The 57,349-nt window shown below is 53.5% G+C and overlaps 3 protein-coding genes and 1 non-coding gene across 4 annotated transcripts; 2 read left to right on the top strand and 2 right to left on the bottom strand.

The window, feature by feature from the left end:
• The first annotated feature begins 1,032 nt into the window (after positions 1-1,032).
• On the top strand, positions 1,033-15,660 carry PIGS (phosphatidylinositol glycan anchor biosynthesis class S). Its single transcript, XM_047080732.1, has 12 exons — positions 1,033-1,087; positions 1,365-1,504; positions 1,590-1,701; positions 7,469-7,558; positions 7,827-7,918; positions 9,653-9,860; positions 10,141-10,283; positions 10,989-11,103; positions 12,196-12,341; positions 12,916-13,016; positions 14,037-14,247; positions 14,607-15,660. The coding sequence occupies exons 1-12, from the start codon at positions 1,054-1,056 to the stop codon at positions 14,880-14,882; spliced, it is 1,668 nt and encodes a 555-aa protein (XP_046936688.1). The 5' UTR covers positions 1,033-1,053; the 3' UTR covers positions 14,883-15,660.
• Positions 4,971-5,105, bottom strand: LOC124513648 (small nucleolar RNA SNORA1). The gene has a single exon (XR_006962476.1). It is a non-coding gene; the product is annotated as a small nucleolar RNA SNORA1 (small nucleolar RNA).
• A 917-nt stretch (positions 15,661-16,577) lies between the features above and the next one.
• UNC119 (unc-119 lipid binding chaperone) lies at positions 16,578-22,435 on the top strand. Its single transcript, XM_047080734.1, has 5 exons — positions 16,578-16,857; positions 20,379-20,492; positions 20,958-21,060; positions 21,262-21,434; positions 21,721-22,435. Exons 1-5 carry the CDS (start codon positions 16,632-16,634, stop codon positions 21,831-21,833), a joined length of 729 nt encoding a protein of 242 aa, XP_046936690.1. The 5' UTR covers positions 16,578-16,631; the 3' UTR covers positions 21,834-22,435.
• A 5,970-nt stretch (positions 22,436-28,405) lies between these two features.
• On the bottom strand, positions 28,406-40,977 carry FOXN1 (forkhead box N1). The gene is made up of 8 exons (XM_047080453.1): positions 40,855-40,977; positions 40,040-40,498; positions 37,385-37,495; positions 35,479-35,609; positions 34,636-34,732; positions 31,021-31,228; positions 30,328-30,819; positions 28,406-28,725 (listed from the first exon to the last, which is right to left on the bottom strand). Exons 1-8 carry the CDS (start codon positions 40,975-40,977, stop codon positions 28,406-28,408), a joined length of 1,941 nt encoding a protein of 646 aa, XP_046936409.1.
• Positions 40,978-57,349: the final 16,372 nt, after the last annotated feature.

The following is a 57,349-nucleotide window of genomic DNA, read 5'->3' on the forward strand; positions in this document are numbered from 1 at the left end:
TCAAACTCACCAACCGCGAGATCGTGACCTGAGCTGAAGTCGGAGGCTTAACCAACTGAGCCACCCAGGTGCCCCCCACCAGGCCCTATTCTAATCACTTTACATTTACTAACTCATTTACTACAACACTGTATGAAGTAGATACTATTACCATCCCTATTTTAATATGAGAAAACAGGCACAGAGAGGTTAGTTAATTAACTTCTCAAGATCACTCAGGTGAGGTGATAAAGTCAGGATTTAAACCCAAGTGATCAGGATCCAGAGTCTGTGCTCATGAATTTTCAAGAATTTTAAGTGAAGTATTCAGACTTTTACAACTTGGAAATGAACTCAAATGAAAAAAAAAAAAAAAAAAAGGCTGAATGAGCCAAATATGCTAAAAAGGTACAACTAGCTTGCTGTCTCCATCTCTGAAGCTTAAGGAGAAAGAGTGCCCAGAAGAGGAGCTCTCTGAAACGGACGATAAACAGTTACCCTGATAGGTGATATTTGGGTGCTTTCCGTGCCAGGTTCTTTACATGAATGACCTCATTTTATTTTTTAAGTAATCTCTACACCCAACGTGGGGCTCAAACTCAGGACCCCAAGATCAAGACTCACCTGCTCCACTGACGGCCAGCCAAGCGCCCCTGAATGACCTCATTTTAGTAAATATCTCCATTTTCCAGATGAGAAAACTGAGACTTAGAGCTGCCTGTGATCGCTCAACTAGTATTTAACGCCTGCAGAGTTTGCTCTCTTAATCCCTGGGGCTAGGAGTGTGTTCCACAAGGAAACGGGGGTACTAACGAAGAATCTTCCGGCAACACAGAAACCTGCACAGCCACTCCACTGGCCCTTGGTGCTTGGGTAAATTCCTTTCAAACTCGCGGCCAGGCTCCTTGCGGACCCCGCCCACCCTCTACCTCTTTCTCTCGCCTGCCCTCCCTGAGTGCCGCTTGCGATTGGCTGCGACCTCTGCCGTGGTCCCGCCCCCTCCTTGCGGGTTTCCGATTGGGGGAGGCTTTGCGTAGCTCCGCCCCTCGGCGGCTAGAGCAACTGGATGGAAGCATGGCGGCTCCCGGGGCCGCAGCTACAGACCTAGGTGCGGTGGCATTCGGGTGGGAACTGAGACTCGTAGATTGCGAGCGAGGAATGCAGGCTTGGGGATTGTGGTGTGCCAGTGGTCCCGCGGACTGGGGGGTCGGGGGTCGTTTCAGACAAGATCCCTTCAGACGGGCGCGGGCCCCTGGCACAGGGATCCCTATGAAGGCGGGCGGAGAGCTTCTGAGTGAGGGTTGCTGGGGCTCGTCCGCGTCAGGTGTGGGGAGGGCAACCAATCCCACTTCCAGCGCCTCAAGTCGGTACCTCCGTGCCCCTAGAGGTGGTCCGAGGCAAGCGGGCCGCTCTCTTCTTCGCTGCCGTGGCCATCGTGCTGGGGTTGCCGCTCTGGTGGAAGACTACGGAGACCTACCGGGCCCCATTGCCTTACTCTGAGATCAGTGGGCTGAATGCCCTGCAGGTGAGACCTCTGTGGGAGAAGGCCTGGGGACAGCCCACTGGCAAGGTGGAGACTCAGCCGATGGCCCTGATGCTCCTTCCTCTAGCTGCGGCTCATGGTGCCCGTCACTGTCGTATTTACCCGAGAGTCAGTGCCGTCGGACGACCAGGAGAAGCTGCCCTTCACCGTTGTGCATGAGAGAGAGATCCCTCTGAAATGTGAGTTCTTGGGGAGTCAAGCCTGCCTTTCTGGTCTGAGCTCAGTCCAGAGATGGGTTAGGTTGGAGGAGCGTGGGTGTCCCTTAAATGTAGTTAAAAATTTCTTAAAAGCCCTCTCTGAATGAACAGTTCTGAATGAACAGTGTAGTTGGTTAGAAGAAAAGCAACTTTAAATAACAGTGTTCACCGTTAGGGCAGCAATTTCATTCATGACAGTTGTGCTACCTGATGAGAAGCAGTTGATGCTCATTAGAAGATAGGAGAGGAGGTGGGATGTAGTAGAAAGAACGCAGGGTTTGGAATCAAGTTGGAGTTGTATACAGCTCTTATTCAATTTGACATGGAACACTTTGTTGAGTGTTAGTAGGCACTTTTTGGTACCAGGAATTTCGGGATAAATAAAGAATTGATAATGGTTTTGAGAAATTCATAGTCATGTAGGGGAGAAAAACACTTAGATAAAGAAATCACAGGGGATTATGTAAGAAACAGAGATCGTATTTAAAAAAGAGCCTTTAACAGCCTGGGAGGAAAAAAAGGCAGAGAAGGTTTTGAGGATGTCATTTTTAAGTCAGATTTTTAAAGGATGTGAAGGAATTCAGGGTAAATGGGGAAGGGAGGAAGGGAACAGCTTGAGCCAGATATAGCAATGGCTAATATTTGTTGTTCATTATATGCCATAAACTAGGTGAAGCACTTTACATGTGTTGTCTCATTTAATCGTCTCTAACATGATCTCCATTTTATAAATGAAAAAAAGAGAGTTAGAGATTTTCATTTGTTCACGATCACACAGCTAGCTAGTAAGAGGTGGAGCTAAGATTTAAATCCAGGCCCGACTGATTCCAGAGTTCGGGCTTTTAACCAACAACCTATACTACCTCCCGTGTAGAAGCATGGAGGGGTGAGTCAGCATGTTGGGGGAATCTGTGTGCGGTTTTACTTTTCTGGAGTGTGAAGTGAAAATTGTGAGTGACTGTATGTGTAGGCTGAGTCCAGATGGTGAAGTGCCTGTGTACCATTTACTTTCTAGCTTTTTAACCTTGGTCACCCGTGTTTCTTAAAAGTCGTATTTCATATGGTTCAGCCTAATGTAAACACACATACTTGTTGTTTCTCAAAACAAGAATTGGATCATGCCTCACATGTTAGTTTGCAACTTTGATTGTTGTCAATTTATCATGGACATTCATATTTAGTGACATGGTATTCAATAATATGGACATATTGTGAAGGTAGTCGGGTGGAGTGGCCAAGAGTATGGAGAATTTGGTGTAAGAGAGCTGGGTTAAAGCCTTGGTTCTGCCACTTGTGTGAATTTGGGTGAGGTTGTTAACCTCTCTAACTCTTGGTTTTCTCATCTACTACATAGGAATAGTAATAGGTTGGTTCATTTATTCAACCAATATTTATTATTGAGTGCCCATATCAGATACTGTTGTAGTCGCTGGAGATACAGCAAACAAAGTAGACAAAATACATTGAACAGAATAGACAAAAAAAAAAAAAGAAGAGAACAGACAGGAAGATAAACAAATATATGTTACATGGTGGGGGGCACCTGGCTGGCTCAGTCAGTGGAGTCTGCAACTCTTGATCTCAGGGTTGTGGGTTCAAGCCCCACATCAGGTATAGGGATTACTTAAAAAAATAAAATCTGGGGCGCCTGGGTGGCGCAGTCGGTTAAGCGTCCGACTTCAGCCAGGTCACGATCTCGCGGACCGTGAGTTCGAGCCCCGCGTCGGGCTCTGGGCTGATGGCTCAGAGCCTGGAGCCTGTTTCCGACTCTGTGTCTCCCTCTCTCTCTGCCCCTCCCCCGTTCATGCTCTGTCTCTCTCTGTCCCAAAAATAAATAAACGTTGAAAAAAAAAATTAAAAAAAAAATAAAATCTGTAATAAATAAATGTATGTATGTATGTTAGATGGTGACAGGGGGAAAATAGTTCAGGACAGGGGTATAGGGAGGTTTTCTTGGGGGATAAAGAGGTCATTGCTATTTTAGAGGGGGTGGCTAAGGACGGCATCATTTGAAAACAGGACTTTCAAGTAAAGACCCAAAGAGGTAAAGTGGTAAACTGTGTAGATATCTGGGAGAAGAGCATTTTTTTGGTACAGAGAGAAGCAAATATAAGGTCCTGTGGTAGGAGCAGAAGTGGTGCCTTTGCAGAACAGTGAGAATTCCATTATGGGGAGAGTGAGGTGAATGAGGGAAAGGGTAAGAGGAAATGAAATAAAACCAGAGCAGTGGACAGGGGGCTAGGCTCACATACAGCTTTTATGCTAGATGAGAAGGGCAGCCCTTGAAAGATTTTATTTTGTTGCTTTTAAACATAACTACCATATCACACCTAACCAAGTCCACGGTAATTCTTGAGTATCACCTAATTTCCAGTCTATATTCATATTTCCCCAATTATCTCAAAGGTGTCCTCTTAATTTTTTAAGTCAATAAATTAAAAAAAATGTATTTATTTATTTTGAGAGAGAAAGTGTGAGTGTGAGTGGGGGAGGGACAGATAGGGAGAGAGAATCCCAAGCAGGCTCCGCACCGTCAGTGCAGAGTCTGATGCAGGACTTGGTCCCACAAACCTCGAGATCATGACCTGAGCCGAAACCAAGAGTCAGACGCTTAACTGGCTGAGCCACCCAGATGCCCCAATAAATTTTACATGCGTGTCCTTCCACTGCTCTAGCCGATCACCATAGTTCCTCCAAAACCAGAATCATAATCTTCAAAATAACCCATTTATTTACTTATTTATTTATTTATTATTCTTTAAAGTATGTTTTTACTTATTTTGAGAAAGATACAGAGAGCAAGTGGGGGAGGGGCAGAGAGAGGAGACAGAATCCCAAGCAGGCTCCACACCATCGGCACAGAGCCTGACGTGGGGCTCAAACACGCCAACTGTGAGATCATGAGCTGAGCTGAAATCAAGAGTCGGATGCTTAACTGACTGAACCACCCAGGCGCCCCCAAAATAATCCTTTTAAAAAGAACTTTTGTTTAATCCACAGTTGTCACTTTCAGTCAGTCTGGTTCTTTTGGTTGGACTTCTTTGATCTCCACTGGCATGTGGACCTACTTCAGAAATTCCCCACCTGTAATCTTTGGGAGCCAATTTCTTTATGGTAGGGCCCTAGAAGTCAAATTGTAGGAAGTACATTGATTGCTATTTTGGCAAATGATCTAAAATTGTTACTCCTTCATTGTCTCTAATATTGAAAAGTCTTGTTACTTCCACTCTCTACTCCATGAGCCTAGGAAAAAATGTTACAGTTCTCAATGTCACCACTGCAATAAACTTGCTGCAATGGAAGCATAACCTGGGTCTTATTGTAGCCACGTTAACAATTTCTGGACACCATGAATGATAGTACTCATTTCCATCTAGAATGAGGCTTTTCACAGGTGTCCTTTTATAGTTGGTTTGTTCTAATCGGGATCAACACATCACATTTTGTTACATTTCTTTTGCCTTTTTTTTATTATATATCAGCTCCCCCTACCCCATCCTGATACACTTCTTTTCTTTGGTTTTTTGGAGAAACCAGGCCACTTGTGTTCTAGAACCTCTCCCATTCTGGATTTGGCAGATTGCTTCCTCCTAGTTTCATTTAACTTATTCCTCTATTATCCATATTTTTTGTAAACTGGTAGTCAGATCAGGAGATTTGATCAAAATCAGTTCACTTTTTTAGATAAGAATACATTATAATTAGTGTGGTGTACTTCGTATTGTGTTATATCAGGAAGCATAGAATGGATGGGTTTTTTTCACTTTGGGTGATACAAAGATGATATAGTGAATTCAGATACTGTCAGCTTGATGTCTGTATTTTTTTTTAAATTTTTTTTTGTTTTAACATTTATTCCTTTTTGAGAGACAGAGAGAGACAGAGCACGAGTGGGGAAGGGGTAGAGAGAGAGGGAGACACAGAATCTGAAGCAGGCTCCAGACTCTGAGCTATCAGCACAGAGCCTGACGCAGGGCTTGAACTCACGAACTGCGAGATCATGATCTGAACCAACGTCAGACGCTCAACCGACTGAGCCACCCAGGCGCCCCTCGATGTCTGTATTTTAATTCCCTGTCAACCTTTCACCTGATGGTTTTAGCATCCAATGATGCTGGCATCCATTTCATAGCAGTTGCAAAATGGCAATTTTTATGTATTTATTTTAAGATTTTATGTTTAAGTAATCTATACACCCAATGTAGGGCTTGAACTCACAACTCTGAGATCAAGAGTAGCATGCTCTACAACTGAGCCAGCCAGATACCCCAAAATGACAAATTTAAAATTCTGTAATTTCTCCTATATTATGACCTGGAATTCTTCTATAACAAAGAACTTTCACAAGAAGTTTTAGGTTCAACTTCTCAAGTTCCAGGCGGGGGGGGGGGGGTGTCAAAAAATCCCTATGGGATTATTTTGCAGGTATAGATTAACTTGGGGAGAATTGACATCCTTAGAATATTTAGTCTTTCCCATTTCATTCAAATCTTCTTTTAGGTCCTTCAGTAAAGTCCTGGGTGTTTTTCTTATAGTTTTGTACATTTCTTCCTGGGTGTTTGTACATTCTTTATTATGATGAGGATTGGGATTTAAAAAATACTTGCTTTTCAAATTGGACGTTGCTGGTATTTCTCAGAAAGCTATTAATTCTTGTGTATATCTAGTCATAGGACTGAATTGTTACCAGTTCTGATATTTTTTCAGTTGCTTTTCTTTGATTTTCTTGGAAAATAATTATGCTATTTCAAAAAGTGGACATTTTGTTCTTTCAAATATTCAGGTTTCGTGTCTCTTTCTTCACTGGTCTTCACTTTCTTCATTGGTCAGGAACTTCAGAAAGAACAGTGCTGAATAATAGAGGAAGTAGTGGGCATCCTCATTTTATTAATGATTTTAATGGAACTACTTTAGTGTTTTGTCATTAAGTGTGCATTTTTATCAAGAATGTTCATTGGGGCGCCTGAGTGGCTCATTTGGTTAAGCATCGGACTCTTGATTTGGGCTCAGGTCACGATCTCATGGTTTGTGAGATCAGGCCCCACATTGAGCCCCACATTAGGCTCTGTGCTGACGTCACAAAGTCTGCTTGAGATTTTTTCTCTCTCTCTCTGCTCTGCCCCTGCTTGTGTGCACGCACACACGCTGGCACATTCACGCTCTATCTAAAAAAAACAACAACCTGAATTTGTTGCCTTATTTTGAGGCACCTATCAAAATGATCGTATGGTTTTGCTCCTTTCACCTATTAATAGAATAAGTATTGTAATAGATTTCCCTGTGGGAGAGTACTTCAGGTTGAAGGTAGTGTGTACACAGGTAGAAGCAAGAGCTGGTTAGGTGGAAGAGGGGAAGTGTCGTGTATTTGATATCAACCATGTAGAAATCATTAGAATTGGCTGTAGCCTCTGGGACTTTCTCTGCAAACGATTTTCTTGATGTCCTGAGACACTAGACAGTGTTAGGGCTGGGAAGATGGGCAGAGGTCTGTATTTAGTCTTATCTTTTTTTTTTTTTTTTCAATGTTTATTTCTTCTTGAGAGAGAGAGTGAGTGGGGGAGGGGCAGAAAGAGAGGGAGACACAGAGTCCAAAGCAGGCTCCAGGCTCCAAGCTGTCAGCACAGAGCCCCCCATGTGGGGCTCGAACTCATGAACTGTGAGATCATGACCTGAGCTGAAGTCAGACGCTTAACCAACTAAGCCACCCAGGCACCCCTTAGTCTTCTCATCCTCTTCCTTTCCCTCTCAGACAAAATGAAAATCAAGTGCCGTTTCCAGAAGGCCTATCGGAGGGCTCTGGACCACGAGGAAGAGGCCCTGTCACTGGGCAGTATGCAAGGTACCGGAAGGAGTGATCACACTAGTTTAACACGGAGCCCTCTTTTTTCTTCTGATCTCTAAGTGTGTAGTTTCCATACCATCTTCTAACTTCCTGGGAAAGCTGGGGATGAGAGTGTGTTTCAGCCTGGGCCACTGGGGGCCAAGCCTGGCCACAATGTCAGCCATGTAGAAAGGGAGGTGGAGTTGTGGCTTAGGCACTCTGTTGGGGGGCAGAGGGATAGGGCATGGTGTTTTGCTCCTGGTAGACCTTCTGCTCTTGTCCCCAGAGGCAGAAACCATGTTAGCTGAGCCACAGGAGCAAGCAGAGGGCTCCCTGACTGTGTACGTGATCCCTGAACACTCCTCACTTCTGCCCCAGGTAGGGTGAACAGGGAGGGTATGGCCTTGCCTTATCCCATCTGCTTGTCCTCTCCTAGGTCACTTCCTTCTTGCAGTAGTGCTGCCCGTTTCTTGCATTTGCTATAGAAAACTCTTTTCCAAATATTTTTTTAAAAGAATGCAAATAGGGTTGTTTTCATCGACTCTGGGTCTTTCTAATTCCAAGAGTTCTATATGGTTAAAGCTCCAGTGACCATTTGAAGTGGAAAAAAAACAGGATTAAAAAAAAGAAGATGGCTTGAATGGATTATGGTGGTAAAATGGGCAATGCATTGACCTTTCCACTTTATGAGCAAGAGGCTCATTGGGAGCTATGCCATGTAGTGTTTTCTTTTAAAATTTACGATGAAATATTTTTATTTATTTATTTGTTTTAGACCACACATGAGTGGGTGAGAGGGGCAAAGGGGGAGAGGGAGGGAGAGAGGGAAGGAAGAAGAGAGGGAAAAGGTGAGAGAGAGGGAGAGCGAGAGAGAGCAAGCGAGAGAGAGAGAGAGAGAGAGAGAGAGAGAGAGAGAGAGAGAGAGAATGAATCTCAAGCAGGCTCCATGGGGCTCTATCGCACAACCCTGGAATCATGACCTGGGCCAAGATCAACAGTTGGACGCTTAACCAACTAAGCCATTCAGGTGCCCTGAAATATTTAATTCTTATAAAAAGATGAAAGAAAATTTTAACGAACCCACCCCTGGCTTGCAAACTACAGTCTAGTAATAGTAGCTGAACCCTGTGTATTTCCATGGTTTACCCCACTCCCTTTAATTTTAGTTCAGGGTGACCGTATTTTGTACGTGTCATTTTCTTACTTTTTCAGGTTTCATCACATATATCTCTATAAACAATATATTTAATTTTGCAAACTTTTGAGCTTTATAATAATACAGCACATGTTCTTTTGTAACTTTTGTTTCATTCAACATTTATGTTTGGGACAATCCTCCATGATAATCAAGGTGTAGTTGAATCTAATATGTTCATTTTTAATATGTTTTATTGTATAAATATCACAATTTATCCATTCTGTGCTGATGGGCATTTGGATTGTCTCCAGTGTTTGACTCTTAGAAATAATGCCGCCTTGGGGCATCTGGGTGGCTTAGTTGGTTAAGCCTCCAACTCTTGATTACGGCTCAGGTCATGATCTTGCGGTTCGTGAGTTTGAGCCCCACGTTGGGCTGTGTGCTGACAGTATGGAGCCTGTTTGGGTTTCTCCCTCTTCCTCTCTCTCTCTCTCTCTCTCCCTCTCCCTCTCCCTCTCCCTCTCCCTCTCTTTCTCTCTCTGCCCCTCCCTCTCTTGCGCTCTCTCTCTCAAAATAAATAAAAATAAACTTAAAAAAAGGAAATAATGCTGCTGTGAACATTTCTGTCCTTGCCTCTTTGCCATGTGCTGTTTACTTACATCAAACTTTCCATGTGTTTGTTTATTCTGCTTTCCTTGTTCAGCATGCCGTCTCCTAGTTTTCCAGTCCATGAAGATTTAGATAATGCCTGCACTTAAGTCTGCCGGGAAGGCAAAGGTCGCAGAAATGAATGAAAACATTCATGCATGCTGATTGGTCAGAGATGCTGGGATGATTCACTATGAATCTAAAGGGAGCAGTCAGCCTGTTGGTCAGTGGCAAAAAGCCAGATTCTCAGAGACAGGAGCCGGCACGTTCTTCTGCTTTCTTCCCTGAGCCATGGGCATTCTTTCCCTTGCTGGCCTCTCTCACAGGACATGATGAGTTACATCGGGCCCGAGAGGACAGCAGTCGTGAGAGGGATAATGCACCGCGAGGCCTTTAACATAGTCGGCCGCCGGGTGATCCAAGTAGCACAGGCCATGTCTTTGACTGAAGATGTGCTTGCTGCGGCCCTGGCTGACCACCTTCCAGAGGACAAGTGGAGCTCTGATAAGAGGCGGCCTCTCAAGTCCAGCTTGGGTAGGGTGATGGAGCTGTGTCGTGAGAAGGGAGAGGGAAGTGAATGATGTGGGGGCATTGGGGCAGGAGGGGAATCTGCATGCAGACTCTACTCCTTTCTTCTGTGGTTTCATCTCTTAGTTGAAAGCACTCACTGTTCCTCATCCCAGTTTGGTCCTCCCTTTGGTTCCATCATGGCCACCAACCCCATTCTAGAGGAGAAACAAGTTCAGTTCAGCCAGGGGTATGACTGCCCTTGAGCCACAGAAGCCTCTGCCTTCCCTGACTCCTGTTTCTATAGGCTATGAGATCACCTTCAGTTTACTCAACCCAGACCCCAAGTCCCACGACGTCCACTGGGACATCGAGGGAGCTGTCCGGCGCTATGTGCAGCCCTTCCTGAGTGCCCTCAGTGCTGCCGGCAACTTCTCTGTGGACTCTCAGGTAAGACAGGGAGCAAGCCGAGGGGTCCTTTTCCTTTTCAAAGTCCATCCGTATTTATTATTTACATGTGTAGTCTGTTCTTCCAGCTCTTCGAGCTTGCTGATTTGCTAGGAACTTCCTGCGTGTAGATGTGGTTCTAGTGTCTACTTTCCCTCCATGGTGTCCAGCTCAGGGACTTCTGTCAACGTTTGTTAAAAAACAACCTTCCTTATGGCTCCCTCCAGAACTGTATTCACCCAGTTGTGCCATCCTTAAGGAATTTATTTAAAAAATAAAACTTCCTGAAATATGTTAGTGTAGTAACAGTAAAGATGTGAAGAATGTAGCCTTCTGTATCACACAATATCCGTTTAGGAAAAATGTGCGAGAAATTTTTATCAGGTCTTGGTAAGTGGGAGTACTTCTGAATAACTGACTTGAGTTGAGCTTGCAGACACTGAATTATGCTACTCATTTCCCCTCCCTGTTTACGCTCTTGGAAAGCCTGGTAAAAAATGTGGTTTTCATAGCCCGTGTATAGCGTATTAACTTTTACCCTTGGCTTTATTATTTTTTTTCCTACATCTATTTTCTCTCAGCCCTGATTTTATCTCTTATATTTTGTCCTGTGCTTATTGTATCTTTTTTAAGGCACTTCAAAACTTTTGGGACAGAGTGGAGTATGAATCAATAAACAAAGGAATGTTCTCCTTCTTTGCTTTACAGATTCTTTACTATGCAGTGTTGGGGGTAAACCCACGCTTTGACCCAGCTTCCTCTAGCTACTACTTGGCCGCACATAGCCTCCCCCATGTCATCAATCCAGTGGAGTCCCGTCTGGGTGAGCTAAGGATGAGGGCCTCTTTGCTAGGCTTGGCAGGACCCTGAAGGCTCAGTGTGGAGTTGGAGGCTGGGAGTATATGGTTCTGGTTCCCAGGTTGGGTGGTCTGAGGGCATTAAGGAAGTACTGGGCATTTAGGCTTCTTCATGAGACTCTGTTGACATCTCCCAACCCCACACTATCATATCCAAAAACGTTTATTAAACATGACTCCCACTGCTTTCTGTAAACGAATGGATAGGCTGTGTCTCCCTCTTTGCAAGCCAGCCAGGAAAAATATGGTCACACATGTAGGAAAGATAACAGCAAAAGTACACAAAGGCAGAATCTGGATCGACAGTTCTGATTGAGGTTTGAAGCTGGGGTTCCAGTTTTTCATTTGGGGGATGGTACCTAGGAAGCATAGGTGACCACAGAATATAATACAGACAAACCAAAGTCAGTATATCACGGGTTGTGGGATTTCAGGCACCAAGGCTAGGCCAGTGTGGACCAAGATATGGGAAGGGCTGTGTGTGATTTCTCCCTCATTCCCTCTACCAGTGCTGAATGCAGAGATGGAAAGGCATTCCAGGCAAGGGAACTCTGAGCTTAGATGTAGAAGAGTAAGACGGATAGGCATTCGGGAAGCTCAGAGAAGCGTAGTGTCGCTGAATTGCGAGGGAGTGACCAAAACAAAGCTGGCAAGGCAGGCAGGTGCTTGATCATAAGGACCATGTTAAGTAGCTTGACTTTTACCTGGTGTGACTGGCTAGCTATTGAAGGATATTAAGAGGGAGCCGACATGAGGTCATATGTATACCTGTCTATAAAATGGGTTATAGTTATATGGGTGTGATGTGGCAGGGCCCGAGAGAGTGGTCTTAGACAGACAAGGGGGCTAGGGACTCTGCTTCATGTGTGTGGCCCATCTCGGGAGAATGTTCAGAGGTTTCGATCACAGAAACCCCAGACTGGAGGATATTCTGGGGACTCTCAGTTGGGGGAAATGAGGCCCACTGTGAGTGACCAGCAAGTTAGAGGCTGACCTGGAACGAAGATCTAGGTCCAGCGTGTTTTGGTATTCTGACTTGCCTTCTCTTTCTACCCTAGGATCCAGTGCTGCCTCCCTTTACCCTGTGCTCAACTTTCTGCTCTACGTACCTGAGCTTGCCCACTCCCCCCTGTACATTCAGGACAAGGACGGCGCTCCAGTGGCCACCAACGCCTTCCATAGTCCCCGTTGGGGTGGCATTATGGTAACGGTCACACTCTGCAGACCCCAGAGCCCCAGCTTTAGGGACAGACACGTGTTCCCTGAGACTGTTCCTTCTGTTGTTCCTCTAGTGTCCTCCATGGCCCAGCCTGTGGGAGGGGCCGCACCAAGTTGGTGAGGGTGCTATGAACTTGTGCCCCTACTCTGCCGGCCCCACAGCTTCTTATTTCTATAAGTTTTCTGTAATGTGACCCTTTGGCATGTAGCGGTTCGCACTCACTGAGGACTTTTCCGTGTGTACATCTTAGATCTTGGCCCTATTTATGGGAGTCTTGTATGAATGACAACTTCTCCTGTTAGACTGGGAGTTTCTCATAGGTAGGAACTCTTAAAATGGAATAAATGTTTTTTACGGGTCTTCTGAGGGGATAATGGAGATAATTTATGAAAAGCTCCTAGTAGCCGGTATTCAAAAAATATTAGCTATACCATCAGGTTTGTAATTTCTAAGGAGCACAGAATATGTCTCCCTTTTCTCTCATGGCCTCCAGAGTGTCTAGAGCAGAGCCGTTCACGGTCCTGGCGTGGTGTTCGGGCAGCCTTATTTCCCCTTGCAGGTATACAATGTGGACCCCAAAGCCTACAATGCCTCGAAGCTGCCGGTGAGGGTTGAAGTGGACATGGAGCAAGTGATGGAGGTGTTCCTGGCTCAGTTGCGGTGAGTTCCTGGCTCATCTCCCTGGGGGTGTGGCCACTGAATCTGACCCGAGTCTTCTGAGCTGACTAGAATGAAATCTCACCTGGCAGGGATACCTTGGCTGGGCCTAGAGCCCCAGGGAAACCAAGAAGGGTTTCGAAGAATCATTTTATCCTCCTTGTAAGAAGGACTAGTTGCTGACAAAAACTGTTTTAAAAAAACAGACTCCTGGGATGCCTGGGTGGCTTGGCCGGTTAAGCATCTGACTCTTGATTTCGGTTCAAGTCATGGTCTTGGTTCATGGGATCCAGCCCTGTGTCGGGCTCTGTGCTGACAGCATGGAGACTGCTTGGGATTCTCTCTCTCCCCCTCTCTCTGTCCCTCCCCTACGTGTGTCCTCTTTCTCTCTTTCGCTCTCTCTCTCAAAGTAAATAAACTTAAAAAAGAGAAAAGGAAAACAGACTCCCGAATGTCAGGTCCATAGGATGTAGATAGGGCTACTTAAGAAAATAGCTGTTAATTCTCCTGGTAACTGATAGGCTGGTAGTGGCTGCTGGATGCCCTAGACTGAGGATTCTACGGCTGTGTCTGGGATCATTAGGAAAGAGGATTCTGATTGATTAGCAATGTCTGCCCTGGGTGCAGGATTAGAGAGGGACAACACACAGGCTTATCAGAAGTGGTCCTGGATCATCCCTTAACTAAAGGCTCAGTGGTCCCATTTGTCCAAAGAGATGGTAGACAGGGTTAGGGGATTAAACTAGGTTGGTGTTATCAGACATATTGTAGCCACGGGACCTTTTTTTCAAACAAGATCGTGGAAATCTAATCCAGAAACAGGTAAGAGCAAAAACACAGGTTTTAAAAGGGGGGCTTGTGGCTCTGTATTACTGAGTGTTGCCACTCACCCCCTGAGACCCTGAGGTACTTCCCTATGACTCCTGTGGTTCTGGGTAAGATGGAAAATCTTAGTCATCATTCAAGGGATCATAGCCATCTTCTACTCTCAGCCCCTTTGACCTTACTTTGCTCTTCCCACAGGTTGCTCTTTGGGATTGCTCAGCCCCAGTTGCCTGTGAAATGCCTGTTTTCAGGGCCTAAGAGTGAAGGGCTAACGACCTGGGAGCTTGACCGGCTGCTCTGGGCTCGGTCAGTGGAAAACCTGGCCACAGCCACTACCACTCTCACTTCCCTGGCCCAGCTTCTGGGCAAGATCAGCAACATTGTCATCAAGGATGATGTGGCATCTGAGGTGAGTGGGCGCAGGATGGATTCTGTGCTGTAACTGGAGTGGCCAGCGAGGACCAGGGTATGGTGAAACCAGAGAGCCAGTTGAGGTCCAGGGTGTGTGTGGGCATACCGTCCTTGAGTCCCCTAGGCTTCCTCTAGAGGGCAGTGCCAGCTCCCCAGCAGGACTCCAGATGGGGTGTGAGGTTTTAGGCAGGCGCTAAGAAAATATACCATAGCCCTTTTATACTGGCGTCCATATCCTGGGCGAACTCCAGGCAACCTGCCTGGTAGGTGGAAGACAAAGTAAGGCCCATCCTTCCTCCCACCCCAACACCTCACTGATGCCTGGGACTTAATGGTAATCCCCTGCCCCTTTCCTAGGTGTACAGGGCTGTGGCTGCAGTCCAGAAGGCGGCAGAGGAGTTAGCCTCTGGGCACCTGGCCTCTGCCTTCACTGCCAGCCAGGAAGCTGTGACGTCCTCGGAGCGTGCCTTTTTTGATCCCTCGCTCCTCCACCTCCTTTATTTCCCTGACGACCAGAAGTTTGCCATCTACATCCCGCTCTTCCTGCCTATGGCTGTGCCCATCCTCCTGTCCCTGGTCAAGATCTTCCTGGAAACCCGCAAGTCCTGGAAAAAGCCTGAGAAGGTAGACTGAGTAGGACAACATCTCAGTAGGAAAGTTCCCTTTCTGGCCACAGTGGGAGGTGTTAGATTGAGAGGCACATAAATGGGGCCTGCCACGAAGGACTTAGCTCCAGTAATCAAAGTGTAAACACTCCAAGCAGGATTAATCCTTCCCATTCCTCTGGCTCAGGCTCCCCCCCAACCCTTTGTGCCCTTGTCTAGAAGATGCATCACTGGGGGCTTCTTATCTGGCTTGAACTTGAAGGCCCTTTCCTGTCTCCCTCTGGGGCAGGGGCAGTCTGTTGTGCTTCTGTCCTGTTCCTGGAAGTCCTCCTGCACTCACAGGGAACATTAGGGGAAAGCCCTGGGTTGATTCTAGCCTCCTCCCCTCTAAGCTTCTCTCTAACCCCTCAGGGAGAGCCCTAGCACTGCTCTCATGGAAAGGGCCAGGTCACCTCTGGGGCCTTCTCTCCCTTCCCTCCCTTCTGGCTGGCTATGCCTGTTGGGTATAGCCTGATGCTGTGTGTGTGGCCAAGTTTCCCTTCACCCTCTTATAGAGGTGGCTTGGTGCAGTGGGGAAAGTTCCAGATGGGATCAAGCATGCCTGAATTCCTTCTGCCCTTATCATCTGGGGAGCAGTGAATAAGCCACTTAATCTCCCTTAGCCTCAGTTTTGCATTTGTTAAAATAGCACTAATGATAGCTCCCTTACAAGGTGGTTATGAGGATTAAGTGTGATAAGCATATGAAAGTGTCTGACATATTTTATGCTCTCAATAAACATTGGTTGAATGTGAATTGGAATGATACAAAGTATGAGCATACCTTTCATTCTTCCTTTCCTTGGTGTCTAAGTAAGTAATGGTTTCCTGTAGCTGTTCCCCTGGGCTCACAGGTCCACCTTGCTTTCACCTGGCCATGTCCCCTTCCTCCCTCCCTGCCCTGGAGGACCCTGTGGTGGCTAGACACCTAGGCTGTTGTCCCTCAACATGTCCAGGGTTGCCCAGCACAGCTGTTAGTGTCTCCTGTTTTGTTTTGTTTTTTTTTTTTTTCCCCGCAGGGGGTCTGGGAGAGAAGAGCTTGTACCAGTGTAAGCCCTCAGATACAAACTCATTCATAAATTCAGAAAAAGAATATATTAAGCCTGGGCTGCAACAGCCACTGTGCTAAGTGCTAGGTATTATAGAGAACAAAGACAGGATCTCTGCTTTCTTGGAACTGATCGTTGAGGGGGAAGAGTCAGTGAACAAGTAAAACTCCCACAATGCATTAGAAGGAAAAAACAGGCTGATCTGATAGTGACTGGGGTGGCGGGGGGGGGGGGGGTCTGTAGTTTGGGTGTGAGGGAGGGCCTTTGAGCAGATGACATTTGAACTGAGACCAGAAGAGGAGGCCATCTGGGGGAAGAGCATCCCAGGCAAAGACCCTGAGTCAGAACTTTCTCGAGGGTCAGACGCACGAGCCCAAAGGCTGGAGCGCCCCGAGTAAGGAGGAGAGGTAGTCGACGTAGGCGACCCTTTAAAGTACCTATCCAAAAAACTGAATGGAGCCAAAGCCGAAGGCGAGGCCCCACCCAGCCCCGCGGGAGTAGACCCAGGTTGGTGCGCCGGCCAGCCTTACGGCGGGGGTGGGCGGGGCGAACGTCTGGCCCACCCCCGGGGGCGGGGCGGTACCTGGGCCCCCCGGCCGGGGGCGGGGCTGCGGACGCTCCCCCTTCTCTCGGCTCTAGCCGGCGCAGGCAGCCGCCGCGGCAGCAGGCAAGCGGCGGCCCTGCGAGGCCATGAAGGTGAAGAAGGGCGGCGGCGGGGCTGGGACGGGGGCGGAGTCCGCTCCAGGGGCCTCGGGCCAGAGCGTGGAGCCCAAGCCCGAGCCGCAGCTGCAGGCGGAATCCGAGTCCGGGTCCGAGTCGGAGCCGGAGGCTGGCCCGGGGCCCAGGCCGGGGCCGCTGCAGAGGAAGCAGCCGATCGGGCCGGAGGACGTGCTGGGGCTGCAGCGGATCACGGGCGGTGAGCACCGGCGAGGCAGCGCCACCCGCGGTGGGAGGGCGGGAGGGAGAGAGCGCGGGAGGGGGGCCTCGCGGTGTGCCGAGCCCGGGCCCCCGCCCCCTTTCCCGCCCTCCCCCTACCTCCCCTCCCCCACCCGGGTCCCCCTCGTCTGAGTCCCCTACCCTTCTGCCTCTGAGCCTGAGATCTCCATGTCCCCTCTTCCCTTGATCTCCTTGTGCCCGCCTCTTCTCCCTTTAGACATTTATTTTCACCCTATTCCTTCCTTTCTGAGGAGGCCGTCCCCCTTTCCAAGGTGGAGGTGGGGCAGCAGCTGCAACTGTGACCCCTTCCCCGTGGAGTCTTCAGAGCCCTTTGAGGCTGGTTTTTTTTTGTTTTGTTTTGTTTTGCAATAATGAAGATGGGTGCTGAGTGTAGTCTTCTGTCCTCAGTCCCCACCCTGGAGGCTAGGTGGAGGCTGAGCTACAGCTTCGGTGACATTAAGACCCTCGGGTCTCCCTGATCCGTAATGCTCTCACCCTGGATCCCCCAGGAAGTCTGGGGCCATCCTCCAACCCCAGGAAAGGACCTGGGCAGGAAGCTTCAGTGGGTTGGCTCTCGGCCCTCTCAAGGGAATGAGTTAAAACCGCCCTTAGCCTGTCTTCTTTCCGGAGGCCTGGTCTCCGCTGTGGTTGAATTTCTGAGCTGGACTGCCTGGGTTGAAGCCCCAACTGTGCCAGGTAGTTGACTGTGTGACCTTGGGCAAGTAATTTCATCTCTCTGAGCATGTTCATCTATAAAATGGGGACAATGGCACCTACTTTATAGGGCTGTTGTGGAAATTAATTTTCTGATTTTGTATAGTGCCTGGCATGCTGTGCATGCTCTAGTATAATAGGGCTCTTTTATCCACTGTACTGAGGGCCCCACAAGACTGCCCCTGGCTGCTGCCTAGAGGCAGACAAATGGGCATTCAGGGCAGGGGAGGAGGTTACCATAGGCAGGGAACAACGGCTAGGAAGCCTCATGGCAGGGGCGGTGGCTGAACCTCAAAGAACAGATGGCATTTGGAGAGAGAGTGGCCCTCTACCCTAGCTTCATTTATCAGTAATCCTGCCCCAGCTCCCTCTGTGAGAGCAACTCTTGGGACCTCTCTCTGGTAGTGGGGGGCAGGTGCTGGAGTGGACCTGAGCCCTGCAGTTGCAGGAGCAGCAGAGCCCAAGGCTGCCAGACAGAGCCGGGGAGGGGACCATAATGGCAGGTCTAGGCCTGTGCATCTGGGTCCCTGGGGGACCAGCTTCTCTCTCCTCCCTGAGCCAGGCAACAACCATTCTTGGCTGGGCCCCCAGAGTGCTGAGCTGCCTTGCCCAAGCAGACACTAGTAGAGGGAGGGAGCCTGGACCAATCTGATGTTACTGCCAGTTGAGCTGTAACTGGCAACAGCAGGTTTAGAATTTAGGGTAGCTCTGGGACAGAACTTCCTTATAGGATGTTTGGAGGTCAAGTTGACCTGTCTGGGTCCTAGGTAACTTTAAAGGTTATTTTGCAACTGTGGGGGCTTCCAGCCCGTGTACCACAATGTGTCTCCTATTTTGGAGGAAGTTCATAGCCCTTAGAGATGGGGCAGCTGTGGGGGATGGGTAGGGGAAAGGGCTTCATGGGAACCCTTTTCTCTTTAGAAGGTGAGAACAGGGTTCCAGGGATCGCCACCCTTTTGACCCTAATCACACAGGTCTGAGGGTTGCTCCTCCTGGATTACCAGCCCTGAATCCAGCTTAGGAAGCTATTTGTGGCAGAGGGAAAGGGGGCAGTTGTGTTCTGAGCCCTCAGCCACTCTGCCCCTTTATCTGGCCTTACCCTGGGTCCCAGACCTCATCCTTCCCTTGGCAGAAGGGAGGGAGTAGGTGCAGTGTTTTGAGCCATGGGCATTCCATTTCTGTCATGTCCTCTAAGGGCAAAAGGGCTAATGATTCAAGGTGCAGTAGAAGAGACTGAGGGCAGACTGCAAGAACTTATTCCCACGTGAGAGAGAGGAGAGGCTCCGAAAGCAAGAGAATGTGGAGGAGAAGGAAGGGTTTTCCAGAGAGCTGGAGTTGGGCCACTAGGATCCTGCTCCCAGTTCTGCCACCTCTTGTCCCTGCACCTTCTTTCCACATCTTGGGATTGGTGCTTACTTTCTGTGAAAATAAAGTGTGTATGGGGTGAGGTGGGTGTTGCCCACCTACATTCCTTCTCCTCTCTCCACACCCTGGACTGTGGTGGACAGGCCAGGGATCAGGCCCCTCCCCAAGCCCTGTGTAGCCCCTGCTGGACCCCAAGGTGCCAGGAGGCTCCCGGGAGGGCTTCCTGGAGGGGGCTGCCCCAGGATTGGGGAAGAGAGAATGACTTTACATTCACTTCCTCTTCCTGCCCCAGAGGAATTGGAGGTGGCCCAGGGACTTGGAGGGTGATTTCCGGGCCTCTCTGGGGAGGATGTGATGCTGGGCAGGCTGACAGAGCAGACCCACCACTGCTCCTTTCTATTTGCTGCCAGGGCCTCCCTGAGCACTTGTTGCTGCTGCAAGAGAAGTGAGGGTTGGATCAGGCGCTGATATTCCTAAACTTCCTCTGGCAGGACTCACCACTCTTCCTGGTTCCTCTTCTGGGCCTGAGGACTCCCTTTACCCCCATGCACACCCCCAAATGCACCTGCCACACCCTCTTCCTGGCTTTGCTTGTACTCTTCACTATGGGGGTGGCTCAGAGCCAAGGCCGGGTAGATGACCTTTGAGGGGGTTCCCTCTCTTTGCTAAGACTTCCTCCCATTTGGAGATCAACAGGGGTTGGGGGCAAAGGTGGCCCCCTTCCCCCAATATTATAGGCTCTGGGCTTGAGTCAGCAGAGCTTTGACTAAGCTGCTTAAGGGAGCTGGGCTGATATAAGCCGCTTATGGGGAGAGGAGGGGGCTGGGAGGTGAGGAGGAGCAGGGAAGGGGTTGTCTGCCTGCCCTAGTATGACCCAGGTCAGGGAAGTCCTTGCCTAATGCACTTAGATGTAGTTCGAGAGGCAGTTATGTGGTGGAGGTGGGGGGGGGGGTCCTTCAGAGTAGCACTATGTATCTCGTGAGGCAAAGCTGTGTCACCCCCTTTAGAATGAGGTTCTCAAAGGCAGGGCTGTACCTTTCCTTCCGTGCTGGGGACTGCTCATTAGATTGGAGACCCATCTGGCTCAAAGTCACTGAGTTAGCCCTGGCAGAGCAGAGGCTGGAATAAAGCCCCTCAACTCCAGGATGGGAGGGACTGTGGGGGGAGGTGACCTTGTCTTCCACTCACCTTCACCCTGCTCCTCCCTGAGCTCAGAGGCTACTAGGATGGCGCTGTTTGTCTCCCATTAGATCCCAGAGACAGGGCTCTGTATCCCCCACACTCTGGGTGTGCCCCCAGGGCAGGGACTCAATTCTCTCTTTCCAGAAGGCAGTGAACTAGTCTGGGGTCTCACAAAGGCTGAGCTGGTAGCGGGGGCTTCTGGATGGGTCCCTCTTTTGCTTAGCTGCCTGTCTCCCCTAGACTACCTATGCTCCCCCGAGGAGAATATCTACAAGATCGACTTCATCAGGTTCAAGATTCGAGACATGGACTCAGGCACTGTCCTCTTTGAAATCAAGAAGCCCCCAGCTTCAGGTGAGTAGGCTAGGTAGGACATAGACGGAGGGAGGAGGTGGGCAAGGGCTGTGAAGTGGGCTACCCAGGGATTCCTCAGCCCGCAGAATAGAGCTGGGGCTGGTCCTCTGCTTTTCTTTCCGGTTTTGGGGCTGGACATCTTGGGAGGATAGTACGGCCTCTTCAGTCCCTGCCAGCCTGCCCTCTGCAGGCCTTCCTGGGAACTGCAGTCCCAGAGGCCCCTGGCCTCTGTGTCTCCCGTGGCCCTGGGAAACCGCAGTTGAAACCGGTGACCTGATTGCTGAACTAGAAACCATCCCCCCTCCCTGTGGAATCATTTGGCCAAAGGTCTGTACCCTAAATGTGCATCAGACTCTCCTGGGGAATTTTTAAGAGTTCAGACAGATGTGGGCCCTGGGGTGGAACCCTGGGTGGGCATGGGCCCCAGCCTGAAGCGCACTGAGCCCCAGTCGGGGTACATTGCAGAGCGGTTGCCCATCAACCGGCGAGATCTGGACCCCAATGCTGGACGCTTTGTCCGCTACCAGTTCACACCTGCCTTCCTCCGCCTGAGGCAGGTGGGAGCCACGTAAGTCACTGGACGGCGCCGTGGGGGGGGGGGGGGAGGGGGGCACTTGGAGGGGTGGGCAAAGGCTGGGGGTAAGGGTGAGGGTGGGAATGAGCCCTACCTGAGTTCTTACTGAGCGGCTCTTTTGGGGGTGGTGTCTGTCTTGAGCCTTGCTAGCTGACTTCAAAGCCAAACTCAGACCCGCCCCCTCCGATCTCTCAGGGTGGAGTTCACAGTGGGAGATAAGCCTGTCAACAACTTCCGCATGATTGAGAGGCACTACTTTCGCAACCAGCTCCTCAAAAGTTTTGACTTCCACTTTGGCTTCTGCATCCCCAGCAGCAAGAACACCTGCGAACACATCTACGACTTCCCCCCTCTCTCTGAGGAGCTGAGTGCGTGGGCAGGGCTTTGTGGGAGTAGGGGGGGTGGGAGGGGCTAGAGAGACCAAAGTGGGGGGAGCGTGGGTCCGACCCCCTTTCTCCTACCCTGGGTCACCTGTGTTTTGGCCACCATTCCCATGCCACCCATGGGGAAACTGAGGCTCAAATGGGCTGGGGGGACTCTTTGCGGTGGTTCTGAGGTTGTTCAGCTTGTCCCCATCCCACAGTCCTGGAGCCCCTGCAGTGTCCTGGCTCAGGCTTCTGACCTTTGCCCTATCTGGCTGGGCCTCTCTTACAGTCAACGAGATGATCCGTCACCCATACGAAACACAGTCTGACAGCTTCTACTTCGTGGATGATCGGCTGGTGATGCACAACAAAGCAGACTATTCCTACAGTGGAACGCCCTGACCCCCAAAACAGCCCCATACCCCGGGAGGGTCCTGGACCCTCAACTGTGACCTCCCCGACACTCACCTCTCGACCCGAGGCTTCTGCCTGAGGAGTATTTCAAGAGCCCTGGACCCTGAGTCAGCAATGGGAGGGAGGGTACTCGATGGCCCCAGTCCAAATCTCTGAAGCCCATGAGGCCTGGCGCATGGGGTGGGGTGGTAGGAGGGCTGTCTGCCTCCATGTCCAGGAAGGCCTCCTGTGAGAAGAGTAGCCAGGACTTCTGGACAGCCTCGCTGGGCCTCTTGGGCCCAAGTTTAAGAATAGTGTTCCCCTATCCAGGCTTTGAGCAGGTCAGGGCAGAGGCCTATTCCCTGTCCCCTGCCTACCTACAGGCCATTTAGAATTGTAAATTCACAGATGAACATCTGTGGTGGGTGGGGGAGGGTGTCTGGCTGCCAAGCTTCCCAAGGGAGTCCAGGCCCTGGCCCTAGCCCCAACCTTTACCATCAGGGCTGAGCCACCGCCTGAGGGGTGGGAGGGACGGCCCCTCGGATTGCAGCCTGTGGTAGGGACTGGACCAACTGTATATAGTTTTCAATAAACTTTCTCCTTTTCTGTTCTTTGGCTGTGGGCCAGCGTGTGGGGGTGTGGGTGTGGTGGGGGTGGAACATTAATGTGACTCTCAATTCCTCCTGTCCCCTAGTCCTCTATGCCCTGACATCACAGCATCTAGAGTCAGCATTTACTACATGTTACAGCTGGAAAGGGTTTTTCCTTTGACAAAGATGGAGACCCAGGCCCTGAGAGAGGAAAGCTTTGGCTCAAAGTCCTCGACCACTCTGGCAAAACAGGGGCTGGGACAAAAGCCCTCGACTCTAAGGTGGACGGAAGGTGTGGGGGAGGTGGTCTTGTTCTCCACCCCTTCTTCCCTCACCCAGAGCCCACTGGGACTACTAGTTTGTGTTTGTAGCCCTCATCAGAGATTCAAGGTGGACACAGTTTGGGCTAAGGTTTGGAGCCATCTCCTTGGCCTCAGCTGCCTTGGGGAGCCCCTGGCCTGGCCGCTCTACATATAACATTGCCTCTGGCCCCCAGCGCTACCCAGACCCAGAAGAGCTCTTAATTCCCTTAGTAGAGGAAACTGGGGAACTGAGATAGGTGGAGAGCTCACACCCTACTTTTCCCACCCACTAATTTAGATATGCCTGGTGACAGCCCTCTCTGGGCTGAGGCTTTAACCTAACCCACTAAGAAGTCTAGAAGTGCTGGAATTCGACTGGTGGAGCCCTTGCTGGGACTGGGTCCTGGGCTGAATTCTGGGAATTCTATTTTTTTTTTTTTTTAAAGTTTATTTATTTACTTAGCATGCTGGGGAGAGGGAGAGAGAGTCCCAAGCAGGCTCCACACTGTCAGCACAGAGCCGGCTGTGGGGCTCGAACTCATGAACCATGAGATCATGACCTGAGCCAAAATCTAGAGTTGGGCACTTAACTAACTGAGCCACCCGGGTGCCCCGAACTCTGGGAATTCTAAAATGAGTGAGACCTGGAACAAATACTTGTTTGCAGGAGTAAGATGGACCGGGCATACAGGGGAGCAAGAGTGGTCCTGCTTGGAGAGATCTCAGGAGGACACTTGGAGGAGGCAGCATTGCAGCAGGTGCTTGAATGGCTCAGCATGACTGGCCAGAAGAGGTGGGGTAAGCATTTGTGCATAGGAAGCAGCACAAAGCAAATGTTTGGAGGCAAGATTTATCCAGAGCATTTGGGAAGGTGGGTATTTATGATGTGGAAGGAAGACACAGGTGGTTTGTAGTGCAGGTGGTGAGGCTTCTTCTGAGGGAGGGGGAAGGATTAATCGGGAATGACCTGTTCAGATGATTTCTGGAAGGCTGGATCTGAAGGAGTGAGACTAACAGCCAACACATAGTGGGTGCCAGACCTCTGGCTGGGCGCTTTATATGTGCTGGAATGTTCACAGTCATTTGTGAGGAAGGCACTGTTATTATGGCCACTTTACAGAAAATGCAGGCCTAGAGGGGGTAACATGCCCTGCCAATGTTGCATAGCTATTAAGTGGTGGCATCAGGAGTCTAACCTAACCCCGGCAATCTGGCTCTGGAGTCCCTGGATGACCATGCTACGGGCAGGGGCCGCCGAGGAGGGTGTTGCAGTCATTTGACTGACCGCTGAAGGGACCCTGAATTAGATCAATATCCATAGAGATGGAGAGAGATAGGTGAAGTTGAGATTTTTAAGAGGGAATCTTTCTGGGGCTGGTGGCTGATGAGGTGGTTGGAGACAGGGAGGAGTCGAGGCTGAAGCCCTGGTCCACAGCCTGAATGTTGGGGTGGGAAGGGGTGCTGTCACTGGGCTTGGGAACCCAAGTTGGATCAGGGTGGGAGCTAGGGGGAGGTGGTGAGTTCAGGTTGAGATCTGCTATGGTGTGGGACAGCTTTCTTGAAGGAGGCGACTGGGAGGACAGAAAATTCAGGCACTGAGACCAGGAGGCGAATGCAGGCTGGAGATGGTGATCCTTGGAGGTCATTGGCCACAAGACAATTGCAGAGGCTGCAATGGTGGCTGAGCTATGGGGCGCCCAACTGGCACCACTGGTGTTTAGTGAGCAGGAGGCAGGAACGCTAAATGTCCTCCAATCAATGGAGTGCTCCATGCAAATAGTCCACACCTCCCAACAAAGGGTCACTGAATGGGAGTGTGTAACCCTAGGCAAGGCCATTGAGTGTTTGAGAACAGGGCAAAGGGAGAGGAATCCATGATGGAGAAAGGAAGAGCAGCCAGACAGGGGGGAAGAGAAGCCTATTTTGTAGTAAGATATGTTAGAAGCTAAGGGAAGAAAGACTTTTACCAAGAAGTGAGTGGTCAGGAATTGTCAGTTGTCCCAAAAGTGAGGAAGGGGCCTGGGGTGGGGTGGGGGGTGGCTTGCAGATGAAGCTGTGTAGGTATACAAAGTATTTGGAGTTGGAGGTGCTGTTGATGGGGTTAAAAAGCTACAGAGAAGCTATAGCAAGCAAGAGGGACTTTCAGACCTACAGCTGTTAGAAAGAGGACTCTCCACCACTACCCTGGTAACAGTCTTCACTGTGCCTGCTAAGTCGATCTGGGTTGAGGTTCTGGATTGGGCTGAGGTCCTCATCCCTGACACGGGTAGCAGTTTAGCACTTACCCTGAGAGGGCCTGGAGGAGCTCAGATGAGAGAAGTCTTGGCCCCCTGCCTCCTTTTAAGCCTTCTTGTCTCTGGCACTCGTCCTGCTGCTAATGGTTCCTGGCATTTGGTTCTGCACTCGGTTCCTGGCACTTTCCCGAGGAACCTAGAGGATCCCCAGGAAGAAGAAGGAGGGAGAAGATAGGGTGGGGGTGGGTCTAGTCCTGGCTCTGATGATGATGAGCTGTTGACCCTGCCAGGGCTGGGCCTCAGATTCCATTTCTCTGAAGTGGGCCAGAATTCTTTGTTTTGACTCTTCAGGAATGTCATGGGAACCCCATTACTGGCTTGAGCAAGAAAGCCCAAGAGACCCACCATTCATGCTGACCCAGGCTGGTCTGGGTGAAGCACGTTGGGGCTGCCAAACCCACCGCAAGATATTAAGATGCTTCCCTTCCAGTTGGTGAAGAGCTGCTATCTCAAGTCCCTAGTGCCTTCTTCCCTCTCCTGGCCCCTCCCCTTAAGAGCCACCCTCCATCCCTCATCACCCTGCAACTAAAGCAAGGGTGCTTTACCTTTCTGTGTGTCATAGACCCCTTTGTTATCGTCTGCTGAAGCCTACAGACAATAAGCGTTGTTTTTTTTTTTTATGAGTACAAAATATATGGCAATCCTAAACACAACACACTATATAATAGAAATCTATATATCTATTCTGCAATACCTGTAATATAACATGAAAACATCTGTGATTTCTAATCTGCGATTTCTCTACCTTACATGACAAAGTCACAGATTCCACTAAAGCTATTGTGGTTTGTTGTGGACATTTGTAATTGAGGGAAATACTACATTTGAGGTAGAGATGAATGAAAATGAAGGTATAATTTCTTCATCCAATTTGATAAGCCCATGAATTCTAACCAGTTTTAGAACCTGTATGTTTAGCAACCCCCCTCCCCCCCGCCCCTGGGCAAAAAAAAAAAAAAAAGTTAACTCCTGGCAAACGGGGCGCTTCCAGACCCTACATCCACTCAGCTCAAATGAGTGAACGGTTCGTGTGAGGTGACCAGCAGGGGGCAGCATATGAATGGGAGTGTGCGGCTCAGCTCAGAGTGGCTACAGCCCAGGTTTAAAAGAAGGGCCAGTCTGGTTCCAAACAAAAACACAAGACCCCAGATCCTGTTTGCCACCTGCCTTACTCGGGTGGTTCCCAGCTCACTAGTAGGTGTGCTAAAGGGGCCCATGGGACAAAGGTCTGAGTACCTCTGGAGATGTCCTCTGCTTACCACCTAGGATGGAAGTGTAGCGTAGGGGGCTTCACCCCTTTCCTTCACAGCCAGGGCTGGGCTGGGGCAGGTGCACTGGCTGGCCATGCCTCCCCGCACTCGACACCCTATCCTTGCCATCCTGGACACAGGCTTAGAGCCTCTTAGGGAGGGTGCCGCTGTGGGGTGGGGCTCTATTATGGTATCTCTACAGAGCTGTCCTCTGGGGCAAGCAAGTGGTACTGCCTGGCTCCTGGAAGAACTTTCCAAGCCTTGAGGTTCATGTATGTGCTTTTGTCTCCCACACCTATCCTGTCCCTGTTCAGGCAGAGCGTGGGGCTTCCTCTTAGGCTGTCCTTTGGTGACAGCAGCCCACCAAGGTGGCACCCGGGAGGTGAGTCTGAAGTGTGACTGAGGGGGCCCCTTACCCTCCAGAGATCACCGTCCAGGGCCAGCAGTGTGAATAGAACCAGACTGTGCTCCATTCATGTCACCTGTGGAACCCAGAGCTCCAGCCAGGGAAAGATGGCGGCAGGAAGGCACAGGCTGGATGGGGAAGTGACCCCTTCTTGTGTGAGGAGATGGGAGCGTTCGAGGAGGGAAGCGGTCACAGTAGGACGGGGTTTAGGGGGAGGGAATCCTCTTCCTCCTTGTGGGCAGGTCAGCTGCTTCCTTGCATCCTTTTGACAGTTCTCCTGGGAAGAGGCCCCACTGTCCTGCCCTCTCATCCTCCCCAGGCTGATCAGGAAGTCCTCCTAGATGTCTCACTGTTTAGATTTGGAAACTTGACAGCAAAGAACGAGAGTCAGGGTGACAACACAAACCCAGGGCATCGACAATTAGTGAGGCCTGGCCTTTCTGTCCAGGGAGGGGAAATCCAGAAATGAAGCCTCGGGAGCCAAGACTACAAGGCATTTGCTTTATTGTTCCAGGTCAGGGGATAATGGCAGGCCATCGAGGGATCTGCTTGTGCCTAACTGAGCCCAGGAAAACCTCTGGGGGTTCTTGTCACCCCCAGGCCTCCAGGGTAGGCAGAAGCTCCCACTTGGTGTGGGTTGGGCTCTCTGGTAGGGCATGGCGGGCAGCCTGGACACACCCCCTAGCTCCAGGGACATCCTGGGTCTGCCAAGCAGAGAGAGGGGAGCGTGGGTGCTCACTCCCCACCCTGTCAGCCTGCATCAGGCTTCCCTTCCCTGAAAGGAAGAGACTGCCCGGGACAGTTGGAAGTAATTAGTAAGTTAGGACCTAAACTACATGAATTTCTTACAGAAGGGGTGAGATTGTAGTGATCTGGAGGGGCCCTTCCTGCACCCAGGGCTGGGAAGAGAGGACACTTTTAAGTTTCCAAGGGCAAGGACTTTTCCAAACACTTTGTGTCAGAATTGGGCTCAGTTTGGTCCTGGGGTGGACGCTGCCCCTCCTGTGTGTCCTTCTGGGGGAGGTCGGACAGAGTGTTTACTGAGGATGGGCAGAGCCTGGCAGAGTGGGGGCTGCTACTCAGCCAGTGGGGGACCCACAGACAACTTGGGGAGAGGCCCCATCCCTACTCCTCCTTGACAGGCTGCTGGGATGAAGTTGGGAGAATAAATACAGGGGGCTTCTGGGAGAGAACATGCTAGGAGGGGCCACGCCTGCAGAAAATGTGGACATCAGAATAGGGCTTCAGGGTGGTCTTGGGCCTGGCATGAGGACCCTGAGCCCTCAGCTCTCAGCTGCCCCAGGAATGGAGCAGCCAGGCTCTCAGTGGTGTAATTCTGATTCCTCTGGGTAGAAGGTATGTGGGTGGGTGTATGTCTGAAAGACTGTGTGTGTGTGTGTGTGTGTGTGTGTGGTGCATATGCATGTACACATTAACGCAGAAGCGCTTAAGTGGGGATGAGTGTGAGCTAAGGAGAGTGTTTTTGGTTTTTTTGTTTTTTTCCCAGACACTGGGTCTTCAGGGACCCTGAGTGAGGAGCTGGCTTGCTCAGCTGGCGGAAATGTGTGAGGGGCAGCATCGTGGGTGGTGTCTTCTTCACCCCCCGGCTGCCAGCTAACAAACAGTTGGCTTAGTGGCACAGGGGGCAGGGATGGTTTTCCTTCCTTGACCTTTAAGGTGAGCCCGACGTGGGCGGCCAGCTGGGACTTCCAGGCCACATAAAGGCTTCTGGGTGTGGCTCACGCGAGGGCCATGGGCTTGGAGCTGGGGCTGAGGTACACAGAGGGGCCAGCGGGGGCCGTGGGGGGTGTGGGCTCCAGCTCCATGAAGGCCGAGTAGAGGGTGGTGAGGTGCAGGTCACCCAAAGCCCCGGAGCCTCCACCGCCTGGTGGTGCCACGTCGCCACTCCCACTGCCTGTCTCTGCCAGACAGGGCCCAGGTGGGAAGCAATGGGGTGGTGGCAGAGGTGGTGGCATTGAAGATGATGTCGGGGACGAGGTCACCAGTACCAAGGGATCAAGGGCCAAGCTGTCATCCTTCAGCTGTTCCCACAGGTTTCCTAGGTGGTGGAGAGAACAGGTGTCACTGGGAGGTGCAAAGGAGCCCTGTCTGTCCCCTTGACCCCATGGCTCTCACATGCTAAAGAGAACAGGATTGGGGTAACCTTGGCTGGGGAGCAGCCCCTTGGCACTCGCTGTGTGACCCCAGGCAGTTGCCAGAACTCTCAGATTCCTCTGCTGTAGCCTAAATGATCTCTGGGGCTCTGTGTTTTGGAGGTCAGAGGAGGGAGAGTGGAGGAGTCAAGGACTTGAGAGCTGCCTATTGGAAGGCTGATACCTAACGCTGCGTACTCTGGAGCGAGCCTGCAGAGGGAGCCCCTGGAACTCTTCCCCCTGGCTCCTGCCCAGGCTCCCGAGGAAGGTGGTTACACAGCCAAGGCTAAGGATCTTCCAACAATGCACTGCAGGACCTGATGAGGTGGCTGGGCTCGGCTCTCTGGGCCTCCTCCACTGCAGGCCCAAGGGAGAGGAGCGGAGCCGGGAACACTGACCCTGGGGAGGAGACAATGCTGCCCCCCACCTCCTCTTGGTGTTGTGTGTCCTGCGTGCGTCACGGCAGGCCAGGGCCTGGCCTGGGTATCGGGGCTGTGGGGATGGAGGAAGGCGGCCGGACTAAACCCTGGACTGAACTTGGCTGCTTGGGTTCCAATCCTAACTCTCCTTCTTTCTAGCTAAGTGACCTTCAGTAAGTTACGTAACCTCAGCGTGCTTTTGTGAAATGGGTTTAACGGTCGCTCCTTCTTTAAAGGCCCAAATGACAGAGCACATGTAAAGCAACTCACACGATGCCTGATTGTTACTAGGGGCTCAGATGCGTGTCTATGGGAGCCCACATGTCTACGGCTTCCTCTGAGACTCCCACTTCTGGACAGGGCTGAGGATCTAGCTGTACGTTTCTAATGAGCTTCCCAAGACCTGGGCTGTCTCCCCACAGGACTGGGAGCTCTGCGAGGGCCAGCTGTCTCCACCTGCTTGTGGATGCCCCCTACCCCGGTGCGCCCAGAAGGTCTGAGGCCTGGGTCAGCACCCTCCTCCAAATGTCCTGTGGCCGGGACCAGGGCCTGGGCATGCACTGAAGTTTAGATTAGAACGGTTGGGCTTGGCCGCGAGCAGAGGTGGAGCAGGCAAGGTGGAATGGAATAGACAGAACCTCTCCGCAGACTCCTGTCCCCAAAGCTCTCCGGGACTGGCCTCGTTCTGAGGCCTTACATTCTTCCTGGGGGAAGAGCTCTTTCCTCCTTCTGTATTAAAAGATGAACTCTGAGAAAATGCAACCGCTTCTGGGGAATGTTCCGACTGTCATCTGCTCACCGTCAATATGGAATGGAACTTGGGCTCTTCCCCACCTACCCAGAGCTGAGGGTGGTTTGATGACGGGGTCAGTCGGAACATGTTCAGGGGCACCAGGAGGAGGGAGGTGGAGGCAAGGACCTTCCTCTTTGCCCCTTGGCATCCCTCGCCAGCTCGAGACTTGTCTGCTTCAACTGACCAGAAGCCTGGCAGCTCCGGGCTGCAGCCTGGAGAGTTGGAGGGGATGGGCCGTGCTGCCGGACGCACCTCTCCAGTCCTGTCCCACCTTCCCTTTCCCACCCCCAGCTCACCCTGGAAGTCAAAGTCGGTGAGAGAGGGGTTGATGGCATCCAGGTCAGTGCCAAGGTCTCCGTCTGGCAGCAGGGTGTCATGCATGGTCCTGGCCGGGGAAGGCTCAGCCAGCAGCTTGGCGCTGTGACTGGGCGGGGTGTTGGCAGGCAGAGGCGAGTCCTGGGGGGTGCCTGGCTGGGCCCGCAGCTCAAGGTGCCCATCTGGCTGTGGGAACAATGGCTGCGGAGGTCCAGGAGGGGCCAGGCCCGGTGAGAGGTGCGAATATGTCTGCCCGTAGCAGGAGGGCACGTGTCCTCCAAGTAGGTCCTGCAGGGGGTTCTTGCCAGGAATGGGGCCTGGGGCTGGGTGGATTGAATGCAGTGGCTGGGAGAGCCCAACTGGAGGTGCCAGGGGCCGGATGGGGCCTGAGCCTGCCAGCCCGGGGGGTGGGCAGCCCAGCAGTGGGGGGCCCAGCTTCTCCCTCTTCTCTCCAATGAGGCTGTCCAGCTCTTCTAAAAAGACCCAAGAGAGAGGGACATCATGAGACCTCCCTTTCCCCACAATCCCTCCCCAGCCTTGGAACCGCTCAGGCCCTCCCCTTACTGACAGGTTCGCTTTGCTCAACCTATTTAGCCTCCCTCCCTCCCTCTCTGTCTGCTAGTGGGTACGCCAGGCCCTCCCCCGCTCCCTTGCATTGCCCATTGGCCTCCCACCTGGCTTGGCCATGCTCTTGCGGACAGCAATAGGGTCTTTCCTCTTCCACTTCTGTAGCTCTTCCTGCATCTTGTCGATTTTGGCCGGATTGAGGGCCCACAGACAGCCCTTGCGAGAGGAACTTCCTGATTTGTTCTCCACCTTCTCAAAGCACTTGTTGAGAGACAGGTTGTGGCGAACAGAATTCTTCCAGCCGTCGGGCGCCGTCTGCCGGAGCGGAGCAAGACAAGAATTCAGGCCGGGGTCAAGTAGCCAGGGCGGGGTCTGGGCTCCGGGAAACTCTTCCTGCTCCCTCTGGGCACAGAACTGCCACCCGTCTGGATCTTGGCGTCCTCCTCGGCGCCCAGCCCATGCTTGGTACCCCCTTCCGTGGTGGGCAGGAATCTTGACTGCAAACTATTTTCGCTTAAAATCTGCCTTCATCCTGCTCCCACCTCTGGCGACCCTTCAGAGGATTCTTGAAGTGATTCATAAAGGGAGGGCCCGTTCCCTATCTGGAGTTGGGTCCTCGGGCCCATGCTGGGACCCCTCTGTGGACGGGGAACTCACTACTCAGGTCTTGGATGCCAGTTTTGGAATTAGGAGGAAGCTATGGAATGTTCCTTTCCTGGGTCTGCCTCATCCCTGCTGGGGCAAACTCAGAAGCAAAGAAAGAGGGGTGCGTTGCACACATGTGGCCTGAATATCTGGGTTTTGGTGACGGAGGGAGAGAGGGAGAGATTGGCTATGCATACGCACATGCGAGTGTCCCTGAATATGTCTCGCCGGTGTGAGCCTTCTCTTGGGTTGGTGGGCCGCGAATTCCCTTGAGCGTAAGGATGTGTGTGTGAGAAAGTCTCTCTGGGTGTGTGGGGGTACCCATGATTGCATGCGTGTGTGGGTGTGAGTGTTCACATGAGTGTGCCCGGGGGGGGGGCGTGCCCTGGTGGGGAGGCCAGCCCTCAGGTGGGGAGTGGGGGGGGCTCGTGCCAACAGAATAAACACCCATTAGGAGGCCCGGTCATGCCACCAGTGCGGTAATTGTGCTCAGGGAGGGTTGTAAAAACCATTAGGCTGACTCAGTTGGGTGAGAGGCGGTGGCGGGGGTGCCAGTGGGCACCCCCATCCTCCCCACCTCCAGCTCTGTTCCAGCCTCTGTGACGGTCCCGGGCCCAGCAGGGGCCAACTATGGGCAGGACATCTGCTCCAGCCAGCGGGGCCCCTATGCCCTTAGTCCCTGGTCCCTTTTCCCTTTCAGCTTGCAGTTTCTGGTTAATGAGGGGCGGCCACTCCCTCCTCCCCGGCTCACTTGCCCCAGGGAGCAGCCAGGCTGAATCACGCCCAGCAGAACTGGGTCCTGATGCCAGCGTCACGGCAAGTTGCTGGCAGGAGCTGCGGGAGCCTTTGTCAGGGGCAGCTGGCCTGGGACAGGGGGCTGGTTGAGATGACCCCCAAGGATCCCAGGGTCATAAGGGAGGATTCTGGAGCCACCAGACCAGCCAGCTGGGGATTTGCCTTCAACTCCCACGACGGTCCCTACTGAGAGTCGAGGTTGTGTCGCCTGATGGGCAGAGTTAATGGGCACTGGGCCCTTTTATGGGCCCATAAATCTGTGACTTTGGGATGCCAGGACAGCCCCCACCCCAGCCACTTCCTGTTTGGAAGAGGGATGGTCAGCACTAGCAATTATGTCCAGTGGATGGACACTTCCCCGGTCCCACATCCCTGACTCATGGGGTTACAGGACACCCACCTCAGCTGCCTTGGGCATGAGTGCTATGCACCCCAGGGTCCACCTTGTTCTTGCCCAGAAACATGACCTTCAAATGGAGAGTGAGAGATAAAGGGGGCAGAGGATCTTTGAACTAATTCCTTGGGCAGGTCAGAGGGGATCCGTCAGAGTTGGAAGGAATGTATGTGCCAACTGGTCCAACCTGACCATTTTACAGATTGGGAAACTGAGGTCCAGGGAAGAAAGGGCCTGGCCCTAGATCACACAGGAGGCAGTGACAGAGCTGACTCCAGCCCTGTCCCCTCATTAAGGGCCCTGCCCAGGTCACCCTATAGGGCTGGCTTCACCACCGGGGCCCGTCCCAGCCTCACAGATGCTTTCTCTCTGAAGTCAAATGTAAACTCGGGAGTGAGGGGGTGATGCAACTGGCTAAGAACAACAACTAGAACCAAAAACAACAAAAAAAAAAGCTGTTAGACCTCTTCACTCTTCAGCCCCATAAAACAGGGATTACACAGCTCCCAGGAAAAATAATTAAGCCAGGAAGATGAGATGCAGGGAGGGGCTGGGGGCCAGGCTGGGAGTTGGCAGGGAGGAATGGCTGAGAGGAACAGGGCAGGGCCCTCAATTCCCTCTCTCTAGCCTGGCCCCTGGAAGCCCTAGAGAAGGCCCTCCAGATCTACAGGGGTTAGGAAGAGTTTGGTCTCCAGACCGATTGGGATACAGGGGCAGCCCTGGATACTGGCTTTGATGCTTCTCAAATCCCAGAGACAACTCTCCCCGCTCTTCCTTTCTCTCCCAGAATCTCTGGCGGATGACCACACTTTGCCATTCCCGGCCAGACCACTCTGGCCATCTTGCCCGCTCATTTGATGGCAAGGCAGCAAGTATAAACTTGTCTGAATATCAGCTTCTAATTATCCCCAGGCAGGACCATTGGGAAGCCAGTGAAGCCAGGGATCACCTACTGGCAGGTGGAGATGAGCTCTGGACCCGGGCCTCAGCTCCTGCCTGCTGTCTGGTTAGCGGATGGGACTGTATCCCCCAGGATGTAGACCTTGGAGAAGGCATTCCTCACACACAAACTCTGGTCTCCCCTGCACCCACCCTGGAAGAAGAGGTCTATGCTGGAGGGTCTGGGGGTGGGGGGGGGTGGGCAGATGTGTGAAACCAAACAGCTTGAGGCAACAACGGCTCCCCCTGCTGTGTGACATTGAGCAGGTGGATCACCCTTTCTGATGTGTTTGCCCCTCTGGAGAGAAGGACGTCTGTCCTGCCTCTATGGAGGGAGTCTGGTAGAGCCCTCAGAAGCCCCTTGAGTGGGTGACAGGACCTAGATACTGTACAGGTAAGCCACTCAGTTCCCTGGAACTCTCGAAGACCGTGAAGCCCACACCCCGCTTTCTGGCAGAACTGTAGCTGAGCCTGCCGCCCACAGAGGCAGATCTTAATCTCTCCCTGGAAGGCAATGGGTCCTGTGGTCCCAGCATCCCATGCCACCTTGGCTGGCTAGCTCTTACCCAAATTCCTTTAGCCCTACAGCAGCCTGGGGGCAGGGGTGGGGAAAGGCTCTCATTTCTTCCCAAGGTGTCTCTCCCCACTTGGGGTAGGTGGATGTTTCTGGAAGCCTGTCAGGACGGACATGTCCACTTTCCAGCAGCCTAAGGACTGACTCCAGCCTGCTGTGTAACCTTGTGTGAGTGGCTTGAGCTCTCTGCTCCTTACACGGAAGTCTGACCTTTTGACATGGAGACCAGGGGAAGCGTGGAGGAAGTGGGGCAAACCCTCTCCTGGCTTTCGTTCTAACCCTTGTTCCACCTTCCAACGGAAGCCTCTGGCTCCAGAGAGGCCTGGCCTGCCCAGGACCTGGGGATGGCGGGAATGGGGTGGATCTTGGGCTCACCTTGAAGTAAGGAAAGTGCTCCGTCATGAAATTGTAGATCTCGCTGACAGGAAGGCTCCCGGTTTTACTGTTCTTAAGGGCCATGAAGATGAGGATGCTGAAGGCAGAGAAAGCCTTGAGTTTGAACTTGGGAGCAGGCTGGGAGTCTCCCCGTCACCACCCCACCTGCCCCGGCAAGAGTGGTGGAGGGAGGAACCTGCCGCAGATTTAGGTGAGAGGCTCTATGAGGTTGGAAAGAGAAAGGATGAGGACGTGTCCGCTGAAGCCAGGAATTACGGCTATACGAGGGTCTTGTGGAATCTTGAGAGCCCTGGGTTGTAATCCTGGCTTGGCCATTCACTAGCTATGTGACCTTGGGTGAGTGCCTTAACCTCTCTGAGCCTCAGTTTCCTCAGCTTTGAAGTAAAAAAAATGTAATAGCTACCTCAGAGTTGTGACGATTAAGGATGATGCCTAGAACATAGAAGGCACTCATTAAATGGAAGTTGTCATTACCAGTCAGCCCTCAGCCAATCGCACACTGAATGTTGGATAGTAAGGGAGGGAACTGAGGTTCCTTGAGCCCCTGCCCCTGCAATGTGCCAGGCATATTCTCTCACTTAATCCTTCCAAAGGCCTGAATATTGCTGTCCCCCCGCCCCCACTTTTTTTTTTTTTAAACAGATGAATAAACAGGCTCAGAGAGGTCAGATAACTTGCCTGAGGTTTCACATCCTCTAGAAACCCACGGGGTATGACTTCCCTCCTCTGGCATCACCTTATACCTTGAGGATTCCATGCCTCAGCTTCTCCACTCTTCCTCTCACCCACTCCCTTCCACCACAGGGGTGCTGGGAAACATACCTGTAGGAGTAGATGGGTTTTGGGAAGAGAGGCTGGTGCCCGTCGGTGCTGGCCTGGGGTGCGATCCGCTGGTATGGATAGTGTGAGGAGCCCAGGTATGGTATGGGGTAGCTGCCGCCACCTGGTGAGTACTGTAGAGGTCAAAGGGGGCAGAATGGTTGCCATGGTAACCAGTCTTTCCCAAGGTGGGGGTGATCCCCTCCCCGCCCCACTCATATACATCCAGAGAGGGAGCTGAAGCCAGACTCTTCTCTCCCTGGTCATGGGCTCCAACAGCAGAACGATCTGAGGGGGCTGGCCAAGGGTGTGGACATCTGAGGGGCTCTGAGGTGATCCACGTTCCCAAATTCGGGGTCTCAGAGCCCTCAAAGCTTCCCCCCCCCCTCCTGGCTTCTTTCCTCTCCTGCCATCTAGGTGCTCTGGTTGCCATGGTGATGGGCGAGCAGCCTGGCAGGGCTAGAGAGTGTGAGGGCCTCCAGGCCTCCCCTGGAATTTCCCGGAACGGCTGGGCCGGAAGCAGGGTGTCCAGCCTGGGCATTCGTTTGCTGGGCACTGCCACGTTTTATGAGTTTCAGTGGCTCTTTGAAAGGGCAGGTCATGGTGGTGGGCCGGTGGGGGTAGGAGGTGGTTTTACGGCAAAGGGAGTGGCTGCGGTGCCAGGGGTGGCGTTTTATGGGGGCCATGGGGGTGGGAGACTCTGACTCCCCCATCAGCTCCAGGCTGAAGTGCTCTTTCCAGGTCACCCGAGAGACACTTAGTGCCTGAGTCACCCTCTCTGCAGGCTCCATAAAGGCCTGGGTGCGGCCATCTTGTTGGAGGGGGGTGCGGAATGCAGAAAGCATCAAAGCAAGGCTGGGCATGGTGAGGCCATTTAAGGTCTGGCAGCCCCTGAACCATGCTGTGGCTCAGTCCTTGATGGTCTAGGCTGCCTCAGGGACACCCCCTACCCCGGGGCCAGACCTTGAGCCTCAGGATGGCTTTAGCCTCTCCAGCTAGGCTCCTCATGGCAGCGAGGGTGACCCCTCTTGTGCTCCCTCCGCTTCCCTCTGTCTCTTTCTTTCCCCCCACAAAGCAAGCAGTCTGACCACCTCCCCACTCCCCCCCACGTGCCTGCCTCCCTGGCTTGGCCAAGATCAGGGCCAAAGCCAAAGAGCTGGGAGTAGAACCTGCTCCACAGGCAGGGCCTGTCTCAGTGCCAGGCTGCAGGTGGATGGAGCTGGGGCGCTGGGCAGTCACTTGCTCCGTCTTGCCCAGCGACTCCTGGGAGCTGCCTGGCTGCTCTGGGGCTCTTTTCTGCCTCTTTTTAAAAGCCTGCATCCCATGCCAATGTGGGACAAATACTTGGCATCCTATACAGGTCCAAATCAAGGAGGCTGGGCAGTGGGGTGGGGAAGGGGGGGAAGGACCAAAGATGAGGGGGTCTTGGAGCCCTCCAGGTGGGAAGGCCGCCTAACTCCATACCCGGTCCCACCCTATTGAGGTGAAAGGGAAGTTTGGAGCCAAGGTTACATAGCGAGACAGTGGCTGACCCAGACGGGAGCCCATTGTTTTCTTTCTGCTCCGTCTTGTGTGTCACCCCACATGACCCTTTTCTCTCTGCCCCTGTCTTTGGCCCTCCTCCTCCCTCCCTTCTTGGTTCACATCTGGGCCCTGTCCCACGACAGGCCCCATTCGCTTTTCAGAGACTCTCAGAGGAACCCCACCTACTCCTAGAGAAGGGCAATGGCTTCCTTCCTTCCCCATGAACCCCTGTCCCCCCAGCCCCGGTGGCCTGGCCCGAGGTCCAGGGTCCTGCTGCCTCCACCTGCCCATCCAGGTGTGCACACCCACAACACACGCCTGCCCACCTCACACCACATAATATCCTGAGGCCCCAGGGAAGCATGCCCACGTGTCCCTGACCCACCTGGTGGAAGGGGGGCTGGGAGGGACAGTACATGTGCTGCAAGGGGGGCTGGTAACAGTACATCCCAGGACCAGTCTCCAAAGCTGAGGGCTTGACCTTGACTTCTGATCCCTGCTGGAAGAAAAAACAGATGACCAGGCTGGGCCTTAGTTTTCTTCCTCCCGCTCTTCTGTGGCTTGAAACTTAACACAAATGCAGCCTCTACTCTGCCTCCCCCAAAGCTTATTCCTAGAGAACAAAGAGAGGACAGAGAAGGTCAGGGGTTTTCCTGAGGGAGCTCAGCAAGTTAGTGGTGGAGCTGGGGCCGGAGTCGACAGCACTCGCCACCCCCCACCTCACTTCAGGTAAGAGGCAGAGGCTGGGCTGTCCAGAGGAGTTGGGTCACAGTGAAGGTGGGTAGGGTCAGAGACCTCCCTGGAATGGCACAAGGATACAGCGTATGAGTCCACTCATCAAGCCTGGTTTGGGGCCTGCTTGCGTTCAGAGTTGCTAGCCTCTCAGAGCGGGTCTGTGAAGGACATCTGGAAAAGGCCACTGCTCTAGGATTCCCATCGCAGAGCCATATTTAGGAGAGCACAGGAAGTGGCCGGACAGGTTGGTCCGGCTCATGACCCCAAGCTCTGTACTTCCTCCTCGGCAAAGCATAAGGGAGCTCCAGCAGGCTCTTTGGAGGGGGCTAGTGAGTCCTCTCCGCTCTATCTTCTGGCCACCCTCAACTCAAAGCAGCTGGTCTGCTTGAGCCCCATGGCACACTTTCAACCCCGGCACAGGGAACCTGTCTTGAGCTGCTGCCAGTGGTGGTGGCCAGACTCTGGCTTCCCAGCGGTTGTGAGCTCCACAGGGAGCCCCCAGAGTCTAGCACAATCTCTACCCTGAGTAGGGCCAGAAAGCGTGCACAGCTAGTCCTGGAAGGCGAACCAGGCCAGGAGGAGGTGGACCACTCTTCCTGGGTTATCAGGGGCCTTGGGAGCCAGCATCTGGGCCCAGAGGGTCAAGTTCAACGGTTAGCTCTTTCTGGATGTGCCCTGGGGTTGCTGATGCAGAGATAGCCATAATCATAGAATCTCAGGCCTGGAAGGGCCAAGAGCACTATGTCCAACCTCCTCATTTGGAAGATGATGGGGCTGAGCCCACTGAGGGGAAGTGATGTGTCCAAGGTCACCCAGTGAATCGACAAGCTAGCTGGTTCTCTGGGCCTGAGCTCCTCTCCACTGTGCAGGGAGTAAGGGAGTAGCCTCAAATCAGCCTCACAGGGCAAGGGACACCTTGGGCAAGTCACTTGGCCTCTATGGAACCTCAGTTTCTTCACCTACAAAACGAGGGTAGTGAGGAGTCTTTAGAGGGTTGTTGTGAGGATTAAATGGACCACTTGAAAGAAAAGATCTAGGGGCGCCTGGGTGGCGCAGTCGGTTGGGCGTCCGACTTCAGCCAGGTCACGATCTCGCGGTCCGTGAGTTCGAGCCCCGCGTCGGGCTCTGGGCTGATGGCTCAGAGCCTGGAGCCTGTTTCCGATTCTGTGTCTCCCTCTCTCTCTGCCCCTCTCCCGTTCATGCTCTGTCTCTCTCTGTCCCAAAAATAAATAAACGTTGAAAAAAAAAATTAAAAAAAAAAAAAAAAGAAAAGATCTGGCACAGCAAGCAGGGGCTGGCATTGAGTGGACATTTGGGAGGCAGAAGCTAACATGATGGTGTCCTCACCACGAGTTGCTGTCGTGTTCAATGGGCCTGAGGAAAGGCCATCAAAGGGCCCCAGAACCAAGGCTCTTGACTTGGCCACAGCTGGTAGGTACCCAAGCCCTTCTCTGTCTTCCAAGTCTAGGAATCAGGCTTTGTTGGGGGTGGCTTGGGGATGGAATGGGAGCCTGTTAGAAAGCAAGAGGTGAGGAGAGCTGGTGGGCATCTGGAGAAGGCACAACCCAGGCTGAGGCCACTCAGTGCTCACTATCTCAGGGATCTCCAAACCTCCCTTTAGATTTCCTCTGCCCAAGGCAACAAGCCTATAAAGCAGGTCCTCATAACCATACTTTTCAGATGAGGACCAGAGAGGTTAAGTGACTAGCCCAAGATCATACAGCTTGTGGGTATGGCTGTGAAAGGGATATGTTGGTTGACCTTCCAAGGTGCTTTCAAGGTATTTCTATGAATATACCCAGGCCCCATTGTGGGCAAAGAATGGGGCCTGGAAAGTCCTTTGAGAAGACTTAAGCCCTCTCTCAAGACTCTATGCTGATGCTAGAGAGGAGAACATTGTGCTCCGTGGCTTATCCCCAAACCCTTTCTCTTGCCGTCTGGAATGTGTTTTCCTTCTCACATTTGCATATGGGCAGGTAGGTCTGGCTGGGGATTCTTGACACTTAGGCAAACAGAGAAGTCACACACTGGAATCCTGACTCAGGAGCCTCTGGGAAGCTGCCAGCTTCCTTAGCCTGATCTCCCCCACCTTGCCCTCTCCATGCCAGGCCAGGTCAGCATCCCCTCCCCAGCTGACCTGGAGGCCAGAATGAAGCCGAGACCCCAACTTTCTGAACTTGTCGCTTCCCTGGCATAAACTGACCCTGAGTGGAAAAGTCTGGAAAGGGAAGGCGGAGTTTGATCTCAGGGCTTCTGGGAACTAGGACAGGAGTAGGTGGGATGCCCAGCGGCCACTGGTACTCACCAGGACTTGGGGGCTGTGCTCCTGGCTGGGGTAGGGGAGTCCGTTGCACCAGGCCTCTGCCGAGAAGCCAGGCAGGAAGGCCTCAGCCTCCCCCACATCCACGGGGATCTCCTCGAAGGTCTCCAGTGCCCCCGGGGTCTTAAAGGAGTGTCCATCGAGGGCCAGGGCGGTCTGGGCCTCAGGGAAGACGTCTTCATGGAAATGCCGCTTGTATGGGTGGAAAGGCCCATGGCCGCCCTTGAGGAAGCGCCCAGGGCTGCTTGCTGGGCCCTCCTCAAAGCCGAAGCTGGGGAACTTGTCTGAGGGTGAGAGCCGGAAGGGGCCCGGGCCAGGGCCGGCTGGGCAGTGGACTTGCTCAGGGCCAGGTGACGCGACACTGGGACTCTGTGGGGGCAGTGAGGATGCCCTCTCTGGGGGGCCGTCGGGCACAAATGATGAGCAGCTGAAGCCGGCAAGCTTCTGGGGTGGACAGAGGGTAGAGAGCCTGTGAGTGGATGCTGGACCAGGACCCTGCCCTGTGCTAGGGTAAAGGGGTCTGTGGCTGAGCTCCGGGGGCTCCCAAACGATGGAGGAGACATAGCCTGCTTTTGGAAGCCCTCGTCTGTGAGGGTACGCTGCTCTTAGATCTGAGGTGCCCTGAGTCAGATGGATATATACAGCCTTGCCCCGGGAAAGCCCCAGATGGAAGGGAGAACCAGAGGCCTCTATCGAACACTTCTGGATCTTGGAGTCACTGGGTACTCGTTCGCTGGTGGAAGGGACAAGGCAGACCCCGGGAGGGCTCTGGGGGTGGGGCCTAGGTGCCAGATACTCACGTTCTGTGGGGCAGGAGAGCCTGGAAGGCCCGGCGCCTGCATGAGGTCCCCCTGGGGCTCGCCCTCCAGTCTGGCGGGGCCGGGCAGCGTGGCGTCAGACTGCGGCGGGAGTAGCGACACCATCACCCGGTCCTGGCCTCGAAGAAAGCCGGCTGTGATGAGAGTGAGGACCAGGGTCCTGCGGTGACCGACCCCAAGTTCACCACCTCCCCACCCACCCCCTCCCTGGGCTGGGACCCTGACTCCCACCAGACATCCGGTGAGACACAGACAGACAGGCGGATAAACAGACAAAGTGAGAGAACATCAGAGATAGAAAGAAGCAGATAAACGAGAGGCAGAGGAAGAAAGCACAGAGAGAAGACTGGTGGAGACGGAACAAAACACACCAGGTAGGAAACCCCCCACCCCCACAGTCCCAGGAAGGAGAGTTGGCTGCTCGGGGGCTCAGTGGTAGATGGAGACCCTGCCTCCGGCCCCTGTCTCCCCAGTGCGGGACTGGGCTAGGTGACCGTGACAAGCAGTCTCTGCTCAGTGGCTGAGCAAGCAGGTGGTCCTGAGAGAAGGGGAGCTGGGGAGAGTGGGTCAAGCCCAGGCGGAGGGTGGGAGTGACCCTCACGCTGCAGGTGACCCAGCCCTCAGTAGAGGCTGGGCCTGTGGTGCCATTTCAGGGGCTGGCATGACCCTGAAAGTGTCAAGTGCCACCGGGGACTTGAGGTGACCCGGTTGCCTGGTGGCCCTGTGAGCCTGGCATGACGCCGGGCTGTAGCCACTGGCCCAATGTGCAGTGACGGGCCAGTGCTGTTTTCTCCTACCTCCTCCAAACTGCATCTCGTACCTGTGACCCTGTGAAGGCTACTGCCCCTCCCCCCCTTTTAAAATATTTTATTTTTAAATAATCTCTACACCCAGCGTGGGGCTCGAACTCACAGCTCTGAGATCAAGAGTCACATTCTCTACAGACCGAGCCAGCCAGGTGCCCCAGGCCACCGCCCTTTCTGAGCTTTGGTTTCACCATTTGAAAAACTAGGGGCTTGTACTGGATGATAGCGGAGGGCCCTTTCTGCTCAGACCTTCTAGAATTATAGCACTTTGTCCCCGGCACAGCCCAAGAGTTTGAGAGGACTCAGTTCCAAGCCTTTCCTTGCTCGCTGTGTCAGGGAAGCTCTCTGAGCTTGAACCCCATCATTTACAAAACACGGAGGGAGGTAGGGCCTCCCGCATGGAGATGCTGTAGTAAATGAAATCACGCATAGGAAGAATTTAACACAGTGCCTACCATATTGTAAGTGCTCAGTAGATGCCAGCTCTCGTTATTAATATCATTATCAGTACAGCCTTACTATTATCATCCTCAGCTCTTTGCTTTCCTTCTCCACCACCTGCAAAGGGCATTTCTTTTTGAATGTCCTCCTCTTTGCCAAGTAGTCTCCGACAAAGGCTGCCTTTTGCTGAGGACCTGCTCTGGGCTGGCTGCTGCGTAAACAGTTTGGAGAATTTTCTCACTGGTTTCTCAGAACAAACTTGTCAGGAAGGTACATCATTAACCTCGCTCTACAGATACGGAAACTGAGGCTCAGAAGGGTTACCTGACTTGCCCAAATCACATAGCTAATCCTTAATAGAGTAAGGATTCGAACCCAGGGGCGCCTGGGTGGCTCAGTCGGTTAAGCGTCCAACTTCGGCTCAAGTCATGATTTGCGGTCCATGAATTCGAGCCCCGTGTCCGGCTCTGTGCTGACAGCCCAGAGCCTGGAGCCTGCTTCAGATTCTGTGTCTCCCTCTCTCTCTCTCTGCCCCTCCCCTGCTCTCTCTCTCTCTCTCTCTCAAAAATAAACATTACAAAAAATTAAGGATTTGAACCCAGATCTGTTCGACTCTGGAGGCTGTACTCTTACGGTTTCATCATTTGGTGGGGGTCAGAGTGGGTGTGGGCCAAACAACAAGAAACGTGTGAGGTTTACACTTACCCCTCCCGTCCAAGACCTCTACCAGGCAGATCAGGATAACTGCATTTCCCAGGCCATGATCTCCTGGGAGCTCTGGGAGGGAGGGATGGCCCTGGTGGCCCCATGGTGCCCAGCCTAGGGTTGGCACACCTTTGGGGAATAAACTACCTCCTCTCTTTGATTGGGGGTAATGGGGATTAGGAAGGGAGGGCACTTGCCCCAAGTCCCTCAGGGGATCAGTGACAGAGGAGGCTACTAGCTGGGGTCCAGGTGGGGGCCTGGTGGGAGGCTCTCCCTCCCCTTCAAGAGTCTCTGCCGCCCCTTCTCCGTGTCCCGGCACCCTCTCACTCGGCAATGCTAAATGTGGCGTGACCAGGGAAGCGCCGAGCTGGCCGTAACTGGACACCACAGGGGAGCAGGCATGGGGCCCGAGGTGCCGGGCGGCCCATCTCTGGCTCCGCATGACCGCAGGCCTGGCCGCTGCTCCCCGGATAGCTCTGGGACAGCTGGGGCCTGCCTGCCACGCCTGGATCTGGCCCAGAGCCGCTTTCCCAAGCTGTTCTCCAGCACCTCCAGAGGCAAGGCCCCCGGGCTCTCCCTGCCTCTCCCGGCCCCTCCCCCCGCCCCCCCAGGTCTCAGGCTTGTAACCGGTGGTGGTCACCCCCTTCTCCAGAGGCAGAATTGTGCATGGTTACGACAGCAAGGGGGGTAGATTTGGTCTGTCTGGCCTGAGTTTGAGCCCCAGTTGTGTACCTGTGTAACTCTTTGCATCTTGCTCCTCTGATAAATGGAGCACGAGGACCTACCTCACAGGGTTGCTGTCATGAAGCTTAAGAGAGACGATGCGTGTAAGATGCCCGGCACATAGAACATGCTCAAGGACCTATGTCAGATGTGGCTGTGGCCTCTGACCCCAGACCCTAGCTTCCCGATGGTCTCAAATTTAGGCCTGGCAGGCTTGGGGACATGGGCTAATGAGCCCCAGTTGGCGGCTGCCCTTGCTCTTCTGAGACATGAACCTGAGGAGGCCTCTCGGAGCCGCAGCCTGGGCCGCGCCTCCTGCTGAGGGTCCGGCCTTCCCAGGAGGAGCCCTGCGGCCGCAGCTGCCTCACCCCCATCCTTATACAAGCCTCTATGTCCCCGGACATTATCTGTAGCCCTGTCTGACTTCCTGCATCTCAGACGCCCTGACTGAATGCTTTAGTTTACAGCCGTGACTTTTATACCTCCCCACCCCACCCCTCACCCTCCACCTCCAGGCCCCCAGGGACAGGATTAAAACTAAGGAGCGAGTACAGAGCTAGAGGCCCACCCCTCTATTTGCGCGAAGGATGCAGAAGCCCTCGAATGGTCCTCGGTGTGGGGCTTCCTCTGGGTTGGTTTTATAAGTGACGACTCCCGATTCAGTGGCACCCCCTTGGTTGCCTCAGCCCAAGCTCTGTTTTACGAATAAGGAAAGGAGGCCCAGAGAAGAGGTTAGGTGACTTGCCTAAGACCACACAGCCTCTACCAACTGCATTCAAAAGGGCCCTCCTGCCTCAGGGGCTGAGCAGTGGGGCTCTGATGGGTATATATGGGACGCTCTTGTCCAGCACAGGGAAGAGCTCGTTGTGGGGAGAGGGATGAAGCTGCCTTGGTCCCTGACCCCTCCCTGGGGTAGCCAGCATTGCCCCTGAAGTTGGACAATCTGGTTCAGAAGCTCTAGAGTCAGGATGGGGTTTGAGTCCAGTAACTGTGGGACTTTGGTTGAGCCAGTTGCTTAACCTCCTTCCTTGGGCCTCAGTTTCCTCATCTGTAAAAGAGGGCTGATAATACGTACCTCTCTGGAGGATTAGATGAAATATTGCTTGTAAATCGCTTAATGCATAGTACATGCTCAATAAAGAATGGCTATTATTAATAATTAGCAGTGGGACAGAGTTAATTTAAAGCATGAGCTGGGGGTGGGGTGGGGGAAGGAGAACAGAGGGAACTCCTCTTTCCTGCCTCCCACCTCGGTCTCCATGACTTCATCCTCCTGCATTGGCAGAGGCTAAACTTCCCTCCGCTCGATTCTCCGGCCTCAGAGATCATTCCAGCTCTTCCCCTGTGGTAGAGCTAGTGCCTGTAGAAACTCCCAGGGAAGGTGGGAGGCAGGGGGGTTACTCTATTGCTTTGCATCCCTCAGGAGGCTTTGCTAATGGCTCCAGTATCCTGAGGCTGGCAAATGCATTCAGAGGGAATTTTTTTTTAATGTTTATTCATTTTTTGAGAAAGAAAGAAGATGTAAGTGGAGAGGGGCAGGGAGAGAGAGAGAGAGAGAGAGAGAGAGAGACAGAATCCAAAGCATGCTCCAGGCTCAGAGCTGTCAGCACAGAGCCTGACACGGGGCTCGAACCCATGAACCCTGAGATCATGACCTGAGCTGAAGTCGGACGCTTAACTGACTGAGCCATCCAGGCGTCCCCAGAGGCAATTTTTCATTGAAGTCTAACCTCTGTCCTATCTGCTTCTGTTCCAAGAAGCATGATGGGATGTGTATTTGCAAATATCAGCAAATCAGTGTGGGAAGTCCAGTCTGCTCTCCTCCTTTCCCAGATCCCAGGAGCTCCCCTCCCATGACCCTCTCACTTAGGGTAGGCTTCCCCACCCCACAGCTTGCCCCCTTCCTGGACTGGAGCCAGGCCTGGACTCTCAGTGGTGGACTGTGCCCTGAGGTCCCTTCGACTGTGTGGACGAGCATTCTCACAACTCTATATCTATAAAGCACTCTGCGGCTTACCAAGCACTTGTATCTGTATCTGTTATCTCATTTCATTCACCTGTTGCCCTAGAGGCTAACAGGCAGTTAGGTGTGCTGGCGACACCTACTATGGGTTTGCGAGGGTCATCTGTACCCACTTCTTTCCAACTCCTGGTTCAGTCCAATGAGCCCAAATTGGCCATCGTGTAAGTATTTACCCATGGAAACCAGCAAACGCTACAAATCAGAGCCTTCTCTCTTTTTTTTTGAGAGCTGGTTGGTGAACATTGATCAGCACACCCCCAGTAGGGGAGCAAGGTCATTAACCCCATTTTTCAGAGGAGAGAATTGAGGCCCAGAGAGGGGAAATGTCCTGCCCAGTGCCACATAGCTAAAAGCTGAAAATCACATCTGATTCTCAGGCCTCCAGAGCCCCAACCACACCCCCAAACACACACACACTCCTGAGGTGCAACCCTGGCAAAACATTAGCCGAAGACCATTTCAGTATCTGGGCATTCTGTCTACCCTCTGCTCTTTGAACTACCTCTCCTCTGTCCATCACCCTTGGAGAGTAGGAGGGCACAGGTGGGGATGGGAGAAGTAGACTTGATCTTCCCTGGAGTCAAAGGGAAGTCAGAGCAGAGTCCTTGCTCCCTAACTTGAGTAAGGAGCATGATGGTAAGAAATTCCCCAGGAGGGGGCTGCCTGGATGGCTCGGTCGGTTAAGTGGTTAAGCGTCTGACTCCTGATCTTGATCTTGGTTCAGGTCATGATCTCAAGGTTTGTGAGCCTGGAGCCTGCTTCGGATTCTGTGTCTCCCTCTCTCCCTGCCCCTCCCCCCGCTTGCACTCTGTCTCTTTCTCTCTCTCTCTCTCTCTCTCTCTCTCTCTCTCAAAAATAAACACACACACACACACACACACACACACACACACACACACACAAAGAATCCCAAGCAGGCTCCACACGATCAGCGCAGAGCTGGAGGCGGGGCTCGAACCCAAGAACCGTGAGATCATAACCTGAGCCAAAGTCAGACGTTCAACCAACTGAGCCACTCAGGCGTCCCCTACTTGGGATTCTGTCTCTCTTCTCTGCCCCCTCCTCAGCTCTTGCACTATCTCTCTCTCTCTCTCTCTCTCTCTCTCTCTCTCAAAATAGATAAACTTAAAAAAACAAAGTAAAAAAAAGAAATTCCCCAAAAGGCATGACAAGAGGATCCACAAGGCGCATCAATGAATCCTTGCTCTGTGCCCTTCCCGCAAACAGCTGGGCCCTGTGCTCCCTCTACCAAGCATCTCCCCACCTCTGAGACCCTTTTCCTAGTGCCTTAGGACTCAGCAGAAGGGGCCATTTGGGGGTGGGGGCTGGGGGACACCCTGTTTGCTGGTCGTGTGACCTTGGGCAAGTGGCATCCTCTTTCGTACCTTTGTTCCCTTATAAGTACGGTGAAAGGCGGGACCATTTGCATCTGAAGATGCAGAGGTGGGTCCTATGGAGGTGACTACGTCCGCAGGGCCGGCACCCCTGGCCTGCCTTCAGGAGGGACCTCCCTGAGGAGATCCTCAAGGGGATCAGGAATAGCTGGGTGACTTATTATATCCCAGAAGAGTGTCATCATCCTCATTTTATAGATGAGGAAACCGGCTCAAAGAGGTTAGCCTGACTTGCCTGAGCTCCCTCGGCTACCAGATTCTGCTCCCCAGCATTCAGACACAGGTCTCAAAGCCAGTGGGCTACACGGCCGAGCCTCGGGAGCACATTAGCCTCCTCGCTCACCCCTGGAAGCCAGAGCGGCTGGTGGGGCGGGGGAGGCGGGCAACGTGGGAGGTTTCCTGGGGAGGGTCTGTCCCTGTGTCCTCTGTGGGCAGCTGAGTCACAGAAGACACCGAGGGCCCCGACTGGGCTCTCTCCACACTCCCTCCCACCGGGCAGCCTCCTACCCGCCCTTCATGAGCCAGGTGGAGATGGCGCAGTTCCGCCTTAATGGTTTCTGTCACTGGCTGCGGCAGCATGTTTTATGAGGGGCGGGCCGTGCCCAGGGCGCCTGTGGCCCCACCCGGGGCTCCGCCCGCCCCGGCTGCTGGGAGGGGCCCCTGGAGCAGCTCAGTAATTACCCAGTTGGGGCTGGCACTGGAGGGCCCGGGGCCTGCTCCTGAGGCTTGAGCACCCCAGGACAGCGGGAGTCTGAGAGTGCCAACAAGGAAGAAATTTCTAGATCCTCTCATCCCGTCAACGTTGGGGGTTCTGAAGCCAAAATTCTGGCCCCTCTGGCTCTTCGCCCTGCCTCGGGTTCAGGAAAAGTGGCAGCTGCCCCTGCCTTCAGATCTGATTCAAGTGCTTTGAGAAGCAGCTACGGGCAGAGGGGGTGGTGGGGGTGGGGTGGGGTGGGGTGGAGTGGGGAAGAACAAAGCGACAAGAGCAAGCGTGTCCCCGCTGTGAGCCTTTCTTCAAGTCTGAGCCACTGTCACCCACAGCAGAGCCATTCCCACCCCCCAAAGCAGAGCTCACCCAAAGCCACCTCAGCCATCCCCCTGCTTCTGGAATAGGCTGGTCCTAGAGTATCACTCGGCAGGCCCATCCTGAGAAAGTACTTGAGCCTCCTTCCGTGTCTGGGGCTGACCTGGAAGTTCTTCCAGATATCTAACCTTAATCTCCCATGTCATCTTAGTCCTCCCGCTCTGTTCTTCCTGCCATCTACCGAGGGATCCTCCAGAGGCTGTTAAATGGCAATGGACTCATCCCCTCTCCACAGCCTTGCTGTGGATGCCTGACTCCGACAGTTTCCTGCTTTCCCACTCTCCTTGGCCCTGCACCCCTTCCTTCCCACCATCCCTGGCCACCTCCCCATCTCCCCAGCCCGTCCCCAGCCCCTGCCACCCAGCTCTGGCCCCAGAGGAGCTGAATCCAAGCACTCACAGTGGGCTCTGGGCCATGGCCACCATCACGGCTTCGGGGAGTCATTGAGCCCAGCGACAAGCCAGCAGCCTCCATCGAGGTATAAATACTCCCACATGCCTGGACCAGCCCCCTGCCTGAGGGCTGGGGCGGGGCTGCCTCCCCAGGCCTGGCAGGCAGGTCACATGCCCCATAAATGCCACAGGACCACAGGCCCTTCCCAGCAGCCCTGGGGAGACCAATTGGGGCTTGACCTTTCTGGATAGATGGACAATGGATGGGTGGATGGACAGGTGGATAGACAGAAGGGTAGACGGATGGTTAGAGTGGACAGATCAAAGGATGGACAGATTGATGGATGGACTAATGACTGGATGGAAAGCTGGATAGGTGGATAGATGGACAGACAGACGGATGAATAGACAGGGGACAGATTGAACTGCCTGTGGATGTTCATTTGGTAGATGGGAAATAAGGGATGCTTGGTTTTAAGGAAATAAGAAATACTACCCCTCACGCTCCCATCCAGTCCCTTATAAGACACACTTCCCAGGACCCCTTTTCTCCTAGAAAAGACTGGCCACCTAGTCTGAGGGATTGGCTCTGCTGGGTCTCCCTTCTCGGATGCCCCTTTCCGGAGACCTCTCACCTAAATACCCCAACCCCCAAAGATCTTTTGCTCTTACTCTTGGGGATCATTGACGGACCATCTTTTCCTTCCTCCTGCCTATTCCTGAGTCCAGGCTCTGAGGCTGTGAGCCCACCTCCCAGGATTTTGCTCCCAGAAGCAAGGTCCAAGGAGAAGAGGGAAGCAAAATTCTCAATTCCAAAACCATGAGCCCCTTAGATGGGCAATTTAGGGAGAAGATGCCCCTCGCCTCCTACCTTCCCCAGGGGTTTTTAAAAGCATGATTGGGTCTGATGGTGAGAACAGGCTCGACAAGGGACTTGTGGGTAGACAAAGTGACCCAGAACCATTGGCGGCTTGACTAGAGAGTTAGGCTCCTGGAAGGGGGGGACTTCTTGTCTGCTTAATCCCCCCTGGGGCACAGTGTGAAGAGAGCAGTGGTCTGAGGCCTTAGACCCTGATTCCCAGAGAAGCAAGCTCCTTCCAATCCTCCGTCTGCCCAGCCGTGAAAGGGACCGAAGATGGGGGTGAGGTATGGAGTGATGGGAGGAACAGGAGGATTTTTCACAGATTATGAAATATGGCCTTGTTTTCCCTTACAACAAGCTTCCTCCAGCCATGCCATCTGTAGGGAGGTAGAGGAATGGGCTGAGGGATGGGACCACATTGCTTGCCTCTGAGCACCCATTAGCGCTACAGTCCTGCGTCCGGAAGTCCCACCCCCATCAGGAAGTCCCTGAGCTGAACCTGTGGTTCTCCCCCTGTGGGCTGCTTTGATAACTGGCTGCAGAGTTGATTGGCTGTGGTATGATTGGCAGCTGAGGATTTGAGCTGTGAGACCAATAGGGGTGACTGGAGCCCTGTTTTACCTCATCCCCTAGTGTGGCATTTATCATCTCATAAGCCCCATCATCCTTCTAATCAATGACCCCAGAAGTGTCCTTTTCCCAGCTCTGCCATCAGCATCGGCTAGTGGGGGAGTGAATCTCATTTCCTCCTTTATTAAATGGGCTCATCTTTGCCCTACGTACCTCACCTGACTATCCTGGGGACGGAGTGAGAACCAGGCAATAAAAATGCCTGAAGGAAGACGAACTGACACCATCTTTTCTGGTGCTCTTGTGTCCTCCCCTCAGATTCTGGGCCCATGGGATTTCAGGAAAGGGAGGAGGGCTGAGATCTTTTGCCCTCCAACCATGTGCCCTTCCCAGGGTGTTTGTTCCCTATGGGGGTGGTCAAGAGCTCTCACACCCACACGGGGCTCTCTTCTGTCAGTGCAGAGCCTGCTTTGGATCCTCTGTCTCCCTCTTTCTCTGCCCCTCCCTGCTCACGTGCTCTCTCTTTCTCTCTCAAAAAAGAAAGAAACTTAAAAAAAAGTATAGGAGCGCCTGAATGGCTCAGTCAGTTAAATGTCTGACTTCGGCTCACGTCATGATCTCACGGTTCTTGGATTCAAGCCCTGCATCAGGCTCTCTGCTATCAGTGGGGAGCCTGCTTCGGATCCTCTGTCTCTCCCTCTCTCTTTGCCCTTCCCCTGTCGCTCTCTCTCTCTCTCTCTCTCAAAAAATAAATAAACTTAAAAAAAAAAAGGAAAAAAAAAAAAAAAAAAGGAGTGCTCACATCCAGTGGGTGGCCCCCTCTTCGCCTGCCCACCCTAGTGGGGGCTCAGGTTCCTGCCATCCCTTGGGCCAGGGCCTCTTGTGCTCTGTACATATCATTTCCGGAAGCCCTGCTCATTATTACCAGTCTATCATTAGGGGTATTAATTCTGCCACCACTACTAATAATACAGATCTAGTACCAGACAAATACATACTGTGCAGCCCCTCCCCCCAAGCCATCCTGAGCACGTGCGAGCACATACAAGGCGGACAGTAAGCTTAGTGCTTGAATTTACTGAACTGGAGTGAAAAGAGCACTGAGGGGCCCTCCCTCCCCCTCCCCCCAAGTCCCTCTCTATTTGACAGATAAGGAAACTGAAGGGATTGTGGAGGAGATCGTTCTCTGCTCTGTAGGTACCTGGGCACCGACCCTTTCTCCAGGAACCTGGGCTGGGTGAAGCTGGCTGAGTGCCTACTTATTCCCTTGCTCATCTGAGGAGAAGGATGTGGAGAAGGGGCATGTTCTGGGGGGTATTCCCCCAAGCCCATACAGCTCCTGGGCTCCAGCCCCCACCTTTCTCCCCTCAGCACCTCCAAATCCCCCTGGGCTTGGCATGGTCATCCCAAAGAACTTTCTCTCCAAAACCCTTCCTGCCTCAGAGATTGGGCATACTTATGGGAAGGCCCAGAGAGGCCGAGCCTCCTCTCCAAAACCACATGCTCTGTGGGGCTCAGTGTGGGCTCCAGGAACCCCTCCCAGAAGGAGCTGGGGATGTCTCTGACAGTGGACACTTCTGCTCTGTCTCTGCTTAGGTCACTCTGGTTCTGCTAAGTGGAGTCTGATAATTGGGTTTTCTGAGCATGGTGGGGTGTGTGTGTGTGTGTGTGTGTGTCCTTGAGCACATCCTATGCCTTGGCTGGTATAGTCTGGGACATGGTTATGGAATTTACAAGTGTAGGTGGAATCTCCAACTGTCTCCGGGCGATCCAGTTCTAGGGACACACCCCATTCTAGGGGTGTGTGTTTGTGTGTGTGTGTGTGTGTGCGCGCGCGTGCGCGCGCACGCGTGTGTGTGATGGTGCCCAAGCCGGCTGTAGTTTGTCAGAAGCAATAGTTTCAGGCTAGAGGAGCAGGGCTTGAAGCTGACTGATTATGCATCTTCCCCTGAGCATGAGGTGGAGGTTCAGGCCAGACCTCCCAGTGGGTTCTCTTGTTGCATCTCGAGGGGTGCCCACCCCCTGGAGCTGCCAGAGTAACCGTGAGAGCAAGGGTTCCCTTTTCTCTGTGACTCACAGCTGGCTCTCAAGTCAAGTTCCTTGAGCGATCACGATTCAGCTAATTCTCTCCCCGGCCCCATTCATCTGAGCTGACTAAGCAAGAGCCACAGGCAGGGTAGAGACCTGGGGACGCTCACGACAGCAGTCATTCTTAACCCCGCAGGCCTTCTTGCCTCAGCCTCTGTCCATTTCCCTGCTTTGGGCCTGGTCGTGCCTAATTGGATCGGTTACACCTGCAGCCCCTCAAGAAAGGTTGCCACTGCCTCCCTTTGGGGCCCTCCGGGCATGTCTCTCCATCTTCCCCTTCCACCTGCCACCCACCTGCAGTGTGGAGAGGTCCACCTGGACATCAGACCTCAATTTGTCTTGTTGCATTTGGTCTCATTTTTTACTGTTTGGTCAACGCCCGGCCTTTAAGGCCTGGATAGGATCAGGAAGTAGAGAGGGCTTCTCCAGGGATGACCCCCTCCAGTCCACTTTGTTCTAGTGGCATTGCTCTGGGCGTTTCCTGAACACTGGGAGAATGTGAAGGACACAGAAGGACGTAGTGAGGATGATGATGAGGGGGTGCTGGACTCCTAGGGGGACCTCTGATGTATGGAGAGATCCATTCCGGGGAGGTGGTGGTGGAAGATGGGTTTGGGGATGAGGTTGGAGGCGGGCACAGAGGTGGAGGAAGGGGCAATAAATTGGAAAGACCAAAATTATTCAGGGACGTTTGATACTTTGAAATGCACTCTCCCAGAGGTCATCTTGTCATTTCCCTGCTCCTGGGCATGTTGCCAGCCCAACCACACCCATCCCAGATCAATGGTTGTCTCTCCACTCAGGAAACCACCTCCTGTGGTCACACAGTCCAGCCAAACTCAAGTTACGATACTGAAACATGTCATGATGTCTAATGCCAATCTCTCCTGTGGCAGAAGCCGATCTCGGCTTGTTGGACTCGCTCCCTGCAGGCCGAGCAGGGATGGCGGGCTGTGACTGGGAAGGAAAAAGGGGAGGGCATACCTTTGGGACCCCTGTCCCTTGCATCCTTCTGTTATGGGGGAATCAGGGGAGGCGTGCAGAAGTGGCTCCCAGCAGCCCCACCTCATGAGAATACGGAGCTGGAAAGACCATTAGAGGGGCAGTGGACAGGGGGCCTTCCTTCCGTCCCTTCCTGTACACAAGGTCTCAGGAAATTTCAGTGTGACTTAGGAACAGTCTCTGGCTATCCGCGTGAGCCCTGTGCCGGCATATTCTGCTGATACATGAAGACTCCAGCTGGGAGGAGGAAGTTAGACATCAGGAAGGATTTCCTGGCTGGGAAGGACGGACAGAGCCCATGGGAAGAGGTGTCGCTTTCTTAGAGGGCAGATGGGACTCTCCTTGGGGGCTAAAGGAAAAGGCTCTCCCTGAGACCAGGGTGGGGGTGGGGGCTGGCACACCACAACTTCCCAGAAGGCACGCGTCTCCCGTGGGCTTTACCCTTGTCTTTAACTTTCCCAGGCCGCCTCCCTCTGTCACAAGGAATGGCAAACGCTGTCGGTAGGGGGGGCAATGTGGGCTCGGTGTGAGATTGAGACAAAGACGGGGGCAGGGAGGGGTCCTGCCCTCCTTCCCCAGAGCAGAATTGAGAGGATTCTGGGGCTCCCCGAGCCCCTGGGAAATAAAGTCCTCTGAGAACTCCCTGGCATTCCCGGGAGAACAGGTTCCTGGCCCTGGGAGGTGAGTGAGGCGCCGGGCCTGGGGGGGCAGCATGCCTCAGCAGGCCCTGGAGCCGGGAGCTCAGCTCCGCACAGGCAGCGGCATGGGGCGGGGCCGGGCGGGGAGCTGGGAGGATGAGCGCCTCTCCCCATGGCACCGTGGCCCCTGACGATCCCGAGCTTCCCCAGTCCCAGCCTGACTGTGGCCCTGCCTGGCCCTCCACGTGAGAGAGGTCCTGGGACAGGAGGTGCTGCCCATCCCCCCCCCCCACACCATCAGTTGGGGACGCCCCCCTACCGCCTGTGTCCTGGGGGTCAGAGAATGACCAACGTGGCATAAGGGCCTGAGCCAGGCCCTGCGGGGGGCGGGAGCGGGGATGGGCTGGAGTGCGATGCCATCCCTCCACCACACCCTCCAGTTCAGCCCAGAGGAGCTGGGTTTCATCAGTGGGGCAAGGCCACGGTCAAGCAGAGCTGGACTCCGTGGCAGTGGAGACTTCATGACTTCGAGGGAGCTGACCAAACGTCCTCCCTCAGGATTAGCAAAGTGAGGAGGGCACCCCTGCGGGCAGGGGGGATGCGTGGTATAGAGGCAGGGAGAGGGATGAAGCGACTTCCCTGGGGTGTGCCCTCTTCCCCTGGGTCCTTTCCCACTGGCCAGCTGTGCCTGGCCACGGGACGCACACAAACATACCCCCTCACACACACTTCTGGGTATAGAGAGAAGAGGCAACCACTTGTCACAGTCCATGCTTTATCTAACTTGCTTCTTCGAACAACACTTCGGGAGGACCTGGGGGACTCCCTGGGGAATGCCAGAAGCTTACCTGATGCGGGGAGGGGGTGGGGAGAAGCCCTGGGAGCCAGAGAGGGCTTCCTGCCGGTCCAGCCGTTTCCCTAAGGGCCTTTGCTTCCTGGACTCCCAATTCTGGGTTTCAGGGGTCCTAGAGCTGCCTGCCTCTCCCGGGTCTGCTCCCTGGGCCCCCCGATTTCAGAAGTCTTGATGGAGAGAGGTATTCCTAGACCTCCAGGGGATTCTGCCTTGAGCTCAGCATCAGCAACCGGCCACAGCACCTGTTTGCCACCTGTCTGCTTCTCCACCAGGTGCACCACCCCCTTTCTGCACCCCAGGCCTCCCCGGAGCCCCCAGGCATCTAGACCCCAGCCCAGGCCGCCCAGAGATGTTGAGCGATTTCTTGATCAACACACCCCCTTGGCACCACCCAGCTCCCAGAGCTGGGGTCCCCCCTCTCCCCCAGAAAGCCACTAACGTTGGGAATCTGCCTCCCTGTCTTTCAGCTCTTGTTTTCCAGTTCTAGCATTGCCAAGTCCTCATTTTCTCCCAGCGCGGGGTGGCAAAGCAAAGCCTCTCCAAGCACAGAGCCGCACACAAAATCCAACAAAACACCAGAATGAAAAGCCCTCCTACAGCAAGAAGGGTTGGAGTTGGACGGCCTGGGACAGGGACGAGAGGGAGGACCACGAGGGGGTCCTCCTTGGCCTCCAGGCACTCACCCTGCTTCCTGAGTCTCCCTTGAGCTGCAGTGAGAAGATGGGGAGCACCCAGGGGCTCCCAGTCTCTCCCAGGGCCCGTTAAAAAGGCAAACCCCCACCCCATGCTCTGGCCCGGCCCTGCTGGCCTCCACGGCTGACTTGGGACAGGTCTCCTCTTACCTGCTCAGTGAAGCAGGTCGGCGTGGGGGCCCGGGTCTGGGGGGCCAGGAGCTCCGTCCGCCTGTCAGTCCGTCAGCTTGGCCGTCCTGGGTCTGTGCTGACATCAGGTGAGGGGAGGCAGCTGCTGGGTGAGCCAATAATTATGATATCAGCTTCCCCTTGCCCCGAGGGGCTGCTGCCAAAACGGGGAGAAGAGCAAGGTGACTAAGAAGCTAGTTTGCTCCTTGGCTCTTGTTTGACAGGTACCGGCTCCTGTGCCCGCCCCAGCCACACCCCGGCTCCCCCCAACCCCTCCCTTCTCCGGGGCCAGCCCTGGCCCCCAATCTCTGCCAGCGGGCACGGCCTGTGGCCCGCGGAGGAGGGGGTTGTCCCGTGGCCCCCACCTGCACCCCAGAAGGGGGATGTCAGCCCTTACGGGTGGGGCACAGGCCTGTCGGGACACGCACACGTGTGTCAGGAGAGCTGGGCCACCACATGTATGTTCACGGCGCCTGCAAAGGGATTCCAGGGAGCAGCTCTGCGTGGCGGCCCAGGGTTCTCTGCGGCCTAATGTGGACGGGCAGGGGTTGTGCCCCCTCAAGGGCCAGGTTACAAGCACAGAGGTGCAGAGAACTGTCTGTCCATGGGGTCCATCCGTCTGTCTGTCTCTCCGGTCCCTCTGATACCTTCAGGGTGTGTCCTTGTGTGGGTGGGTGGGTGTGTGTGGGTGTGTGCACCCACATGCCTCTGTGTCTGTGACTCCCTCCATGTGTCCGTGGGCACGTGAGTCTTTCCATGTGTCTGCACATTCGTCACCTGGGGCAGTGTGCCCCTGCAGCTACGTCTTCCCCCACGTCTGTGTGCAGGTCTGTCACACTATATCCTATGTCCCTGTCTGCGTGTAGGTCATCTGGGTCTGTGCACAGGTCTGTGCTCTGGGTCAGAGGTCTGGCTCTGTGTATCTGTGTGTCGGTGCAGGTGGAGACGGGCGTCCCTTGGTTAGAGTGCAGTGCCTTGTGAGCCCTGGGAATTGGTCCCCCCCCCCCCCCCCCCGCCGGCTCCCACCTGGACCCAGGCCCTACAGCCTATCTCTGGCTCCCTGACAGTCCTCCCTGCTTCTGCCTGGGATCCTGCCCCACCCCCTTCTCGCTGCTTCCCTTTTCATCTTTGCCCCACCCCTGTCTCCCGTTCCTGGCCATCCTTTCCCTCCACCCTCTTCCCACTCGTCCTGGCTTCTAAACCCGGTTGTATCTCTTCCTGGAGCTGAAGGCTCCAGGGACCTAGTGGTGGGTCTGCTCCCCAGCGGGGCCTGGGGTCTGGCTTCTGGCCTAAGAGTACGGAGGGGGCAGCTCCTCACCACTTTTATTCCAAGAAGGGAGGTAATGTTAACCTGGGCTGGAGGATGGTGGTGGTCATCGGGCACCAGTGAGGAGCACACGTAAACGTTTCCTGATTTTCTGGTCTAGGTAGGGAATAATCATTTCAGAAAAGAGAGTACAGAGGCAGATGATAACGAACCCATCTGTGAGTGACGGTTAGCTGTGTCATCTTCCATACCGACCACTCGGGCCTCAGTTTCCTCATCTGTTAAATTATTTACCCATAGAGTTGTTGTGAGGACTCCGGGTTATGTTTAAAGTCCCTAGCACAATCTCCGGTGTATAGTAGGTGTTCAATAAACGCGTGCCCCCTTTCTCTTCACCAGGCCCAGTGGTGCTGGGTGGGAAATTGCTGGTTTGCCCGCTTGGCTATAGGAATTGTATTCTGGGGCTAGGACAGGGGCCCTGACTCAAGCCACCTTTCTCTGGGGCTCATGTTGGCAATCAAAGCCCCGTTCCCTTAACCTGATCATCAGTGAAGTTTCGTAGTGAAGAGCAGCTGTCAAGACCTTCTAGTGTGTTTGTTAATTACTCCTATCGGATGTACGCTGGGCTGTTATTTTTAATGCTTTATTTTTATTTTTATTTTTTAAAGTTTGTTTATTTTGAGAGAGACAGAGACAGTGCAAGTGGGGGAGGGGCAGAGAGAGAGAGAAAGAGAGAGACAGAATCCCAAGGAGGCTTCATGCTGCCAGC

Source organism: Lynx rufus, unplaced genomic scaffold, assembly GCF_022079265.1.
Source record: "Lynx rufus isolate CCGP_SWC_20201006 ecotype Redwood Valley unplaced genomic scaffold, mLynRuf1.p SCAF_18, whole genome shotgun sequence".
In the NCBI taxonomy this organism is placed as follows: domain Eukaryota; kingdom Metazoa; phylum Chordata; class Mammalia; order Carnivora; family Felidae; genus Lynx; species Lynx rufus.

Excerpts from the sequence above, each read along its gene's own strand:
- PIGS (XM_047080732.1), top strand. The coding sequence starts at position 1,054 with ATGGCGGCTCCCGGGGCCGCAGCTACAGACCTAG. Across the intron at positions 7,559-7,826 it reads GTCACTGGGCAGTATGCAAG|AGGCAGAAACCATGTTAGCT; the intron begins GTACCGGAAGGA and ends TCTTGTCCCCAG. Across the intron at positions 14,248-14,606 it reads AGGATGATGTGGCATCTGAG|GTGTACAGGGCTGTGGCTGC; the intron begins GTGAGTGGGCGC and ends CCCCTTTCCTAG.
- UNC119 (XM_047080734.1), top strand. The coding sequence starts at position 16,632 with ATGAAGGTGAAGAAGGGCGGCGGCGGGGCTGGGACGGGGGCGGAGTCC. Across the intron at positions 16,858-20,378 it reads GCTGCAGCGGATCACGGGCG|ACTACCTATGCTCCCCCGAG; the intron begins GTGAGCACCGGC and ends TGTCTCCCCTAG. Across the intron at positions 20,493-20,957 it reads CAAGAAGCCCCCAGCTTCAG|AGCGGTTGCCCATCAACCGG; the intron begins GTGAGTAGGCTA and ends GGTACATTGCAG.
- FOXN1 (XM_047080453.1), bottom strand. The coding sequence starts at position 40,977 with ATGGTGTCGCTACTCCCGCCGCAGTCTGACGCCACGCTGCCCGGCCCC. Across the intron at positions 37,496-40,039 it reads AGCACAGCCCCCAAGTCCTG|GGATCAGAAGTCAAGGTCAA; the intron begins GTGAGTACCAGT and ends TTCTTCCAGCAG. Across the intron at positions 30,820-31,020 it reads CAAGAGCATGGCCAAGCCAG|AAGAGCTGGACAGCCTCATT; the intron begins GTGGGAGGCCAA and ends GGGTCTTTTTAG.